This window comes from Candoia aspera, chromosome 17, assembly GCF_035149785.1.
Source record: "Candoia aspera isolate rCanAsp1 chromosome 17, rCanAsp1.hap2, whole genome shotgun sequence".
Taxonomy (NCBI): Eukaryota; Metazoa; Chordata; class Lepidosauria; order Squamata; family Boidae; genus Candoia; species Candoia aspera.
In genome coordinates this window covers 2,274,053-2,334,990 of record NC_086169.1, presented here as the reverse complement: position 1 = coordinate 2,334,990, position 60,938 = coordinate 2,274,053, and the positions used below count along the sequence as shown (strand labels likewise).

Below are 60,938 nucleotides of genomic sequence, written 5' to 3'. Positions count from 1 at the left end.
TCTCACCAGCTCAACTGACCAACCCATGATTCCAGGTATCTTGACGGACGGCAGAGGAGACACCATACCCCGGCGACGTCATCAACCCAATGACACAAATCACGCAACGTGCCCAGTTGCCGGCCGACGCAAATTTCATCGTTAGCGTGAAGACCTCGTGTCCTGGGGGAGATCACAACTGTAGTGATGCCTGCTACAGGGCAAGTGTAAGCGAGGATCTCACCACCACACCACCCACCCTGAGCTGGCTTCCAGCTGGGAACGAGTGTGAGCTTAGCTGGAGCAACCTGACTCGAATCAAAACGGTTCTCCACCCCAGGGACCCTTGCTGATACAGACCAATCTGGAATAACAGGTGGTTGGCGAGAGATAAGCCCATCACAAAGCTGCCCCACGGGTTCGCTCTACCCCAGTTGGGTGGATGGATGGATGGAAGAATGAATGCCAGCTCTGGAATTAGAGGGAGGGCAGCCAAAGCGAACGCTTGGGAGCTCCCAGGAATGGGAGGAACCCAGACCTGGAGGACCCCAATAGTTGGAGCAGGTCCTTCGGGCAAACAAGGGCGGTCTCCAGCATAAGAACCTAAACTGAAGACCAGACCCCTTTTTTATCGGTTGGGAAGCAGCTCTGAGACTCTTCGGGGCTGGAAAACATAACTGCTCTGCTGAACTTCTGGGAAAGAAAAGGGAAAGGAGAGCAGAGGAAGGTTTTCGAGTCCTGGGATGACAGCTGTGGCAGATGCGTGGGAAACGGCTGAGTCGTTGGCGCCAGCTCAACACACCGGGGTGCTCCACTCTCTAAAAAGTGGAACCCAGTTCTGGCAGGACATTTCATTAATGGGGGGTGAGACCAGGGAGAGTGCCCCGGTCGCTCGTTCCTTGTTAAGCTGGAAGAAGAGGAGGAGATTCTGACTAATACCAAAATAGCACCCCCCTCAAAAAAGTCTTGGATCAAGCAGAGAAGGCAGATGTCTGTGACAGCTCAGACTCTGCAGATGCTCAGGAGATACAGGAACAAGCCCGCCCCCGCAGAAGCTGAACTCTGCCAGCTTGCAGAGACTCCACTTCCACCCTGATGCCCATCGGCCACAGCGACTGCTTTGCATGTTGCCTGCTCCTTCTGCTCCAAGCCCTACAAACGCACTCTGCTCTGGGTTTGGGGGGGGGGGTTCCTGTGGCTGTGGCCTGAACATCCCATCGATTGACCCCAACCGCCAACCCCAGCTCGCCGGGCCCTGTAACAGCGGTCACCTCCAGGTGGGACGCTCAGCTAGAGGAGGTCCTTACAGGGCAGAGGATGCTCTGCAGGCTCGACCCATCATCCTCAGCTCACCCCCCCATCCTTGCTTTGCTCTTTCAGTCTCTCCAGCCCGCCTACCTGATTGTGGATCCTCTACCAGCCAGGGTGGGGGGGTGGGGGTCTCCCTCTGCACACCTTCCTCAGGGAAACAAGTGGCCTGAGATGCAAGTTAATTTTATTCCACTCCGGCTGTAAATCTGGGGCTGCGAGAAGGGGAGGGGGACCGAAAATGAAGACCCACTGCAGGGAAACAAGTTTTATAATTCATTAAAGTGAATTATCTTGCCTCCCGGACGAACAAGGATAAAGCAGCTGGGGCGGGGAGAGGGGGGACTGGAGGGAGGCGGTGGAGCAATCCAACAAGCACAATAAAATAAATAAAGTGTGTGTGTGTGTGTTGTTTGGGGTGGTGGCAGAAAGGCGGCCAGTCAGCAGCAAAAACCTTGTCTTCTGAACCAGTTGCAGCGATCCATCTCACTTAACGTCACCCTGCTCCTAGAAAGCAGGATTCAATACCGTCACGTTGAGTGGAACAGCCCCAAGTGCTGGGCTGATGGGTGGCACAGAAAGATGCCACAGAAGGAGGAAGGAAGTGGAAAGCAGGGTGGGCGAGACAGCGTCTCTGCATTATCTGGCCCCACTTTGCCACCAGACCCCAGGGGAATCCCTGCAGGTCGAAAGAAATTCAAGTAATCGGGGAGAGAGAGAGAGACCCGCCCCTCCAAATCACATTTCTGGATATATATTGGAATTAACCCCTCCTGGATGGCCATTGGACCTGATCCAAGCCCCAACTCAGGGCTTTGCATCTTCCAGTCTGCAGAAAATTGGGCTCTGCCACTGTCAAAGGCTCTGGGTTAATTCCTATTTAAACCCTCCAAGCTGAGGTTTTAATATCTAAAAGAAAGATCCAAGCAGAGGGCATGCTGCCAGGATATGGCTGCATGGACACAGGTGGGACCTTGGCATTGACTAAGCATTAAAAGAGACACACAGGGTTTCTAGTCCTTATGACTACAGTGCAGCTTGAAGATTCCTGGCTAAACCTGAAAAAGACAGTGCACATTCAATTTTTGCCCTGTTCCCCCTGCCCCAACAGCCCTTTTCCTCCACTCCCTCTCTAAAACTTTAGGAGACTTCCTTTTCAGAAGTCAAACTGGGAGACACATCTCAATTTCTGCAGCAATCTTAACGGAAAAAAATCCATCTTCCAAGGAGGAACAGGACCTGTTATTTATCGGATACTTTCCCACGGAGCAAAAGGCAACACTGCAGAGGGCAGCCACCTCTGGGAGACCTCCTGCCCTTCCCCAAACTGAAGGGAAAGGGGGGGTTAAATTGTCCCAAGCTTTTCCTGGACGGCTAAGGTGAGGCTGATGTCATTCTCAGTGGGGAATCCTTTTGCGATCAATTTGCTTGCATGCTTCATCCCTAACTCACGCAGACTTGGTATATTATCTAAAAAAGTCCTCTCCCATCACTGAGACTACAGGATAGGCTAGGAGTCTCACGGGGACACACTTCAAGCATCGGACCCCTGGCTCACCTAGTCCAGCAGCCCGTTTTCCCAAAGGCCAGCCGAGCACACCAGGAAGCCCACGAATCTCCTGGCGGATGGCCTTAAGAGGCCGCCGCGCTGCCGTCAAGGCTAACTTTGATCTCCAGGACTTCCGTGAAAGTTGTCCTCACCAGAATCCAAACTGGCTTGAAATTCCATCCTGTCCTTTGGCAAGGAGAGTCTCTCAGCTTCCAGATGTCTCTAAGTGGCCACGGCTGGCTGTTAACATCTGGAAGCACTAGATCTTCTTGCTTTGTTTGATAGGAATTGGACAGGAAGCTGACCAGACAATTAGGGTCAGTCTCTACGTGGCCTGATCTCCAACGGAGGCAGCTGATGCCTCTGGAGTGCATAGAAGTGCCTGACCACTTGCTAAAGGAAGAAAAACTGCTTGGTCATTTAGGAAAATACCGGTCTAACCTCATTTGCCATGATGCTTCCCAAAGACTAAAAAGTTCAGACATATGAAATGAGCAATGCTGGAGAAGGTGAGAATCAGAAAATCTGCAATGCAAGATCCATGGTACCATCTACAGGAGGAGCAGAAGACGGGCACATTTTCCCCTGCCTTCAAGTTGAATTGGGGAGCTGTCAATTCAAATTTAATTTTAGGTGGCCGCTGTACCCCAACCGCTTCAACATCCTAGCCTCACCTAAGTTGGAGAGATGGGCAAATAGGTATTTGCTTACACGGGCAGAAACTTTTTACAGACACCGATCCAACTTTTGCAGAAGCTGAACTGAACTTTCAGAGCAAAGCAAGACTGGTTTCAAAGCCCGCCTTGTTTTCTGGGGCCCCCCGGTCCCAGAGCAAGCCAGATGGGGAGGTTCAGCGCTGACGGCTAATTTGGGGCAAAGGTACCCCCAAATCTGTGAAAGATGCCAATTAGAGAGAAGGAAGAGAAACGGATTGTGGTGGTAGCCTGTAGATTGGGCCGCTAGCCAGAGAATCTCAGGGTGCACCCGAAAACTAGACATAGGGAAACCAGCGAAGGGGTCTCTCCTATGTTCATGACACACTGAGAGACTAGGAAGCTCTCTTCCCCAGTCCAGGCAAAAAAGAAAAGAAAAAAAAAATCGGTGCTGTTGAAGGATCAAAGATCTCAGCTTAAGATTGGTTTTCTTTGACCACCCCCCTGCCCCATTGCTCAAATTTGGTTGGGATGATCGGAAACAGATGCATTTGCTTCTCCTGTGGTTAGCAACACTTTCTAGAGACACGGAAGGTTAACTAGCCAGGCACTTTTAAAGTACGAGGAAAAAGAGCAACCGAGAGCTGTGTGGAAGAGTCCTTGGTTACGAGTCATATATTCAACCAGGTTAGCAATGATGGACTCAGCTCTGATGCTTCCCCTGGCCTTGGGGATGCTAGGTCAGGCTGGATTTGGGCCAGAAAACCAAGAACCCTGAGGCTTGCTGTCAGATCCTAAGTAAGAACAAAACGGAGGATTTGGATACCTCTGGAGGCCTGGCCGACCAACAGCAATCACGCAACCCATTTGGAGCCACACAGAAATACCAGTAAATTTAACAAGCAGGGGATGGGGCCGAAGAGTTGGTCCTCCCTTCTCCAAATCAAGAGGCTGCCACTGCAAATGCTGAGCTTCTACGCGGCGCAACAGCCGGGAGCGCGCACGCGCGCGCCCCCCACACTTAAAAAATAAAATAAAAATAAAACAAAAGTTTTATGGGTTTTCCAATTTTTACAGGTGAAGTTGGATTTCTTCCCTGGCCGTGGGATTTCCACGGAGCCTCCTGAAGCAGCTCGAGGCCAAGGAGTGCCCGAGCCCAAACTTCCAGCTTAGGCACCTACCTCGGTGTCCAACACAGCAATTTTGTATGTGTACACACACACAGGCGCACGCACATATGTACCACGTTCTCCCCATGGGCTAGGGCGGGGCTGAAACATTCCAGCGAAAAGAGCTGCCAATCTCCACCAAAGGATTTTCTGGTGGAGATGCTGAAAGGCCACCCGCCGGAGGGTCCCAACCAGCCAGATTCGTTTGGATAAAGCGCATCCTTGGGAAGGGGGTGGGGGGAAGGGAGATATCGCATCCCCTTCCCTGCAAATCCTGGCCTATCGAGCACACCCTGCCAGGAGCCCTTCTGAAAACAGACTCTCTTTCCTCCAATGAGCTGTGGGGGATGCTACAGAATCGGGGTCTCCGTTAAGTGGCTGCCTGTCATATCCGCGCTCCCGTTCCTCACCCCCGGCTCGATAAAACCTTTCCTCGCCCGAGTCCGCTGGGATGGAGAAGCCACCCGGTGCCGCCAAGCAGGTGGAGACAATCCAGAAACCAGCAACTGCGTGATGCCTGTCTTCCCCCCCCCTTCTGTCAATTCCACCACCTCTGGTCAAAGCCTGTAAGAAGATGGTGATGCTTTAACCCTTCACTCCGGGGAGAAAGGAACGAGAATGCTGCACGCTTTCTAAATAAAATGTCCTCTCTCGAGCGAGGGGAGGGGACAGGGGGATTTTCGCGCCTCCCCTCCTTCCAAGCGGCTCAGGTTTGGGAACCCCTGGGGATACCTAGGCCCCAGATGTGCCCGGGGTGAGGAAAAAAGCCCACATGGCCCCCCCCCCAGCTTTTTCAGGGAAATCAAATCAAATCTGAAGGCGGCGGCAACCAGCTTCATCTTGCCACCCACGAGAGGCGGCTTCTTCGGCAGCCCCGAGGTGGGGACGAGTGGGTTGAGAAAGCACAATTTGGAAGGCTGGGTGGGAAAGAAGCGCTGAGGGGTGCCAAGGCTCCCCCCCCCCACGTGGAGCAAATGCCAAAATCACCAAGACCAGATTGTGGAGGACAGACGGACCCAGGAAGAGGCTAGGCTGGATTCTAAAAAAATGCCTCCAGCCATCGCTCTCTACATTCCCTGGAATATTCACTCTCCCCCCTGGGTCCAAGGCTGGCATCCCTCAAGCCTTTGGGGAGAGATTCACCGGTCCCCACGTGCCCAAAGAAGAAAAGCCAGCTGGGCAAGGCAAAGGGGGCCAGATTCCCCCTCCTCCCCCACATTAGGCTTCCTGTTCCCCAAAATAAGACGGGGAGGGACAAATCCCACATCCCTTCCTGAGAAGATGAGGGGCACCGTTTAAAAGAGGGCATCCTTGAGACAGCTGTGCCTCCTCCCCAGTGCTGTTCCTCTCTAGCCTCCCATTCACTTCTGGGGGACCCCCAAGCCCCAATGTATCTTTTGACTTTGGAATGGCTGTCAAGAGCATCTCAGGGGAAAGGCAAGGCTGTTAATCTCCCTGCAGCTGCCAAGTCAGCCTCCCTGCTCTGGGCTGGCATCGTGACCCTTTGGGGAGCGACTTTCTGCTCTGTGAGGCCTAGTTTTGCCTTTTCTTCTCCATCTCAGACAGGTATTTCAATGCCACCCCGCTTCCATCACTTTGATCTGCTTGAAGAGAACCCCCGGGAGCCTCCAATCCCCCAAAGGTCTCACTCCTCGCCAGCACAACCCAATCCGCTCCCTCTCAACTCCAAACCGCCCTTCCTCGGTTTTGGTCTCCTAGGACCACTTGGCACTCACCCTTTCTTTCGAAAGTGACCCCCACCTGGAAAAACCACAGCCCCCTCCCCCTTTCTGAAGAAGAAGAAAAAAGACCAGCCTTGTCCGGATCGCCTCTCCCAAATGATGAAATGCCCACCACCGTACCCACTTGCCCACCCACGGCATCGGCAGCTGGGGGGCTGTTACGTCTTTCGCAGGGGCAGTCCGGCTACGAAAGGCTAAGCCCCCCCACCCCCGGAAATCCCCCTGCCCAAAGATCGCCCCGCAGCTCAGAGGCCTGCAAGGACGTCGCCTGCCCACTAGGCAACGCTGCCAGGAAAAGCCACCCCCAGATCCTTCGCCGAAGGGAGGCAGGGCACAGCTCCGTTTCCGGCCGCTGGCATCGCCCTCGCGCCACTCCGAGCCTTCCCCCCCGGGCTCAAGGCGGCGGCTCTCCGGAAGCCCCCAGCCCCGGTTCCAGCGGCCAGCACCCCCACGGCAGCTCCGAGGCTTCGCAAGGAGCCCGGCCAGGAGAAACCGACGGACGGACGGACGGACGGACGCACGAGCCGTCCGCGCGGAGGCCGGCCTCCCAGCCGACCGACCCGGGGGAGGAAACGGCCTCGGCCCTCCTGCCCGACCCACAGCCCCCCCAGGCCACAGAGGCCTCCCCTGCCTTCTGCCCCCCAAGGCCGGGGCAGCCCCCGCCTCCCCGCAGCCGGGAACAGAAGTAACCCCGAAAAGCCGGGGGAGCCCCCCGTTCGGCTCCCCCCGCCCCAGGCCAGATGTGCCTTCCCTGGACTGGGGAGGGGGCGGCGGGGCGGGGGGCTGCCGAACTGCAACGGGCAAGCCCCCTCCCTCCCTCCCTCCCTCCCTGGGGGGCGGCGGCTTGCCCCCCGGCGCCCCCGCCGCACGTGCCCGGGCCCCAGAGCAGGCGCGTCTCCCGCGGGCGCTGTTCAAGATGGCCCCCCCGCCCCCCGGCGGCCCCCTCCCGGCTTGGCGGCGGGCGAGGCCCCCTCCCGGCTGCCCGCTCCCGGCGGCGAGCGGGGATCCCCATAGGACGCCGGCCTGTCAATCAAGCCCCTGCCCCGCCCCCTCCGGCTCCACTCACCTGACGGCGCCCGCGGCTGCCCCGCGGTCCCTCGGGCCGGGCGGGAGGGCGACGGCGGCGGCGGCGGCGGGCGGGCGCAGGAGGCCGGGCGGCGGACAGCAGACGCGGCGCCACCAGCAGCGACACCGACACCTCCGCCGCCGCCGCCGGAGCCGGCACCCACCACAAACAATGCTTTTGATTGGGCGGCGGGCCCCGCCGGGCACGCCCCGCCCCCAAGGCCGCCAGCTACGACGGCTGTTGGGCGGCCGGCGGGAGCGACGTGCCGAGCGGCCAATGGGCCGGCGAGCCAGGCGCGCGGGGGGCCGGGGGAGGCCCCCGCCGGGCGGCGCCCATTGGCTCAGCCGAGCGGGTGACTGGCGTCGGGCGAGGCCAACGAGAGGCGCCGGAGCTTCCCCCGCTGAGCGCCCCCCTTTTTTTTTTTTAAGCAGCCGCCACATCCGGGTATGCAGCCTCATGGAAGATGTGTCGGCGGGCGGGGGAGAGGCGTCTGTGGGCGCCCGAGGGCGTTTTTTTAGGCCCTCGCCGGCCACCGTAGGCGGCATCGCTCTGCTCCAATTTGCTGGGGGGGAAAAAAACATCCCTGTTAATTAAAATGTGCAACGATTACGCCCCCAAAATACATAATGGCTGCGGAGCCTGCTGGCCTGGGCAAGTCCTAAGCTGCCTTTGCATGACTCAGGTTGGCAACAGGGAGACCAAGGCTTGCCCTAAAGCCGAAGCCAAAGGTGGGTTGCACAAAGCAGGAAACCTGGAGTCACCCCAGGCAAAACCATGGTTTGATGAACCATGGTTAACGGGATAAACCATTCCTGGCTGGGTTTGCACCCACCCTTAGGCCTCCCACCACTGCTTAGGAACCATAATGGCTTGTTTAAACCATGGTTTGGCAACATTCCAGAAGAAGCTGCCACAGACAGGTTTAACCTGTGACCTGAGCAGTAAGCCATGGTTTCCTATGGCTTAAACCACAGTTGAGCAGTGTGGGAACGTGACTGGTGGTGGCATGCAGAATTTGTTCACAGCTTGTGTTTGCTCACATCCCACCTTCAGGAGCACAAGGCGATGCACAGCACGATCCCTCTTCCTTTCCCCCAACCACCACCCTGTAAGGTAGGCTGGGTTGAGAGTGACTTACCCCAAGTCACTCCATCCATCATCATGGCTGAGGCTGGGCTTTATGAGCAGGTAAGGCAGTGTTTCTCAACCTTGGCAATTTTGAGATGGGTGGACTTCAACTCCCAGAATTCCCCAGCCAGCATGCTGACTGGGGAATTCTGGGAATTGAAATCCAGGCATGCTGGTTTGAGAATTTAGGCTATTTTTAGGCTGTTTCTCTCAAGTTGAGATGTTTTCCTGCAATACGTTTCATTTTCCTTTTGGCTGCAGTCCTGGCTGAACCTGGCTGGCTGTGTTTGCACAACACGCTGAACCTGGGTTAAAGAAACTCCCCCCCCCCATCCCCAAACCCTGCAACGTGAAGGAAACCCAATTCAACCACCTCTTACAGCTTCTCCCAATCTCCAGAGATGGAGAACCGACAGCGTTGGTAAGCCGTGGTCCTTAAGTGTCAGGGAAGTCTTTCCTTAACGTTTTTAAAACCCAAATACCCAGTTTTTCAGCGTTTATGGCTTTGCAGAGTGTATTCCTTCTGCTTTAAAAGTCTTTTCCAGGGGATTTTTAGGTTGGGGGAGAGGGGCGAGCAATGGAAAGATGCCTCTCTCTCACACGCTCACACGCACGAGCATCATTCGCTCTACCTCTTTGCAGCAGTAAAGAAACTTGAGAACAAGAACGTTAAGAATGACATAGCAAAGAAAAAAAAGAAAGCTTTTTCTGCAAGAGGAGAAAAAGATGGGAGCTAAGCAGGAGCTTTGATGAGCTTCGGTGGGGCCCTTTGTCTGCAATGGATCCTTCTCCATTTCCCATCAGCAGAGAGGGGTGGACGAGCGGGGAAAGTATATTTTCAGGGCCCTGATACCGCTGGATGGGGTTTTGCACCATCCTATAAAGCCAGCTCCTGCTGGATCCGGTTCTTGATGCGACCACGTGGCCCAAGTGAACGAGGTCTGGGCGAGACGCAAAGCCCCGTCTAGTCGCTTGGGAGATCTCTTCTGGGAGAGAGCCAGGGCTGTGGAATTACAGGACATCCCACCTCGGAGAGAGGATGCCAGGTGGGAAACATCGTTGCCTTCAGCTGCCCCTTCCTGGGATGGTATAAAGACTCCTGTCCTGGGCAGGGGTTGGACTAGATGGCCTCCAAGACCCCCACGATTCTACCAGCATTGTTTTCTACGCCCAAAGCTGCTGCAAATCCGCTTTCTGCTCCAGCAGGCTGGGACACAAACCCGCGATGGGCCTCAGCCCAGACGGGAGGGCCCTCTGCTCGTTTCTCAGAGGCGCTCTTTCTATCAGACGGAACGGATACGCCGGAAGCTCGGCCTCATCTGGGCTTCCTCTGTCATGAAACGGGCGAGAGACCCCGGAAGGAAAATACAGAAGCATCTTTTATTTACAGGACGAGAGGAACGTTGAAAAACCAACTCAAACAGTAACACAACGTGGCCTAGAGGGTGCGATGGGTTCCACATGGCTCGGTCTGAGCCCTGAGGAAGGAGGAGATGGACCACCAACGCAGGGGGTTTCCCCCCTCTGCCACCACCAATGCAAACACAGTTTGTCGCATGGGGGGGGGGAGACAGGAACGGGACCCTTTCTCCAAACAGAAATACGGTGCAGTGGAGGAACAGCGTGCCCACCTTGCTGCAACGGGGCGCCCTTACAGTTAAAGCACGTGCTGCAAAGGGGGACAGGGAGAACAGCAGGAAGGGGGGGGGCTCTGTAATAAATAAATTTACAAAATAGCTTCTTCTCGATCTCTCCCCCCCTCCCCTCGTAACACTGACGGTAAAAATAATATTTTTTAAAAAAAGAACAAACGCTAAGCAAACCAACTTGGCTGGAAGTCGGACAGAAGGGGCGGTGGAGGGCAGCGCCCTCCCCAGTTAACCCCCAGTGAATCGGGGGTGGGTGGGCGGGTGGAAGAGAGGGGAGAGGGCGGGGTGCCCAGAGGGGCCTTGTCTTCCATGGGGGTGGTCTTAAACACCCCTCCCCATTCCACGACAAACACCGTGCACAGAAATACACACGGGTGAAGACCCAGATTTGGGGGGAGGAAGAGAATTGGTGGGGGGGGAGTCTGGGCTCCTAGGCATGTGCGAAGTGCAGTGCTGGGCCTGGAATCAGAGACTAGAGCCCCCCTCCTCCCAATTTCAACAGCCGTGCAATTTCTTCCCTCGGCGGAAGAAGGAAACGTCGGAGCGTGGCTCAGACGACCGAGAGGATGGGTCCCCCACATCCATCCCGGAACCCTCTGCCCCCCCCAAAGGGCACAGCACCCAGGGGTGCTGGGGACAGCCCACGGAGCCCTGCGGGGGCCCCCAGCCTCCCCCCGCAATTTGGTATCAGCTCCAGTTTCATCCTCAGCGTCATTTTCCTACGCAGCAGCAGACGGAGAGGTTCGCTGGGCTCGGAGCCACAGGGGCCCCACTAGCATTCCAGGTTGGCCCCGAAACTTTTCCGGCAATCGATGGCCTTGGAGGTGAGGGGCTGGGCTCTCTGCTGCTTGAGGGCTTCCTTCCCCATGCTGCCCGCCAGCTTCGAAAAGGCCGATTTGTACTTCTTGTCGAAGTCGGCTGTGGAGAGAGAAGGGGGGGACGTTTCGGAGAGATCCGGCTTGCCTTGGGGGGCCTCTGCCGATCCAACGGGAAAGAAGGCGGGAGATCCTACCGGCATTTTCCCCCTTTTATAAGACACACCGGGCATGGCCAAGATGCTAGTCCTCATGGTGGAAGATGCTAGGGGGATTTTTTTCCCTTTTATAAAACACACCAGGCACAGGCAAGGTGCTAGTCTTCATGGAAGGCAGCCTGATAAAAGCCTGAAACGGCTGGATCCCAAATGCTACCATGGGGGTAGCAATCTCCCCCCACCCCTCCAATGTATGGGGATGTGTCTGCCCCACTTCGATCCAGTTTTCCCTCCCCCTCCAAGTTCCTACCAATGTCCACACGGTCTCTGCCCAGTGCGGCAATTTTCAGGAAGAGAAATTCACGGTAAACGCTCCTGAGGGGGGGGGGGGGGGAAACAGGGCAGTGGTAAATATTTGCAAAGATGCTTTCTAGAAAGCTGTTTTTTCCCCCTCCCTAGCTTGGCAAAAGCAAGCATTTGGGAAATTAAGGGATGCTGGAGATTCTGCCCCCAATTTCTCTCGACGAGGTGCTTTCCCCCCCTGCCGTTGTCCTTTTTTTGGGGGGGGGCTTGCTTCAAACCAGGGGTCCCCGCCTGGGAAAAGGAGGATAAAGCATACCTCTGCACGAGTGCGGGGCCGGCATGGCCCGCCACCTTTTCGATGAAGAGGACAATGGCCTTGTGGACCTCGCCCATCCCGATATAGTTGATCACTGTTTCCAGGAAGGACAGCGAGAACGGATGGTTATGCCGGCGCCAGTGCTGCAGGCGAGTGGGGATCTGGCCTGGGAAAGTAAGGTGCTGGGATTAAATCCTGCCACCCCCCGCCGTGCTGCCTTCCACAGGTGGCTGGCCGAGGACAGGAAGGCACCGGAGCCCACGAGAAACAGGGCCGCCTGTTGCGCCATGAGCCGAGCCCCGTGGGTTCACCGCTCCTCGGCGGTGCCGCGCGATCGAGTCCCGAGTGACACCTCCCTTCCCTTCCCGGGGGTGCCCCCTGGGGGTTGGCCAGAGAATAGCAAAGTTGAGCTGGAATAAGATTGTCACCACTGGAAGTGGCCGTATGGCAATGGTCATCACGATACCCAACGGGAATGGAGAGAAGCTAATAATAAGAATATGGAGAAGAAGGTGAAGGAGGAGGAGGAAGAGGAAGAGAAGGAAGAAAAGAAGAGAAGGAGGAAGAGGAGGAGGAAAAGAAGAGGAAGAGGAGAAGGAAGGAGGGGAAAAAGAGGAGGAGAAGGAAGAAGAGGAAAAAGAAGAGGAGGAGGAGGGCAGCAAATTAACGGCAAAGGAAAAACTCAGGCTGGGAAGGTGGGAATAAAGACATTTTTCCTTGTAAGTTTGTGGTTTCAACCACGGGAACGTTATTTCCCTGGGGCCAGCTTAAAACACTCCAGGGAGAACCAAACGGAGGCGGCTTGGGAACAAGGGTGTGTGTGTGCAACCCTTTGAAAACACCCCCCTTCTCCTTCTGCCCCCCCCCCCAGTCAGAGAGCCGCATTAGAGCAGAGCGAAGCGTTCCTGGGATGCTGCCCATCTGGTCTTGTGAGTCAGCAGGGTTAACTGCGCCCACCTCGCCCGGAAGCTTGACCCTGGTGGCCGCTCTCTGGATTTTTAAAAAACCTTTTGGGGACTGCCGCGCTGGGCAGGGGGCTCGACTAGATGATCTCAAAGATCCCTCCCAACCCCGGCATTCCAGGACCCTGATGGTGCCTCCCACCCAAGGCTTTGGCGTCAACGAAGCGCGGGCTGGACTCACCGTGCAGCCTCCAAAGAACGTAGAGGGGGGGGAAGCTGTCGGCATCGGGGCTCAGCACATCCCAGAGCAGGCGCACGTTGACGAGGGGACCCTCCTGAGCCAGCCCCTGAAGAAGAAAGGGAAGCAGGAGGGCTGAGGACCCGAAATCCTCTGGATCCCGGCCTGAATTTCTCCTCGGATGCCGCTTCAGGAGAAGGGGGTTGGAAGGGATCCTCCAAGGTCATCTAGTCCAGCCCCCTGCCTCCTGCAGGAGAGCCATTCTCAGGCGCCAGCTGCCCAGAGGCGAACCTAGATCCCAACTCTCTTTCCACTGTGATACCCCTGGTGGCGCGTTTTGGGGTGCCAGGCTCCTCCTCAACCTCGCCTCCCTGGCAGGGTTGTGGCGGAGGACGGACAGGTTACCTGGGAGCCCGGCTGGACGTGCTTGGAAGCCAGGAGCAGCTGGGGCAGGCCGCTGCACAGGCCCAGCCGCTGGAAATACCACACCAGGTTCCAGTAGATGATGGGATGGTTGTCCACCAGCTCTGGCTGAGAGAGGAACGCGGCCCCCTCGTTCTCCAGGAGAGTCTCCAGTTCCTTACGCAGGACCAAGGGGCTGAGGTAGGCGAAAGCCAGCTGTTCCAGATGGGGGGCCGGGCCCTGGGGCACCTGGGAGAAAAAGGAGGGGTCCTAATTCCCCATCAGCCCCAGCCCATCCCCAGGAATATGGGATTAGACTCTGGGAAGGGGACCATGTTGCATTCCACTCTGCTCTGTTCTACAGTTAGTCCTCATTTAACAACGCTAAGTAGGACCGGACACTCCCATCGTTAAGCAATGCAGTCGTAAGTCAAAACACGACGTGATCGCGCCACGTAGCAGTAGCAGTTCTGGCTGTCCCGGTTGCCGTTGTTAAATGAGGACTGCACGGGTCGTTAAGTGAGGACCACGAGGACTGGAAACTTAATGCTCAGGAGGGAGGCCAGGAGAGGCACCTACTTGTGCAGTCTGAGGCGCTTTAGGACAAATTTGCCACGCTTCCTTCAGAAAGGAGCCTCTGTTTGCATTGGCACAGCCCAACCCATTGTTTGTGAGAAAGGATGGACGCAAACGTCCGTACCGTGGATTCGCCGAAGCCGTTGCAGAGAGACCCATTCCTGGATTTCCGACGTAGATCCGGCTCTGCCTCGTCCAGGAGGAGGCACTGGGACCGATCGCTGAGCACCGGGCCCTGGCCGCCTGGTACGGGCGCTTCGTTGTCCCGGGGCCAATCCGAGGAGACCGAACCGGTGTCGGAGGCATCAGCAATACTGAAAGGGAACAAACAGATCCGAGATGGGTCTCTTTACTGTCTTCCGATCTCCCAATTTTTTCCGACATCATGAGGACTAGAAGATTACTTTAAAAACGAAACCTCTCCCAGTGCGGAATTGCAATCTCTCTCTCTCTTTTAAAAAACCCATGTTTAGTTGCAGCTTTGAAGGCCCAGGCATGATAAAAGGGAGGGAAGTGCTTGAACTGTTTCCTAGATCAGACAGTCAAGGCTTTTTAAGCTCGCTTCAGATGGCGGGAAGAGGAATCTGATGAGGAAGCCCCCCCATGCATGAAATATCAAAAAGTCCCTGCTTGTAGAAAACAAGCATGTCAAGGAGATGGTAGCGAGGAGGAACTGTTTGCAGCATTGTCTACCTATTTTTGTTCTGGGCTGGGTTTTAGTTTTGGTAACCAGGTAGGCCCTGCAAGGTTTTTTCTTCAATAGTGTGCCCACTGAGACAAGATTTGAGCTTGGGCCTTCCTCTCGCAAAGCTCTGTTTCGTTTACTCCGGCGCCGGTGGCTCAAACAAGCGAGCCAAGTTACGAGAAGGGTAGAAAACCATTGCACAGGCACATGTCTCCCTTCTCATGATGCACTTAACTTGGTTAGTGTATTAATCCATTTTCTGGGTTCACGGGACACCCCGTACCCATGTTTGCATGATGTGTTAGCCACCAAAAAAAAAAAAAAACCCCTAACCAAGATTAATGCAAATGTAACTACCAGGCTTTCACCAATCCAGTGAAGTGCATTGTATGAACGCAGTACAGGGTGCATTTACTTAACACGATTGGGCCGCAACATCGGTCACCAAATTGATCGCTGGGGCTGATTCAGCAAATCTGGGTGGCTAGGCAGGTGCCCCCTTTCTCCCTCACTACTCCATGTGGGGCCCTCCCGAAGCCGGAAGGGGACAGCCATCCCAGACCAAAGGAGCGTATCGATCTTTGATCAAGGATCCTGGGGGAACCGTCAGGAGTAAGACTGAGACGCTGGGGGGTAGGCGCTCTGACCTGGAAGAAACAGTTTGGAAATCCTGGATCTCGATGCTGAGGAAGGGCACAAAGGGGCGTCCGCAGAAGGGGCAGGTGGTATTCAGGTTGGAGTCGTCCGAACTCCACCCCGCCATCACCTCTTCGTCGTACACCAGTGAGTTGCACGCCTGGCACCGCGAGCAGCTGGAGAGCAGCACCTGAAGAAGGCAGGACAAGTGTTCGGCGCGGGAGATGCTGGGGCCGGGGAAACGGTGTGCTCCGAGCAGGGACATGGGGGACCGGGTGGAAAAGTACCTCGACGGCCGGAGGCTCTGAGAGCCGATCGCTGGACTTCCGGAGGTTGAAACTGCACACGGACGTGTCTGAGAGATCGTACTCGCTGCCCAACGAGGCCGAGCTCTGTTGCGGGAAAGAGTGGGTCATGCCGAGAAAGGGGACTCGCCAGAGGAGATCCGCATGGGATTCTGCACGGGCCTACCCACCTCTGAGGCCGTGGATTGGGGGCGTTCCAGGGGAAGCAGCAGGTGACCCTCGAGCGGACTCTGGCGAGAGGGGTGTTCTCGGTGCTCGGGCCCGCTGCGCCCGTGGGAGACCTCCCCGCCGGCCCCGTGTCTCAGAGAAGGTCGCTTGATGGGGGAGAGGAACTGCTGAAGTTTGGCGGTCAGGCTCCGGCGGGGGGTGCTCCCCAGGCGGCGGTTCTCGGCCACCTGGCCTGGCCCCGGAGCAGTTCCCTCAGGCTGTCCGGCCTCCACGCTGCTCAGAGTTAGCCGGTCACTCTCGTCCGTCAAGAAGCTGCTGATGTCCGACAGGCTGCTGTCCTCCGAGCTTCCGGGCCCGTCCCGTCCGCCACGCAGCCAGGGAGGTAGAGTAGGTAGCGCATTGCTGCTTGCGGACTTCGGACTACCCAGCATTTTCGCCGCTGTGAGTAGGAAAGGAGAGGGGTGCATCTTAAAAGATTATCTTTTAATCCCAATTTCCTCGCCTCTTGGAGAACGAGATCCTCTCCCCCGGAAGCCAGGCTCACCCGGGGTGGTGCCTGTGGGCGTTTCCTGCTGCGGAAAAGTCAAGCTGCCGCTTTTCGCGAGTGAAGCGGGTTGCAGATTCTTGCTCAAGCTGCTCCCGGACCAGGTTGCCTGCCGCTGAAGGCTGGCACGGGGCTGGATTTGGGGGGGCTTGGCCCTTCTGTTGTCTGCCAGCAGGAAACAGAGAAAACCCACCCCCTTTGAGAGATGCAGTGCGCTCGTCAGCATCCCTGAGCCGCTGTTAACTACTCAGTCTGGCTAAGATCAACCATCATTTCTCGCCTGTCTCCGCCAGAATGACCTTCACTGGTCCAAAACGCATTGCTGGGTTATCATCTCACACAAGTGTCCAATTTCTCTCCATCGCTGTTGTCCTTGCATTGTATTAGACTGCGAGTGTTCTTTTGAGCTAACAGCTGAGCTGGGACAACACGCTAAACCAGCGTTCCTCAAACTCGGCAACTTTTATTTTATTTTGTTTCTTTATCAGATTTGTCACCGCCCATCTCCTCGCACTGGAGAGACAACTTTTAAGATGGGTGGACTTCAACTCCCAGCATACTAGCGGGGGAATTCCGGAGTCCATGCATCTTAAAGCATGACGGTGGGGGAATTCTGGGAGTCAAAGTCCACCCAACTTAAAGTTGTCAAGTTCGAAAAACGCTGCACTAAACGCTGACAATGAGAAAGATGTGGTCCTCAGCCTAGGCTAGGCGAACCCAGAGTCAGTGCTGTGGGAGGGGATTCCTGCCTTAGGCAGGGGGTTGGACTAGATCTCTCAGATCCCTTCCGTACACACACAGGATTTGATGAAAAGGACTGCAGAACCCACCCCGTATTTGAACCAGTGCCCCTTCTCGTCCTTTGTCCCGCATCTGCCAACGTAAAAATACGGATGGATCTGGCGGATTGGGCACAGCCTGGTTACGTTTTGCGCCGGGTGGGGATAAACCGGTCTCGTCCGCTTTCAGAACAGTACCTGCCGGAGGGCCGAGGCTCTGCGACTCTGCCTCCTGCTGGCGTTGGCGCTGACGCAGCGGCTGTCGGAACTGGGCGGCCCCCAGGATGACGTTGCGAAGCTTGGCCCAGCGGAGACGGCCCCCTTGGCTACTGGACGGCCACTTGCACTCCAAGATGGCCTACGGTGAAAGCGGGGTGGGAGTGGGAAGCCTGGGAGAGGAGGCTAAGCCCCAGCAGGGCTTAACTCGCAGCAGGGCACCGATGCCCCCTTGCCAACTGCGGCAGAGGATTCACCGCTGCGGGTGACCCACTTCTGCCCTCTTCCCGATGTTTTAAAAAACCGGGTCCCTGCTCTTCTGGACCCTTAAATTTTGCTTTCGTTCTTCTAGGGGCCATCTATGTTTTTTGGTTTTGTGGGGGTTCCCATCTTTTTTTTTTATCGTTTGGGACATTTTGATTATTTTCCTCTTCCCATCTGGCCTTTGGGATCCTGCGATTGCGATGACGGTGCCTGCCCCCTCTTTTTTCGGGATCAGGTGGGCTTTCTAATTCTAATTATTTGCTCTTCCCAACTTTCTCTGGATCCTTCAGATATCATCCCCACCACCACCGTCATTGCTTGCTTTTCCTGTCTTTTCCTGGATCTTCTGGATAATGTGGTTATTATTATTATTTGCTTTTTCGATATTATTATTATTATTATTTGCTTTTCCCATTTTGGGTGGGTGGGTGGGTGGGCTTTCGGGCCTTTATCATTCTTACGATCTGCCTTTTCTCCTTTTCTGGATCTTTTGGACGATGACGACGATGACGGTATTTGCTCCTCCCATCTGGCCGGGCCACTTCAGGGCTACGTGCTAAAACCACGCTAAACCCAGGAGAAGATGAATTCAAAGGGGGGGTGGGGGGGAATACCTTGTTATAATAGCCATAGGTGATTGTGTTGGGGACGATTCCGGCCCGCCTCATTTCCAGCATGACCTGCACGGAGAGTATTGGTTCCCCGTACTGCCCGCAGAGCTGCATCAGGATGCGGTAACACACCTTTCAGGGAGAAAGGGGAGGAGGCGTGGATGCCAAGGAGATGCAGGGCCTCTCTTTTCCCTCTGCCCCAGCTAGGACTAGGGGGAACTCCTAACCATGGCTTAGTGCCTGTGGGTTCACTTGGGGCCACTGCAAAAGAAGGGTCTATCAGGACGAGCAGGGAGCCCCCAGAGCAGGCTGGGAGGATGCATACAGGTAGTCCTCGCTTAACGACCACAATAGGACTGGAATCTCAGCTGCTGAGCGAAGCGGTCACTAAGCGAATCCGATCCGATTTTATGACCTTTTTGGTGGCCGTCGTTAAGTGAATCACCGCAGCCGTTAGGCCAACCATACGGTTGTTAAGCGAACCATGCGGTTCCCCATTTCTGCTTGCCAGAAGCCGGCCTGGAAGGTTGAAAATGGCAAACGCGTGACCACGGGACACTGCGACGGTCATAAATGTGAACTGGTTGCCAAGCACCCAAATCGTGATCACGTGACCGTGGGGATGCTGCGGTGGTTGTAAGCGTGAGGACTGGTTGTAAATTGCTTTTTTCCACCACTGTTGTAAGTCTGAACCATCACTAAACGAATGGTTGCTAAGTGAGGACTACCTGTAGTTAGAACAGTGTGGGCATGGCTGCTGGGAACTGTAGTTCTACAAAATCTGGAGGGCTACAGGCCCCACCCCAACATTAGGGGCTGGGGTCTGCCCGCCACTACATCAGAGGGTCGGCGCTTGATAGAAGGGAGATGATCCACCACAAGCTTAAACAAAAACGCATCCCTAAATACATAACCAACCTCCCTCCCTGCTGGTCCGACACGGCTTGCCCTGTGGGGGGATTTCAGAACGCCCAAGTTACCAGTCCTCAAGGCTGAGAAAAGCTTGGAAGAACGGAATGGAGCCCCACCTCATCCGGCACGACCACCTCTTTGGTCTCCATCTGCTTGAGCACCTCGTACGCAATCTGCAGGGCCTGCACCTTCGACGTCGCCACGCGCACGTACGCGGGCAGCGTGATGAACCACAGAGCGTAGCAGTGGCCCAGCAGGCACTTGGCCCACATATCCGGCACCGAGGAATACTTCTGCGCCACTTTCTGAGCGACCTTTATTTCCTGAAAAGGATGGCGATTTCGTTTCGGTGCTTTTCCTTCTCTTCGCTATGCTGGCCTTGGCAGGGCCTGGAACAGCCCAGGAGGGCTAGGACTGACTCATTTGTGGATGGGGGACCACCAGGCAGTGCCAGGATGGGAGGCGGGACTGCGAAGCCGAGAGAGACTTAGCGGAGGAAGGCTACCGCAAAGCGCTTCCCGCTGCTGCCGAGAAAATGGCGAAGAATCTTTTCCTTTTAATTTTCTAAAAGCAAGGCTACCTGACCTGATCCTAGGGCAAACGCTAAAAACCTTTGGGCCCAAAGATGCAAGCCCATTTTAATGGAACGTCGCCTGTGGCCATCCGCGAGATCATCCAGACGGATCCCTCGTGCTGGGAGAAACCCCGTTTGCCCTCCCACTGGAGAAGACGGGCACCGTGCCAAGGGATGAGATGCCTAAAAGAAGCTGGAAACACAAGGAGGCATCTGGCCAGCCGCGCAGCAACGCTGATTCGCCGACTCCTAAAGAGGGATGCTCTGAACTCTCACCGCTGATCCTGGGTACCGCTTACCTGCTGGGTCCGGCGAGGGGCGGGGCTGCTGGGCGCGCTGCTTCGGGCTTGGCAGAGCGAGGGCATGAGCTGGTCCTGGGGCCGCTGAAACAGCTTGGTCTGGAGCATCGGGAAGCCGTCGTATCTAGGCGGGAGAGATAACCGGAGATCCGAAGCTGAATTTCTCGTTCTGGGTCGCAGGAGCGATGCAGGGAGATTATTTTTCATCTGAAAGGTGTTTAAGAGCAACAGCCATCTTGCCTTTGTTGGCACTTTTATTTCCTTAAAGAATTCACAAGGGAGCCCAGCTTGAGCGTTGCGGCTCTGGGTGAGTCACGAGACCCACGAAAGCCGAAGGAAGGAAACAATTAAATAAATGTTATCTTTTGAGGGGGAGTTGATTAGGAGGTTTATATATACTTATATATTTTTTTTCTTTTAATAGAAGGGAGGGAGCAAAGGTGTTTCGCGATTTTTATAAGGGGCCAATGGAACGATTTATAGAAATAATGTGATTTTGGTTTAATATAGAGTAAGGGACTGATTATGGGAAGTTGTTGTGTATCCTTGCTGTTAAAAGTCGGAAGTCGCCTCTTTTTGTAATTTCAAAAAATTTTCTCTTGTGTTTCCACATTTTTTTGTTTTTTCTTTTTTTTTTCTTTGTAGTGTTTTGTTTTTCTATAGTTTTTATCTTTGCTCGAAACTTAATAAAATTCTTTTTTAAAAAAAAAAGGACTTACCCACGAAAGCCAAATGAAAATAAAACAAAAAAATGTCACCCATGGATCCTCTTCCCTCCTGTAATTTACATACTTCGGGGGAGAAAAGTGTTTGCATTTGCAGGGAAGAAGAAGCAGGGTAGAAAGAGAATCAAAAAGTCTATCTCCTAATGTTCCTGGAGATGTATTGGGTCTAAATGGGAATTGGCTCTGTTACTGGAATTCTGGTAGCGCCATCTTTTCCTTCTCAATAAATCTCGCTAAAGAAAACTCCGAGAATCCGGCTCGGAAAAGAACTAGGTTCAGAGAAGCCGCCAACGAGTTGGACACACACCCTCTTGGGCATGTATCTTTGTTTGTGAACAGGATCACAACCTCTGGAACGGTGTGGCTTTGGGAATGCAATTCTTTCGGGGTTTCTTTGTGAGTTTCTGGGAAGCGGTTACATCTGAGGCCGAGGCACACGGGGCGGCTTTCCCGGCCGCTGAATCTGGACCCGGTTCCCTTGAAAGAGGCTAAGATAGGAAGATGCGATGTTATATTCCCGCTTGAAGGGCGTCAGGCTGGGACACTCACTGGTAACGGGGTGGCAGTTCCAAGCCGTTGGGTCCGGTGGGCTCTTCGGGGGGCATGATGAAGACTGTGTGTTCACTGCCCTGCGTGTCGTCCAGTTCAATCAAGGGGACCTCCTCTGGTTTCTCCAAGTCCACCTGCACCTGGAACCCCGTGCAAAACGGGGAAGAGGGATTGAAATTTAAGCACCCGTCCCAAGCCCGTGTTGAAAAACATTCTGAGCGAGCCGCCCTGTTGGAGGGCTTCTCCAAAGCAGAAAACCCTGTGAAAATTTAATTTCTAATTAATGGCATCTGCAGGGGTCGTTTATTGGCCCCTGCAACTAAGCTTCAACTCTTTAGGGCAGCAAGAGAATAATTTTGGTTTTGGGCTTCATCTTTCTCTCTCTCTATATATATATCTAGAGGGTGCACCCAAAAGTCAGGCCCCGCAGACAAAAGCATTGCATAAATTCCATTAAATGTTCCAATTGGTTGCCGTTTCCTTCGAAAATCTTCCTTAATGGTTCGACACACAACCTTCCTAGGTACACTAACCTCTTCTCTGGAAACAGGAATATCAATAAGACATTGTGATTGGACTATGGGGCCTGACGTTTAGCGTACCCTGTATATACGTGTCTGTGTCTGTGTTGTGTGTGTTGTGTGTGTGGTCCCTCTTCTGCTGCGGTTCTGCCTCGATTTAGGTAAAGGTAAAGGTTTCCCTTGACGTAAAGTCCAGTCGTGTCCGACTCTAGGGGGCGGTGCTCATCTCCGTTTCAAAGCCTTGGAGCCGGCGTTGTCCATAGGACACTTCCGGGTCATGTGGCCAGCATGACTCACGGAACGCCGTTACCTTCCCGCCGAAGCGGTACCAATTAATCTACTCACATTTGCATGTTTTCGAACTGCTTGGTGAGCAGGAGCTGGGACGAGCAACGGGAGCTCACCCCGCCGCGCGGTTTCGAACCGCCGACCTTCCGATCGACAGCTCAGCGGTTTAACCCGCAGCGCCACCGCGTCCCTCGATTTAGAACTCCTTTAAATCCAATTTTTACTGTTTTGGCTCTCACTTTTGATCCTGTTTGTTGCTTGGCTAAGAATAAATTAAATTAAATTAAATTAAATTAAAAATTAAATTAAATTAAATTAAATTAAATTAAATTAAATTAAATTAAATTAAATTAAATTAAATTAAAAATTAAATTAAATTAAATAATTAAATTAAATTTTCTCACCCGATACATTATGGAGGCTAGAGAGAGTAATTAAAATAAAACCCCACCGAAGGTAAATTGAGGCGCCCTTCCCGCTACCTTGTCAACACAGGAATCAAAAAACTCCAAGCAAGCATGCCGGTCGCTGACAAAAGAGCATTCCTCGATGAACTGCGTGAAGAGCTGCGTGCGTAAAAGCTGCCCGTAGAATTTGTGGTAGGCTCGATCGCGGGACTTCAGGAAGCCTGTAAGGGACGGCGAGGGAGCCAGCGAGAGAGGATTTAGTTTCACTGTGGTTCTTGTAATTATTGTGGCCCCAAGCTCACAGGGAGCAACAATAAAGGAAAGTGAGTGGGGAGGGAGGAGGAAAATGAGCGCAAGCGCTCCTTCCTAGGCTGACGGGAGGGCCAAACTTCTCTCCCCATCAGGACAAGGAAGATGCTTGCTTTGAAACAGGTAAATCGCCGGTTTCTGCGTGCACAAAGTGAGCCGATCAATCCCAGGTTCCCACGGGAACAGCAGAGGCCAGCCGGGGTTCCAACAGAAGGAATCTCCTCGCCCTTTCCTGGTTCTGCCCCTGCCGCCCCAACCTCCGTCTCGTCCCCAACACGGGGAGACACAGCTGGCCCTACCCTGCAGGAAGAACAGGCTGCTGGAATCGCGGGTCTTCTCGGACGGCGCCTGGGTGATGGGCCGGAGGTAGCCACGATAGCCTTTCAGCAGACAAGCCATGAATCGGAGAAATGCCCCTCGGATGTCCAGCTCCAGCTGCTTCCGGCGCCCGTAGATGACGTCGTAATCGGTCAGGAGAAACTCCAGAGAGGCTTCTTCCACCGGCCGGTTGTACACTGTGGAGGAAGGTCCGAACCGTCGGCCGGGGAAGGCCACGCCAAAAACTGCCTTCACCAGTCGTGAAGGTTGCCCCTCAAACCCAGAGGTGGGTGACCTTCAGGGCCAGCTTGACGTTTTGCAGTGGGGCGGGCTGCATCGAAGAGGGTGGAGTTGGACATCTGGGGGGGACTAATTTTGAAATGGCACCGGGTTCAAACGAACTGGAAGTGGTGCTTTGGGGATTCAGCTCTCTTGGTCAGGGGGCCAGAGGGTGGGAAAAAGGGGGATCCGGGGGGCACGAGGAACCGGCCTCTCTCGGCTCTCTGCCCCCGTCTCTTCCCGAATACTTGAATTTAGAGCGGTGTTTCTCCACCTCGGCAACTTTAAGATGTGTGGACTTCAAGTCCCAGAATCCCCCAGGCAGCAAAACCCTAAAGTCTGAACTGTGGATCTTTGCACCCCGAGCATTCCTCGAACCCTGCGAAATTTCGTCGTGACTCTGCAGTTGAGTTGTCCCCTCTGCCCCCCTTCTCCCATCGGCTTCCACGCCTTTGCCTCCCCCGTGCCAAGGCCGGGACTCACTCTCGTCCAGCTGGTGGTACAGGGAGTTTAACGACGCCAGCAACACTTTACACGGCTTCCGGGGCAGAGCGCGCGACGACAACAGCTTCCGTTCCTCGCACCTGTGCACACAGCAAAGCTGTCCCTACGATTAGTGCCTCCTGCTGGGGTCCCCGAGGACGCTGGCCCCTCCCTCACGCCCGGCTCGCCAGGTCGCTTATCCTGAGACCCGTCCCTGCCCGCTGGGTAGGGAATCAAATCAAGCGGAAGAAGAGAATCTAATCAACAAGAGGTGTCTAAGAACATCGGGCGGACTTTGGGACTTGTCGAAAAAAATGGCGTGTCCCAAGATAGAAGGGAGGGTGAGAAGGAAACTCAAGACAGCCCCAGCTTGATTTTCTTTAGCGTGAGATGGGACTGAAAGGAAACAACTTGACTACCATCTGCGACTTCCGATAAGCAAAGTCAGTGGGGGAAGCTGGATTTGCTTAACAGCCACGTGATTCACTTATCGGCTGTGGTGATTCGCTTAACGACCGTGGCAAAAGGTCGTAAAATCGGGCGTGACTCACTTAACAACTGCCTTGCTTAGCGACAGTCCCAATTGTGGTCGTTAAGTGAGGACTACCTGCATTGCCTTAACTTGGAGCCTCGTACAAAAAGAACGATGCCTCCTAGCCTTTTCTTTAAATAGTTCAGCGGCCAAGCTTCCGCCTGATTCAATCCCCGAGATTTTCAGGCCGGGACAGGAGAAGTCTGCCCCAAATCCTGGGTCAGTCTTGCACCTTCTGAACTGGTGGCATTGGGACCTCCTGTTGGCATGCTGGGCGGGGGTCATTTTATCCCAAGATTGCAGGATGAGGAGACTCACTGGAAGATGGTGTTCGTGTCAAGGTCAACGCAGATGACGTCATGCGGAGGGTCGTAGATGTCGAAGTAACTGGAGTGGATGCCCACGATGAAGGGCACCGGGGCACACAGCACGTCGGCCAGGGTCAGCGGACAGAGCGGGATGTATGGGCATTGCCAGTGTAGGGGGAAGATCATCTGGGGGACAAACAGAAGGATTTTGGGGGTGGGCTGAAGGGCTAAGAACCCATCCAAGGAGAAAGGACAGGTCCTCAACCCTGGATGAACCTGGAGTTTAATTCCCAGAAAAGGTCTCAGAGGCCCGAAGTGTCTCCATTTCCTAAAACAGGACTTTTAAGGAGAGGAAGGCCCTGAAATCTTGGGGGAACCCGTTCTGGTCTACATCTTGATTGCAAAAACTTACAAAATTTGCTCTCCACCATAAACAGATCTTTGGCTTTCCGTGAGCTGTCAAAGCCAATGGAGGGGTCCATGCCGGATCACAGAGGATGCCCCCAAAATAATGCATTGTGTAGCACTGTTGCTCAATGTTAGCAACTTTAAGATGCGTGGGCTTCAACTCCCAGAATGCTAGCTGGGGAATTCTGGGACTTGAAGCCCACGCATCTTAAAGTTGCTAACATTGAGAAACACTGGTTTAAAGCAATCTGAAATCTGCATGGCCATCCCCTTCTACAGACCATAATATCACCCAGCGCTGCTCCTGTGGCCCATTTCTTAACTTCAGGGACCCTCCAGTGCTTGGGCCTGCTGAACCCTGATCGTTCTGGATGCTTTTTTCTGTACCTTTCCTGGCTCAAGGACCATCTTTGGAATTTAACTCTTTAATATCTATGTCTGAAGGCCTCTCTTTCGTGAAACAGAACCAAGACAAGCAACCAACAAAGAAAAGAAGGGGAAGAGGGGAAAGAAAGAAAAAGAAGGAACAGGAAAAAAAATAAATGCAAGGTTTCTCATGTATGTTGGTGTGTGTGTATATATATAGACGCGCAGATAAATATACAAAGACGCACAGAGACCTACAAATTATAAATATATTTATAAACACGCACAGGTACATATAAGTATATCAATATACATTTATATATATGTATATAAATATACAGATATTTATAACTGTATATAAAAATACACTTATAAAACTGTAAGTGTAGAAAATTATATACCATATAGAAAAATAGTAGAATTCTATTATATGCAAGCGTACCCACACACATGTACATAGGTATGTTCTCCACTTTGAGTTGACCAAATATTTTTTAAAAACGTGGGATACAAATATAATAATAATAATAATAAATGTGTGTATATAAAATTTTAAACAAAGCTTCAGTGGAGGGAGACTCCATTTCACCCCAATTGTCCATCCATCGTCGAGTTATTGGTAAAAGTAACAAAGGCGGGACGTAAAAGTAAGTAAATAAATAAAATCTCCGCCGATAAGCAACGCATCAAGGCTCCGCGATTGGGGCCAAAGCTTGGTCTTTACAATTTGGGAAGATGCGGCTCTCAGCCAAGGAATGCTGCAGAGACCCCCCCCTTTTTTGGCAATCTTGAGGTGTCCAGCCCCCCTCTCCTTCCCTCCCCGAGACTGGCGCGTTCACGGCGACTCACCGAAACAAGGGCTTCTCCAATGCTGGTCAAGACGTCCGGCCGCAGCGAATGGATCAGGAGCTTCTGTTCGGTCAGCACAGCCACCAGCAGGGCCACAATGTGCTCGGGCCCCAGCGTCTGCAGCAGGGTGAGAAAGCTGGCCCCGCTGCCAACCAAGGAGAAAACTGTCAATTCTCTGCCGGCAGAAGCGGGGCGAGACTGCACATTTGGCGGCCCCGTCCCGTCCCTACCTGAGGGGTAGCGGCGACGACACAGGTTGGCACAGCAGCAAGTTATCGTAGGGCGACATCTGGGGGGCGAGAAAGAGGGGGGATGAAGGCGGAGGAGCCGATCTGCGGCACACGGGGAAGACGGCGTCCCTCTCTGCGCCCCAATCTGCACCCGGGCAAAATGTGCCGAATGAGGCAGCCTGGCTTCTTTGCAGCGAACGGGAAAGATCTTGAGCTTTGGAGGGATGCAGTGGACGGGCCCGGGTGGGGTAAATTAAAAACAAAGCAAAATAATAATAATAATAATAATAATAACAACAACAACAACGCCACCATCAGTCAACTGCAAAAGGCAGCTTTACTTAGAGCAGCTTCCATCCTGCGACAATACCTTTAATGTTACTAAACCACAACACCTGCCTGTCCCAGGTCCTTGGGAAGGACTCGACAGGTGGACAAAAATGCCAACATCGGGCTGACTGCGCGACCAACCATCATCGTCATTAGCCTCCAGAAATGGTCCCTTAGATGCCAGCAAAAGATAGGCAGGTCCCCTTCCTCCCCCTTAAAACCGAGCACGGACAGAGCAGGGGGATCTTGCGGTTTCCAAAAATCCACTTGGGGTTCGGTTGACACATGCCAACTCCCACATGCCACCTACGGATCGGGGTCCCGGGCTTCCGCTCACCTGAACCAAGATCCGAGGCCTCTGCGGAGACGGGAAGGGGACGTTGTGCATGAAATGAGAAACGTGCCTAGGAAAAAGAACGTAGATGTCACCAGAAGGGAAGGGAAGGGAAGGAAGGGGCGGCTGAAAATAATAAGCTGCCCCCGCAAATGCCAGCAATCTCAGCTGGTGGCCGTGAATGGGATGATAGACATAACTTGTGGGCATCCCAGGGACAATGGTGGGGCCACTGGGTGAAGCTGGCGGCATCTGGACCGGGGAAGCCTTTGGCTCTGCTGAGCGGCCTGGAATGGAGCCTCCACAGCCACAGGCAGTCTACCTGAGAACGCCAGCGGGTGCATAAACCACAGAAAAGGGCCAGTTCCTTCAGGCGCTCTACCCCGTGGGCTTCCCGGGACCGCCGCTCCGGCCTCCCCCCGCCACTTACGCCTCGAGGGGCAACACGTGGGGTCCCGAGATGCTGTAGCGATAGAGGAAAGTGAGGAATTTGCGGAAGACGTCAAAAAACGGCCAGTGGGACAGGACGCAGATGCTCTTGCGGGTCTGCACCGACTTGCTGGTGATGGGGCGCCGGTCAACCACGGTCAGCAGGTTGAGCGACACGGACTGCCGGTCGGTGAGACGCTCCCGGGGAAAGTGCTCATAGAACTGAATGGCAGCCCCGTAAACCTGCGGGAGGAGAGGGGTCCCGGGTCATGCCAGCAGCAAGTCACCTCGGGCACGCCCCAAGAGGACGCAGGCGAGCAGGTTGGGGGGTCTTTCCTTTTAAGGTGGCAAAAAGTATTCGGGGATGCTTCGGTGCCAATGCTTAACCTTGGTTTCTGAACGACAGGTGCCGAGGACGGGGTATCAAGGGCCCAACGCCTGTGCCAAAAATACCCAAAAACGCGCACACATTTTGCACCATCCTGTCAAGTGGTGAAACAGCTGGTCCCCTCGGGCGAGCATGAAGAGGATCCAGGCGACCAGGGGGGAGTCTTTGGTAAATTGGGGGCTCTTGATGTTTCACGTGTCAAAGGATGTTCAGAGATGCTTCGGGGTAAATCCTTAGCATTGGTTTCTACGATGCCAATGCTGAGGTTGTGGATGTGACGGGCCCAATCATGCCCCAAAGGAAATACGGGTTTTGCCCCCTCCTGGAAAACGGGAGAACCGTCTTCCAGCTCTGAGAAGCCCAGGCTGGGTCCCCAAACACGGTTTCCGTGCTTGGTGGCCCCGTCTGGCCCGGTCCGAGGGACGTCCCTTTCTTCTGCACTCGCGTTTACCTTGTCCCCTAAAGCGCCCGTCAACACAAAGGTGGAGAAAACGGGCAGCTGGTACTTGGTGTCGGCCGGCCAGCTCTCGATGGTGGCCCCCATGGGCAGGCAGAAAACGGGGACTGACTCGGGCAGCGGGAAGACTTCGTTGTCTTCCTCCGGGTAGCGGCTGAGCAGACCTGAAGGGCGAGAAAACCATTTTGGCTGAAAACAAGCAATTTTATAGGATAGAGACTTCAGACTGTGGAAATCAGTGTTTTCAAACCGGCAACTTTAAGATGGGAGGACTTCAACTCCCAGAATTCCCCAGCCAGCTTGGGTGGACTTCAACTCCCAGAAATCCCCAGCCAGCTTGGGTGGACTTCAACTCCCAGAAATCCCCAGCCAGCTTGGGTGGACTTCAACTCCCAGAAATCCCCAGCCAGCTTGGGTGGACTTCAACTCCCAGAAATTCCCAGCCAGCCATGCTGGCTGGGGAATTCTGGGAGTTGAAGTCCACAATTCTTAAAGTTGCCAAGGTTGAAAAGTGCTGGAGTATATCACAGTTCTTGAGATCTGTGTTTATCTAACGCTTAATAAAGGTGGCAATTTCCAGTCTCTTAGAGCACAGGATATATTCAGTTATTCGTAAGCAACTAGCGATATACTGGAAACCTGTAACGGGCAGGATGTTTTTAAGTCCTTGATTCCTTATTCTGATTCCATTTTTATGCTTGCTTACCTATCTTTTTTAAAATAAAAGCAAGCAACAATGCATGGCGAGGAGGCGAAAGTTTAGTTCCCCTTGCCTGTCTCTCCCTTGGCGGAAGAACCGCCCTCCTCTCTGCACTTCGGTTGACTCCGGGTTTGACTACTGGAGCCCCACCTTTGCGGGCCTGCCCTTGAAGACTGGGACCGGCGAAGACCCAGATGCCTGTAATGAAGCCGCCCGCTCCTGCCGCGCAAATGCTCACCTGCTTCATACACCAGGGTGTTGCCTTTGGCCAGAGCCATCTTGTAACAGATATAGAGGGCCGGGCCCCACTGCGGGGAGAGAAGAGGGTAAGGAGAGGCGTCTGTCCAACGGAGAAGTAGCGGGCACACGTCCTGGAGGCCAGGCCGTCTGTCCATCTCGTCTAGCGCTGGTACCAGGTGCAGAGCCAGGCACGGACTCCCCGCTCTTCAAAAAGGGCTGTGGGGCTGTCCCCACGCTGAAGCATTTCCAAGACCGGCCTCTGGTCCTCTCCAGGGGCTTCAGACCGCCCCTTCCAGAATCCATGACCCGCGGGCCACGCTGGGAGGACCTGTCGGGAGCCGCAATCCGAAGTGCCCGGACAGACGGTTTCTCCTTGCCCGTCTCCAACTCACCATGCCGGCGTTGAGGTTCCGGTCCACGCGGCAGAAGGTGTGGGGCGTGCTCTCCCCTTTGCTCGGCATGATAAGGCAGATGTCCGTGATCCCCAGGGCGCTGTACGCCTGGCCCTCGCTGGCCCGCCGGTACGTCAGGAAGGTGTGCTGGTGCCCGGGCGCTCCCGAGGCCAGGTTGGCCGAGTGGCTGTAGGGCGTCGTGTCGATGATCTTGTAGCCCGGTTTGGGCTGATCCTTCCCGCCATAATGCACCCTGCAGGGGAACAGGAAGCCCAGCGAGGTCACCCGCTGGGGCACGGGGTGGGGGAGTCTCTCTCCAGGGGGAATCCTGGGAGAGGGCCCAGGGAATCCTGGGACTGATCTCCCCCGCTGAATCCTCTCCCCTCCGCGACCTACCCAAGCTCCACGATGGAGGGCTTATCCCGCCCCCGCCGGTAGCAGATGAACATCTGGGGGTTGTTGAGCAGGCTGGCGTTGAGCTCCACGGGGTGCCCCGAGGTGGTGCGGTCAATGCAGGTGAAGCCGTGGGGCACCTCTTCGCCCTGCGAGCGGACGATGACGGCCACGTCCACGATGGGCTCGCTCGGCCGGGCCGGCCGGGGCGCCTGGGCCTCATCCTCCAGCGGCTTGGACGTGTCCACCAAGCCGGCCACCACAAAGTAGTCCACCAGCTGTGGGGCCCACTCCTCTGCCATGGCTCACGGCATCTGGGGCAGGGGAGGGAAGAGAGGCGTGATGCCAGGAGCCAGGAGTCCCCAGCAGGCCGGCCGGCCGTCTGTCCTGGCGGGCCCGGCCAACGGTGGAAGATCCGCGCGGAACGTTGGGGGACGGTTGCCATGGGAGAGGGGGCGAGACCCCCGTCCCTCCTCCTCCTTGCTCGCCCCCAAACCTTCTGCCTCGATCAAGTCTAATTTGAACGACAGCTGCCCAGGGTTGGCACGTTTCCAACTAAACACCCCAGAAAGAGTTAAAAAGAAGTTTAAAGAGTATTTTTTAGAAAAGGGAAAAGAGAGAGAGAATTTCCATCTCTCTCCGAATGCGTTCACAGCCAGCCTTTTCTTGCTCTTGACCATCACTCCCACCCCCCCAAGGGTGACCTACCAACAGCGCTAGAGTCCAGATCCCATCGCAACGCCCACAGCCAGGCTCAAGAGCAATGGGACTTGGAGTCCAATGCCCTCAGCCTCGCTGGGCGCTGCCGTTTGGTGCCCCGTGCTGATGCCTCTTCCTCCTGGGTGCAACGCTGTGCCGGCTGACCGGTGTTTAAGCGCCTCCTCCCTCTGGATGCCCACCTGCCCGGCTGAAATGCCGATGCCAACCCCAATGTCTCCAAAGCAGGGCAGGGCACGATTACCCAGGTGCCCCTGGCGAACGGGGCCCCAACCTCTCCCTGCAAATGATCGGTGGGTCTCCGGAGCAGAACAGGGAAGCATTGGGGCGTGGGTATTTTTGCAGCGAATGCAGAAAGCTGGGAAGCCAGAAGAGGAAGTGCCCAGCTTCTCATTTCTTGACAGGGCTAAAAAAAAAAAAAATTCCCCAAGATTTATTCAGAGTAAAAGTCACATTCTCTGAAGGGCCTTTAGTTCAAGGCACAGAAGCCACGGCCAGGATGGACTTCGTACATGCTCAGAAGAGTGCACCCCCCCTCCTTGGCGAAACAAGAGCTGGGTTTCTACTGGCAGGATACCACCCAAAAACCGAGAAGAAGAAAAACGAACCGCGTCCTTTAAGCAGGCGGGCAGCAGAAATGTCCCTGGCCGATCGAAAATCTGGCGTCAGCAAATGGGGAACGGCACTTTCCACCTTGATGTGCTACTTTTCTACTTGCGGAGAGCCAGTTTCCATACGGACACCTCCCCCTCCTAACCGGCTGTGTCTCACTGGCTGGAGAAAAATGGGCAATGCGCAGCAAGTATTGAGTTTTTCCTTCTCCCAGGCCTTCAAGTGCAGCCCCCTGGTAGTTCCCCCCCCCCCACTGCCAGTGCCAAAGCATGATCAGCTATTTTGGGCCTGGCACACAGGCAATTCACACCTCCACCAGCACCTGGTTGTAGAAACAGGAACACCAGCCGTCCTGCTTCCTGCCCTGTCCCCAACTGACCGGCCATCTCGGATCGCAGCTGAGCCATTTTAGGGGCACTTCTGCAAAAGATGGTTCCCCAACGGGGAGGGGGCTTTGGCTACCGGCTCCACCCTTTGAACTCCCGCCTGCAAACTGTGTTCAGGGAGGCAGGAATCTGCACTCTCCCGACGGCTTTGGGCGACCAATTTCTTCTGCCCAGTCGCCTCGGATTTTTTTTTGCAAAAAGCCCCTGTGCGGAGTTGGCAAGGGCCGACTTGCAAAACGACAATCACCACGATAAAAATCCCGAAGAGCGTCTCCTGGGATGCGCTGGGGGCAGGAGGAGAGGAAATTCCAGGGTGAAAGGCTGCTGAAACTGCATTTCTCACTCTCCCAAGGCTTCTTGTCCCCCACAGGGCGGGGTTGTCTTACTGGCATATCCCTGCATGTAGACAACCAGCACGTCCAGGAAAAAGGCTTAGTCTGGGTTGTACCGTCGGCTCATGCCAATGTCAGCTTCCTGCAATGCTCTTCCGCTACACGGGGGAAACACCCTGCAGACAGGGTTTTCGCAAGCCACACATCTGGGGTTGTTTTCGACAAAGGCGGCAGAGACGGACTTTGAATAAAACCCACCGATGCTCAAGATTGCTCTTTTCTGCCCAAGCCAGTGGAGAGCCCAGCCCGCCCCTTAGTCCTGACCCCCAAACCCAGAATTGCCAGCTAACCCGGGGTTGGCACTGATCGCTCTCCAAGCACAGCCTGCCACAAACATCTTGGTTTATAAGCTTCTGGCTGAAGGCGGCCACCGTCCAGCTGGGCATCACAAGCCACACGCCCAGAACACACTCAATTCTACTTCCATCCCAGCTTAGGGCCGATGTGCACGCTCCCCCTGCGAGGCAGGCCGGCTGGCCACGCACTTCCCCAGCCTCCCCGTTCAACACGTTAAAAAAACACTCCAACCTGGAGCACTTCCCTGGCTTGGTTTATATTTCCCCGTCCCACGCCAGGAAAAACAAGCCGGCTGCCGCACGCAACACCCTTCCGTCCAGCTTTTGCACAGGCGGGGAGCAGATTCAGCAAAAAGCACACTCGGGTGTGCCAGGGGAGTGCGGTTCTATCAGCAGGAGATTTAGCAGAGGGGCCACTTGGCATCCCCGTCCTCCCGAGGCCAGAAAAGCAGCTGAGCATTTCCCCTCCGGAGCCAAAGGGAAGGTAGAGAAAGCGAAAGCGAATGAAAACAAAGGCTGCCAGGCCGGTGCTCGGCCGAGGGCAGTGTGTCGGGTGGGTGAGCAAGAGAGGGTGTGCAAGAGACAAGGCCTTCCCTCCCCATCACGTGCAGGCAACAATCCCCATCCAGAAGAGACTCGTCTCTCCACCACCCCTCGGCCAACCCCATTTTTCCCCGAGGCTGCAGATCAGCCGTCCTGAAATCCAGGGTCTTTTGGGGACGGCTACCTGATCCGCGGCTCTCCTCCCCAGGAGAGACCCGCCGAGCGCCCTCTCTTCCCACTTTTGGCTGGCTTTTAACCAGCTCCCCATTTTGGCACGGCTTTTGAACCCCCAATTCTGATTTTCTCATCTTCTCTAGTGCTTTGAGGGGCCCCCTTTATTTTAACCCGCCCTTCTCTTTAGCACACGGCGTGTTGAAGACGCCTTTGCACGTGTGCATTCACCCGCCCTGGGACCAAATTTGGAAATTAAATCCCTCCCTGGGTTGTGGAAAGGGCAGATGGGCGAAGGGGGTTCTAAGCCTAGCTCCCCGAAGGAGGTCTAGCCCTACTCACCTGGGGCAAGTAGGAGCGTTATTCTCAGGCGACCACCCAACCAGGGGAAAATGAACGAATCAAAGCAGACTGGGTTGGGGTCTATCAAAGGGGTAAGAGGTTTGGAAAAGGGGTCTGAAGGGGGAGGGATTGAAAGGGGGGTATTCCAGTGAGGTGTAGCTGCCTGGCACAAGACGCAGGTGCCGAGCTGAAATCAGAAAGTCAAAGCCACGGAAATTTGGAGTCCGAGTTGAAAGCGGGGTGGGTGGTAAAAAAACGGAAGAAAGGAAATGAGAAGCCCACAGGCACACCTGCTTGCCGACCACAGACACGTGTCCCATCCGGTTCAGTGCTGCTGCTCCCATTATTGCTGTTATTGAGCCCAAAAGAGCTGCCTGCATTTCATTTCAAAACCAGTGGTTTCGTACCAGGAGGCTAAAGAGGGCATCTTTTTCTCTTCCCCATAAGCCCCGGCCAGACCTTGAAAGGCCCACACAGGCTTCCCCCTGCAGTGCCCCAGAAATGTTGCTCGGATAGACTGCCTTGGGACGCAGAGGCTCCGCTCAGACGCTGGCAGAAGCCAGGAGAGGGACTAGGAGAGGTAGTGGGGTGGGGGCAGGGAATGCAGATTGGGGAGGGAAAGAAGCTGGGGGCACGGTTCCCATTATCCCCAGCCAGCTACCCCTCCCCCAGCGGCGCACCATGGGCCCCAAACTGGAGGGAGACCAGCGCAACGCAACAGCTTCCGAAGAGGACAGCGGCCAGAGGGCGCGGGGGGGGGGGGATGCTGGGATTCTCCAAAAGCAGAAAATTAAGAAGGGGTGAAATTGCGGGGAGGGGTCCTCCATCAGCAACAGTCAGCTGGGCGGAGAGGGAGGGGCGAGCGGGGGGCGGTCAGGCCGGGTCTCCGCAACCCCCCCGCCCCGCCCCGCTTTGCAAAACAGCCGGAGTTGCAATGCTGCAAGCCGAGCTGGGTCATTGCAATTGCGGGGCAGGGAGGGGGGCACGCAGGGAGGGGCCCGGGCAGCAATGCAAGACCCCCCCACTGTAAAACGGGCAGGGGGGCACGGCAGCCCGCGTCACGCCTGCAGACGTGCACGCCTGCCACCTACCTGTGCAAACTTCAGCCCCAGCCTCCCGCTCCCTCCGGCCACGCCATTGCCCGCTCTGGCCTGGCCCGGCTCCGTGGCTCGCGGGGGGGGGGGCGAGGGCGCCCTCTAGCGGAGCGGAGGACCTTCCCCGCCGCCTGCCCCCCCGCCACTCTCGCGCAGGCTGGCACGTGTGAACGCCTCCGAGCCACCCGGGTTCCGGGCAAAACGCAACAAGCACCCCCACCCGGGCGGCTTCTGAGCGGCGCGGGGGAAGAAAGCGACTTTTTTTCTTATGTTGGAGGTTTTCTGCACCAACCTTCCGGGGGCCTTTGCCCCTCTCTGGGCTGACGCGGGGAAATTAAGCCTCCGCCCGGGGGTGGGGGACCACCCGGAGATCCCACGCGGGAACCCTTCCTACGGCGTGATTTCTTTCGCGAGTGGACTGAACCCCGAAAACTGAAACCAAGGAGCCAATAATTACAGAGTTGGGGGAAATTAAAATAAAACCCAATCAAAGCGCTGGAAAAAGACCTTGGGGTGCAGGGCCTGTTCGATATCTGCAAGTTGCAGCAACCGGGTGTTGAAGGCACTCTGCATATGCTCCATCGTGCTGTGTTAAATCCTTTCCTTTGAAGCAACCGCATAGCTGACCGGTAGGCATTTTTCAGCTCGGAGGGTTTCCCTTCTCCTGGGCCGAGAGATCGCTTTCACACCCTCTTCCCACGGAGACCCTCATTTTTGCTAATTTCACGCTTTTTAAACCTCTTTTGGACCCAAATCCAGGTATAAATCGCAGACGGCGGAGCCATCGCTTGTGTCGGGGCGCCCTCTAGTGGAAAGATGAAGCAGCCAGCATTCTGCGACCTTCAGCATTCCCAAGCTGGGCGTCGGACTACAACTCCATTATCCACAGCCAGCGCGGCCCGTTTAGGAAGCCCAGGGTGATCTGACTCTCTGAAGGGGCTGTTGGCCGCCCTAGCTGGGGATTTGGGGACCTGTAGTCCTCCCCGTTGACCCGGCTGGGGAAGCCAACGATGGCTAAAATATAGAGGGTGAATCAAATTTAGAAGAGGCTTATAATGAAGATGATGATATTTATTAAATTTATATGCCGCCCGACTCGCAACAGCTCTAAGGCCATGTTAGTAAAGCCTGTAGAAGTCCAGCAAGGAGGCAGGTGAAGGTGGGATCCAGGGGAAATTTTGCAGCCGATGTTGGCAAAGGAAGGAATCTCCCTCTTTGTGTTTAGGATTTGAGGAAGCCTATGCATCAAAAAAAGAGTTAATTCAATAACCAAGTTGCAGGACAAACCCATAATAAAGCAGATGTTGGGGGGGGGGTCTTTACATGTCAACTTTGATGGTTGGATGGAGATGGTAGGAGAAGAATCAAGGCCCCTTTAATTTTGGGGAGTTTCCTGCATCTTCCTCTAAACCAGATTCCTAAACTTTCGAATTGTGAGTGTTTGGTTCTTGCTCTGTTTTAAAGGGGAGAGGGCAGGAGGTTAATATTTTTAGCTGGGGAAGCTCCCACCCAGCCCAGTTTCTTGGTTGGGTGGGAAAGGATTCTGGAGATTGATCGCAACGCAGTGGCAAGCCCTCCCCTTAAGCCGTGAAGGGGAGATGTGCTATGAAGAAATGCCTTTTTTTCATCCCCTGGAAAATTGCCTGCTGCAAATGCTGGGAAGGACCTGCAATTTCCACTTCAGCCAGAGCAAAGGATAAAGGAACACCATGCTTGGGAATCCCCTTCTCAAAATCCAGGCCTCCGAACCCCACTTGCTTCTAATCATGCCCCCACCCTCACCAGCACTGATGATGTCACCTAGTTGGGTCATGAAACGTCTGCAGGCCAGCCGCCCAGCTTGGAGACTGTCCCCAGGGTCTGTGAACGGCCTCAGAAATGCTGGAGAGAGATGCCTTCCCAAATACTAGTTTGGGACCAGGACAGACTCCGCCTCCTTTGCATTGCAAAGTAAAGAACCTTAAATCTCTCTGTATTTTAATTTTTTATTTATCTATCCTATTTCTATGCCACCCATCTCACCGAAAATATCACAAAAGCGAGCTTTTCTCCGGTTCGCAAGGGGCAGTCTGCAGACCCAGGTCCGGCCTCAGTGTCAAAGCATCCCAAAGCACCATTTACCTGGCATCTTTAAGCAGGAAGTGATGGGTTTTTCACCCCTTCTCCCAAGGGGTGCAAAACCTGGGTCAGCCCTTGAAGAAGAAGTTGTGGGTCTGCACAACACCCCCCCCCCCTGCACAGCTCACAACACCAAACCAAAGTTGATTAAGTACACAAACTCACAAGTGGTACAAATGTGGCTCCTGACAATCCAACTGGCTGGATTAAGTGTGTGGTGCAAAAGCACACTTGAATTGAGGGGCATTCTTTTCACTGGCCTAAATATCTGGGCGTTTTGCTGGTTGTTGGACGCATCCCAAACCCTCCTTGGAGGACTTTTGGGAAATCTTCCTTACCCCACCAGTAAAGCAGATCCACCTCTTGTCTTTTTCAACGTTAATGGTCATCATGGTGCAGAAACGTTGGGGGCCAGGAGAAAAATCAGATTTGCTTTCCTTTCAAAGGAAAGTCAATTGCATAAAGTCCAATTCAGGGCAGTCACAGATATTTGTTCCTGTCTCCCGTTTTTCTGTCCCAGGAAAGCTAGTTTTTTTTTTTCTTCTAAAGGGGGGGGTGTGCTCAGGTGAGGCACCTTTACTTTACTTTAAATGGAGAAATCCCCCCAAAGCAGAAGTTGTCCGCCTTCTAGGGATGCATCTGGAGCAACTGAGCCCTCATCCAGGCAAATGTGGAACTTAATGGGGAACTAAAATTCACTTCCTTAAAAGTCTTGCGTGAGGATGCTTGAGAAATTCTTCAGCTCGTCGGTCTTCTTGTCCTTTGCAGGCCAAGAGACAGAGAGTTGCTTATTGGATTTTAAAACCTTTTCTCCCAGCTCACTGGCATGACTCAAACCAAACAAACAAACCCACATTTCCAATCATGGCTGGGCTTATCGGTGCTTGTTTAGTAAATACATAATCCTGCCGAAGGGCTAGGCGATAAAAGGCAGAGATAAAATGGTGGGTTTTTCCCCTTCTTTTGGCCTCAGCAGAAGAGACGATGGGCTTGAACACAACAGTGCCGAGCCATTGTGTGTGTGTGTTTGTGTGTGTGTGTGCTGTATGGAGGGGCCTGGTCCACAAACCTCAATCCATTTGCAGTGGCCGCTTCAGCACCATGGAGAGTGCCAGAGTGCCCTCTTTCCCAAATAAGGGGGGGTCAGGAATGAATATTTTTAACCGTTTTTAAAACCATTTTCAATATGATTTTTTATTAAAGATTTTTTTTAAAGAAAAAAGAAGATAAAAACTAATAGAAACTCATATAAAGTAAGGAAAGGAAAAGAAAAAGGAAGAAAGCTAAAAGTGCAAGAAGAGGGGGGGGGAGTCCAAGAAAAATAGAAAAGAAAAAAAGATGCAGAGAAGCAGCTTCTGGTCTTCTTTACCACAGTTATAAGTACAATTATAAATTTTCCTCCTGCCCTACGCTTACAACATAACCTCTTTCTATAATCCAGGGCTTCTCAACCTCGGCAACTGTAAGATGTGTGGACTTCAACTCCCAGAACTCCCCAGCCAGCATGGGCTCCCAGGGCATTCTGGGAGTTGAAGTCCGCACATCTTAAAGTTGCCGAGGTTGAGCAACACTGCTATAATCTATCCTGTCCAATCATCAGGCCCATAAACCCCACATTCATTTTTTTTCCTGTTGTATGCAGAGAGCCCATAAAGGGTTTCCAACCAACAATAAACATTTATATATATTGGTTGTGATGGTGGGAGGCTGTGATGGTGAGTTGGGTTTTAATGGTGCACGCTGCCCGGAGTCACATGCAAGTGAGATGGGCAGCCGTATAAATTCAACGAACGAATGAATATTGTTAATAGGGCTGGGCAAGGCTTCCCATCTGATCTGCAAACCATGTTCTTAAGCTTCAGAGCATGCACATGTCGGGAGCGGGATGGGGGCAGTGCATCCATCCTGGCTCTCCTTGACCTCTCAGCGGCTTTCGATACCATTGACCATGGTATCCTTTTGGGACGGCTCAGGGAGTTGGGGGTGGGCGGCGTAGTTCTGCACTGGTTCACCTCCTTCCCCCAGGGCCGGTCCCAGTCGGTGGTGATGGGGGGGAGAGATCCAGCCCTCGACCCCTCCATTCTGGGGTGCCGCAGGGTTCTGTTCTCTCTCCTCTCTTATTTAACATCTACATGAAACCACTGGGTGAGATCATCCGTCACCACGGGGTGAGGTATCATCAGTATGCCAATGATACCCAATTATACATCTCCCTCCCGGGTGAGGTAAGTGATGCAGTGACTGCCCTTTCTCGGTGCCTGGGGGCTGTGGGGGCCTGGATGGGGAACAACAGGCTTCGGCTGAACCCTGGTAAGACGGAGTAGCTGTGGGTTGATGGGGCTTCATCTTCCGGGAAACTGTCATCTTTAGTTCTGGATGGGGTGGCACCGCCCCAGACAGACTCAGTCTCAGCATAATCTGGGGGTTCTTTCTTCTCCCTGAAGAAAAAGGGAACAGAGCCTTTAAGGCCATTCTATGTGCCCCATGATCCTCCCCACCAATTAAATTTTGCAAAACACGACAGTGCAACCATCTTTGAACCATCAGATTCTTTATTATGGCCCCCCAGGACTGAGCCCAGAAGCCCTGAGGAGCAATCCAGTGTTAAGGCAGGAGAAGGAGAAGATCGTGCGACATCTTGGTTTCCCACTGCAGGCTCAGTGGCCACTGAGGACGTTATTATAGCTCTCATTTAACATGCTGAGGAGGGCAGTTAAATATTCATTAAAGGGCAGTACACCATCCCAGTCCTGGTCCAGATGCTCAAGAATCTGGTTGACAGAATTTGTGCTACTGTTGTTCTGCAAATCCAAAGCAAAACATGGTTTTAACCGTTTTTGCAATACGACAGGCCTGGAAAACCAGCTCTTTTGAGGAGAATAGCTGGGACGTCGTTGGAAGGCTGTGGGAGGGAAGACCAAGGGGACATTCAGGTCAAACTCTTTGGAAATGTGGGCAGGTGTGCTCAACAGGAATCAAAGGGAAGTCCTTTGCATCCTCAAGGAGGGATCCCATATGGACCTTTGGCTTTGGAGGGCAACCATCCAAGATGGGAGCCAGCCAACTGCACTCAGACACCCCACAAAGCTTCCTAAGCATTCCGAAATTTCATCTCCTCAAAATTTAAATGACCAGAATCCATCAGATTGCCTGATCCAGTCAGCCGATCAGATTTGGCCGTTTCCCACGATCTGGTTCCCGTGACATTTGAAACCAGCAACTGGGACCACCGCACCATTCTGCTTTTCTTTCTGTGTGGGCTTTTTGTTTCTTTTTTTCTTTCGTCATAGCTCAAATTTAGTCGCCACCCATCTCGCTCAAAGATTTATACCCCTTTTGCACCATTTTGCCTCTGATTCTGGGAGCTATCCAATGAATCCACCCAGAGGTCCCAGTTGCAGTATTCTCGAGTGCCACTAGAGGCCCCCACACCACCGTTTGGAAGACCTGAAGGTCTTTGGTGATGCCCTCAGCGTCTTGCTAAGTTCTCCGTGACCTTCACGCTTATAAATGGTGGAGCCCCATTTCTGCCCTTTCCCTTTTCTCTCCCTGCACTGCTCTGGTTGCAAAGAATCAAAGGAAAAATGGTGGTGGTTTGTTTTCACCTGCGGGGTGTTTGGAAGCTCTTCTCTTATCAACCTGGACAGATCACCCTTAGACAGCTTGTCACGGGGTTCCTTTTCCCCAGCATATTTGTGAAAGGTCTTGATGATACCATCAAAGGATTTTTCCAGTTGAGTCTTTGCTTCCATCGTGCTTTGCTTCTGATCTAGAAAGAGGAAGTCATAATCCTGCCCTGCTGATGTATTATTATTACATAGCCTTAGGGTAAGCCTTCAAAAAAGGAGATTTGTTTCCCCCTTTGGAACCCACGTCCTTGGCCTTCTGCCCCGTGGATGCGATCTTTGGTGAAGGACGATGTCTTGGAGGTGGGGAATTGAAGAGGCCCCCAAGTCAAGGTCCAGGATCTTCAGGAAGCGCTAAGGAGGAAGCTGTCACCGTAGACAGGGCATCAAGCCTTCATCTGGAAGGGTTGGACCATAGCACCCAGGATGCCCACCAGTAGAGGTAATGACAAAGTGGGGGCAGTTTTAACTGAAGACCTCTGGAGGGTGCTGGGGTGGCCGTTCCCAAGAATGACCACATCCTCTCTGTTGGGATCTCCTGCAGCAGGGGTGGGCAACTCACGGCCTCCAGGCCATACCTGCCCCTCAATCTTATTTCACAGGTGGCTGTACACAGCACTACCCTCTCCTGGCTATTCCCCTCCCCACCCCAGGCATGCTGGCAAAACCAGGTCTTTAGTTTTTTATGGAAGTCCAGGAGAGAGGGGGCTTGTCTCATCTCCGGGGGTGGGGGGGCAGTGTGTTCCACAGGGCAGGGGCCTTGGCAGAGAAGGCCGCTTCCTGGACCTTGCCAGACAGAATTCTCTTGCAGACGGGGGTCCGCAACATGCCCTTTCTGCATGATCGGGTGGGACAGCTTGATGTGATGGGGATGAGATGGTCCCTCCTGGTCCCGTACCATGTAGGGCTTTAAAGGTGATAACCAACACCTTGAATTGGACCCAGAAGCAAACTGGCACCCAATGCAGCTCGCAGAGCAAAGGAGTGACGTGTGCTGATCTTGAAGCACCCAAAATCGCCCGTGCAGCTGCATTCTGGACCAGCTGTAGCTTCTGGACACTCTTCAAGGGTAGCCCCATGTAGAGTGCATTACAGTAGTCTATATGGGAGATGACCAGGGCATGAGTGACCGTTCGAAGGGCCTCTCGGTCCAGGAAAGGGCGTAACTGGCGCACAACACGGAGTTGAGCAAAGGCCCTCCTGGCCACGACTGCCACCTGCTCTTCAAGCAGGAGTCATGGATGGATTAACTGGAGGTTCACTAAAATCTCTTTTTATTTTTTCAGCTCCCCAGCGTGGGAGAGATTACATTCCCTGGTGGTCCCCCATCCAAGATGAACCAGGTCTGAACCCAACTAGCTTTTTCACAGTGTCAGGATTGGATAAAGGCTGCTGCGTATTTCTAGAAAAAGCCCCTTATGGGAATGGTTGATTTGTGGAAGCAACGTAGACGCCCCAAATCCCAAAGGGTTGAGCCTGATCACTTTGGAGATCTTTCCTACAAAATTAGTGCAACCCTCTGGTAAAACAGCAGTCACTTGGGAACAGCAGCAAACAAATAAAAATAAAGAATAAAAATGGGAAAGCCATTCTCCATCCATTATAACCAGGATGGTCAGAGAGAACTTGAAAGATGTTGAGGGCAGCTATCATTCTGAGGTGGACCTTTTTTTTGGAGAAGACTTTAAGGACCACCTAACTGCTAGTGTGGAAAGCTCCAGTGGTTAGCGAAATAGCACAGATGAGCACTGAAGTCGGTCGCTGTCATTAAGCAAAGGAAGGCTGAAGCCCCTTCCAGACCCATCTCTGCGTTTTTCTCGCCGGCAACCTTAATTTTTGCATTTAGCTTCTATTTCGCTGTCTCTGGCCAGCCCAGAAAAAAATGGGTTCATGGAAGAGATGGGTCTTCCCTGAACTGCGGGCGTGACAGGCTCTACGTACAACTTTCCCCGGCTGCCTTGAACTACATGCCCCGTCATCCCAAGGCCAGGCTCGGAGGACTCAAAACACTCTAAGGGTTCTCAGGTTCTGCAAAATCAGTGGGTTGGCCGTGTTCACACAATACCCGTAACCCAGCTCCTGCGTTAGCCCTGTCTTTTGCACAAGCTACAGAATCCTAAATGAAACACACAGCTGAGTGTGCTCAAGGCATCAAGCTGCGAATGTTAAAAAAATTAATGCTTTAAATATTTCCCGTAAATGGAAACGCTTCTTGAGGGGGAGGTCCGCGCTGCAACCGGCAGTCTGCTGACCGAGGCATAAAAAGGCAATAAATAAATAAGTTTGTAGGCTCTCTGTCTCGGGAGCTTTTTAAAAAGGGGCTGAGGATGGTTAAACAGGTTGCCCTGAATTTTGTAGAGGGTTGGGCTAGATGACCTCCGGGGATACCTTCCACCCCCACCATTCTATGACCACCAACAGACAAAATAAGCCAATCTGAGAGGAGAAGCTAACCAAGGTTAAAATTAATCCAAACTAATAACCCAAAGTGCCATCTAGGTTTGTAGCAGGGTTGGTTGAGTGGGCCCAGAAGAACTTTCTTTAGAGCGGGGAGGGGGGTAAAAAAACCCAGCAACCCTAAATTGTGTTTTATGCTTTCTGCTGCCCTCTTGTGGCTGAATAGAAGCACACAAGCTAATCTGCAAATAAGTAAAGTACAGGTAGTCCTTGCTTCACAACCATTCGTTTAGTCATGGTTCGGACTTACGACGGTGCTGGAAAAACCGACTTGCGACCGGTCCTCACACTTATGACTGTTGCAGCATCCTCATGGTCACGTGATCACGATTTGGGCGCTTGGCAACCGGTTCGCATTTATGACCGTCGCAGTGTCCCGTGCTCACGTGATCGCCATTTTCGACCTTCCCCACAGGCTTCTGGTGAGCAAAATAATTGGGGAACCGTGTGATTCGCTTAACACCTGCCACAGAAAAGGTCAAAAAATCAGGGCGGATTTTTTGAATGACCTCTTCCCTTAGCAACCGAAATTCCGGTCCCAATTGTGGTCGTTAAGCGAGGACTACCTGTAAAGTACAGTACAGTAAACTGGGCTGGGGGTGGGGGGTGGAGGGAAGAAAGAAAGGTGTTTCTGTATTAAATTTAAATAAATAGATATAGGGAATCTGAATGTTTTACTGGGTCTCGGGTTTTAACAGCACCCCGTTTTTTGGTTTTTTTAAATAAAAAAACCCAGTTTATCTCTAGTTGCAGGCCAAACCAACAAAGTTCAAACACATAATCTCCGGCTCTGACCCTGTGAAGACCCTTTCAGGATTAATTTGTTGCTGTGGTGGGGGTTATCTCTTCGTTTGTTTTGTCATCGTGGCATTTATTATGGACCAGCCTGCTGTGCGAACGTGACCGCTCTGCCGTGACCTCACGGATTTCAGGCGCAGCGTGTTTCGGGCTGCCACCAGCCCGTGGGCATGCAACAGTTGCTCTGTGAAGAAACCCTGCCCGGTCCTTCCCCTTTTTTGCAAAACCTTGTGCAACTCCAGGGATGCAGCACAAGTCATGCTTTAATTGCCGCAACGGGCGGGGGGTATTGCCCAAGGGGATCTCTTGGGCAATTTGCCTTTGGGAAGAGAAATCTGCCCTATTTTTCGTAGCCACGCATTTGATTGCGATGCGTTTGACTTCGGCCCTCACTCTAGGGAAGATTTCGACATATCCTTGCTCAGAGAGTCTTCATTCTCCTTCGTTTTGACGGGTGACACTCTTCACCGCCGGTCTTTTCGGCTGGAGCGGTAAAACACCACGTCGTTCGGCAAGAAGTGACCTGCAACGGTAGGTGGAAACTCAGCCACTTCCTTGCTATCCTGGCTTGTTGTATTATGCGAGCGGGAGAGGTTGAGTTGTGAGGTTGCTCCTGCTTGCATTACAAAAGCAGCTTCCTGCCTGCCTTGGGGGACACGGCTCATGGGTGAAAACAGCCAGCAACAGAGCTGCTAATCTGAGTTACTGTCCTGAGTAAGGATGGCGAGCAGGGGGCTCCCACCCAGACTGTCAAGCGCACGCGTAGCACTGAGGAATTGTTCAGCCATTCCAAGAGACACAGATCGGGACCGCCTTAACCCTTGGGGGTTATATGTCTGGGTTTTCCCACGCTTCTTCAGTTTGTTAGGATTCCTGTTAAGTACTAGCAATAAATACTAGAGACCAGTTCCTTGTCTCAGCGTGTTTCCTGGCTGTTAGGACAGTTACAGTGGTGGGCAGCCAGGATCACCTCAGCACAGTTCCGCTCCATGAGATGTCTGCTCAGATTTAAAGATCTCCAGGGGGAGACAGTGAGGAGGAGTGACGTCCCGATTTAATAAGAAGTGCCTCCTAACCTTCAACCCGTATCTTCCCTCTGATAGCTTTCTCAGCTTTTTGGTTGCCCCTCCTAGAACATTTTCCTGGTCTACAACCTCTCCTTTGAGAGGTGAAGGCCCACAACTGTATGTGAGGATAGGCAAAAATGGGCCCAGGTCACCTGATGCCTGTAGACATTTCTCAGTGGTCCTCTTGGACCTATCAACCTTCATTGACCTGGATGGTTGGAAATTTTATTTATTTATCATTCAAATTTAATTACCGCCCATCGCCCCCAACAGAGGTTCAAGTTCAGCTGTCTGGGGAAGCTGAGATATACCCATCCAGATATACACACCTTCATTGGCACCGGAACACCATCTTGCTGGGCACTCCTTGAGCGAAGGTCCTCCACATCCTTGTTGCCACCAACTGGCAAAGCTTGCTTCTCCCCAACCATTCGCTTAATGACCTCTTCCCTTAGCAACCGAAATTCCGGTCCCAGTTGTGGTCATTAAGCGAGGACTACCCGTAAAGTAAAGTACAGTAAACTGGGGTGGGGGTGGGGGTTGGAGGGAAGGAGGAAAGGTGCTTCTGTATTAAATTTAAATAAATAAATATAGGGAATCTGAATGCTTTACTGGGGCTCAGGTTTTAACAGCACCCCGTTTTTTGTTTTTTGTTTAAAAAAAAATCAGTTTATCTCTAGTCGCAGGCCAAACCAACGAAGTTAAAACACGTAATCTCCGGCTCTGACCCTGTGAAGACCCTTTCAGGATTAATTTATTGCTGTGGTGGGGGCTACATTTGCTACGTTTTACTGGGCGGGCCATCTGGAGGCAGGATCTTGAAGAGGAACTTAATGTCCAGACAGATAATCGTGATGATGTGATCCTTCAGTTTATTTGGTTTCAGTTCACGAGGTTGCAGATTTTGAGAGGCAGCAGAGAAAGCTGGACAAGGAACTTTGTCCCACTATTAGTGTTAAATAAGTCTTTGTCAAACAAGGTGGTGTCATGTGTAGAAGATAAGCAGGGATGTTGTTTTTCTGGTCAGACAGCCTAAAATCTATTGCTAGACTTGACTGGTTTTGATCCCCAAACATCTTGTTTTTTCCAGAACACCTCAAGGCTACCAGCAGCAGGAGAAGATGGCCAAATTGCAGATCTTTTTCTTGATGTTATGCTCTCTCTCACAAGGTAAGCCCCAAAGCTTGTTCAGATACTGAGAGGGGCATGTGGTACAGTCCTCCATATAATGGCGTTCCCCAGCCACATCTGAGGAGGAAGTTCTGGGCATCATCTAGCTACCATGTACAATGATCATGGCGTGTGGGCCCCACACATCTGTGGCCAGTACTCCTGGAATCCTCCAAGCCAAAGAGCTAAATCCGGTCAAAAATCAGTCAGTTTCCAAACCATCTTGGATCCTGAATTGATAGGAATGGACTTTCTAGCTAAGCAAGGGAGAAAAACCAGGTTGAATTTCAGAGGAACATGGGCCAAGCCTAGCCAAGCCAAGCCAAACCAAACTGTGGGATGGGGTGGTAGAAGGGAGGCAGCTACCCCACTGAAGACTCAAGGGTATAAAGACACGTTCCTGGCATCAGAGACAATGGTCAAGAATGGGGATAACCCCTGGAGCTCGGAGCTTTATAAGGCCTGGAGAGCCCCAGTTGGCCCAAACAGGTCAACCGATGGAACGTCAACACTGGATGGTAGAGCAGTCTAGAGGGTGCCCTTGAAGCATTGAATTGGGGTCCTCTTGGCCCCTGCACGACCTCTCTTCTTTCATTTCCCCAGCCACAGGCTGCTTCCAACTCATCACCCCCTCGAAATGGGGAGCCAGGCCAGCCAATTGCTCCCAACCTTTGGGGAACGTCCCGCCCGAATACGTCGTCATCATCCACACGGCTGGCAACCCCTGTAGGACTCATGCCGACTGCCACAACGAGGTCAAGAGCATCCAAAACTTCCATATGAACCTCAAAGGGTGGTGTGATATTGCCTACAGGTGTGGCGCATGAGAATGGTTTGACTTCTTCCCTTAGCCCTCTTGATTAACTGCCTTCAATGCAGAAGTTGTCTTGAGCTGAGGAAACACCCAGTGACTGCATGGACGTGCACACCCATGTTATTGTTGTTATTCTTTTGAGCAATGAGACAGGAAGTGCTTGCCACTGATTTCTTCCTGGAACTCTTGCTCAACTTCCCAGTCTAGCCTACCCATCTGATATTTTCTGGTGGTCTCCCATCTACATGTGAAGCACGTCTGATCTTGCTTAATGTTTTGTGATTGGCCATTCTAGCTGGATGGAAAAGGCACATCTAGGCCTAAATGGCTTGCAAAATGTGATTGAAAACAGCCCCTTCCTTCCCTCCACCCTCCCTCCCTCCCTCCCTCCCTCCCATCCATCTTCCTTCCTTCCTTCCTCCCTCCCTCCCTCCCTCCCTCCCTCCCTCCCTCCCTCCCTCCTTCCTTCCTTCCTTCCTTCCCATCCTTCTCCCTCCCTCCCTCCCTCCCTCCCTCCCTCCTTCCTTCCTTCCTTCCTTCCTTCCTTCCTTCCTTCCTTCCTTCCTTCCTCCCTCCCTCCCTCCCTCCCTCCTTCCTTCCTTCCTTCCTTCCTTCCTTCCTTCCTTCCCATCCTTCTCCCTCCCTCCCTCCCTCCCTCCCTCCTTCCTTCCTTCCTTCCTTCCTCCCTCCCTCCCTCCCTCCCTCCCTCCCTCCTTCCTTCCTTCCTTCCTTCCTTCCCATCCTTCTCCCTCCCTCCCTCCCTCCCTCCCTCCCATCCATCTTCCTTCCTTCCTCCCTCCCTCCCTCCCTCCCTCCCTCCTTCCTTCCTTCCTTCCTTCCTTCCCATCCTTCTCCCTCCCTCCCTCCCTCCCTCCCTCCCTCCCTCCTTCCTTCCTTCCTTCCTTCCTTCCCATCCTTCTCCCTCCCTCCCTCCCTCCCTCCCTCCCTCCCTCCCTCCCTCCTTCCTTCCTTCCTTCCTTCCTTCCCATCCTTCTCCCTCCCTCCCTCCCTCCCTCCCTCCCTCCCTCCTCCCTCCCTCCCTCCCTCCCTCCCTCCTTCCTTCCTTCCTTCCTTCCTTCCTTCCTTCCTTCCTTCCTTCCTTCCTTCCTTCCTTCCTTCCTTCCTTCCTTCCAGTTTCCTGATTGGTGAAGATGGATATGTGTATGAAGGACGAGGTTGGCGCAACGTAGGATCTCATACCTATGGCTACAATGACCTCTCCTTGGGAATTGCTTTCATTGGCACTTTTGTGGGTAAGTTTTTCCACAACTTCAGAAAAATCCTTAGTTAGTAAGCATAAGGTATACCCAGAACCTCCATTTTTATGGGCAGGTGATCACTAGAACGCCATGTGAAGCTTCAAATAATAGTATGGGGAGGCGGAAGAAAGGATCACGCTGGCTAAGAAAGGTGCCCTTGGACTGGGGAGGCATGTTTATCTCAGCTGCCAAGCTCAGTGGGTAATCTTGGATCAGGGGTTTTCTCTCTCTTGCAGTCCTGCCTCCCTCACAGGGTTGTTGGGAGGGTTTTGGTGCTTTATTTGCTGGGGACATTTCTATCCTGCCTTCCTGGCTCAAACAGGCACTCTGGAGGGGAACAGAATACAGAACCAAGTGAATCCAAACCACCATGAAAAGCAAAACCGACATACAATTGAAATCGAAGCTAAACCACGATTGCCATAATATTCTGGCCTTGGATTATTTTTTTCCCAAGGGCCAGACAGATCTGCCATCTCAATTTGAGAAGAACTTCATGATTCTATGCAAGTTCTCTTTCCATCATGGGGGAAACAGGGTGGTGGCTAGCTTTGTTTGTGGCTGAGCGTGCAAGCCACAGTTAGTTTGTGGTCAGCTGAGTTTCAGCTCATGCGATAGATGGCCTGATGAGCTGAACACCACATTTGGTGAGTTGCCCTCTGTCTCGTCCTGCTGGCATCACCTTTCTCCCCTCCCTGAAGGACCAGGAAGCTCTGGAGAAGTTGAGCAATCCCCATGGGTCCTAACACTCAAGATGCTAAACCAGAACACCAGAAAGTCACAATTTCAGCAGAGTTTCTGCAGCACCCCACCCTTGGCGCAAGTGCTCTGCGTGGGAGGGCTCATTAAATGGTGGATGGGCAGGTCTCTTCCAGGGCACCTTGTGGGTATAATATTCATTAGAGAAGTCAAAACATCATTTGGTAATATATTCCAAGGGCTGGTAGGCAGGTTGTTGCCGTGACTAGCCACAGAACGCTCTCCTGCAGCGTGGACGCTTGAAAACCAGAACATTTTCCAACCTGAGTCAAGCAAAGCCAGATCACCTGGATTGACCTGGGGCAGGAATGCATTTATCCAACCAATAATATTACTGTTTTTCAAATGTACACGTCCTTGGCTTCCCCAGCTTGTAAATTATAGGTAAATCCATTTCTGGGTTGCCTCTATTTCTGCAAAATCTGGATACCCTGGCTGGGCGAGCTGCTGTACATAACAGGGAGCAAATCCCACCCTCCCTCGCACTGACGAAATCACCTAGTTGGGTCGTGAAACGTCTGCAAGAAACCACCAATCTCAGGGAGCACCAAGGACTCCTGAGCTACAGAGATTCTCTTTTACTGAAATCTGGATAAACACAAAAAAGAACGTGTTTGCGTCCCACTTGCATCCAGTGGGTCTGTATTAAACCAGCATCCGGAGGTCGTTCCCCTTCCCTAGAGCTGGATGGTATTTTCTGTGACTCCCTAAGCAAAGTTGGACTGTTCTTTTTCTTTTCCAGAGAGGTCTCCTGAAGCCGTCGCTTGGAAAGCGCTGAAATGTTTCCTTGATTTCTCGGTGAAGATTGGCTACCTGGCGCCAAACTATATATTATTGGCCCACAGCGACGTCAGTGACCTTGTGTCGCCCGGAGAGTTTGTCCGTGCGGAAATTTCCAAGTGGCCAAACTACAAGCATTCCCTCTATGTTTTGGATCGCGGTGGTCAATAAACCTCACCGAGAAAGAAAATAAACTGATTTTCCCTCTTGGCACGCCGGTGAAAGGCGATGTGTTGAGCTGCGGAAAGGTTGTCTTCAGCCAAGGGCCCCATTTTCCGGGACACTCCATTTCAACCTCTTTTTCAGACCTGTCCCCTTCCCCAAAATATTCCATTTCTGTGGCCCCAAGCCTGTCCGATCCTCAGTGAATGATTTTGGGGTTTTTAACTCACGTTCTGCTAGGCCGAGCGTGTCCGATGCCTCTTGTACCTGTTAGGATGAAAATCCCACACCTTTTCTTTCCTGTGCTTCAAATCAAATCAAGTTTGTTACAGCTCAAAGGCCAGATACAATCTGTTCTTTCTTAGGGTTTCTCTGAAATAAGGTCTCACTCTTTCTGGCTGGGTAGGGCACGTGGCGCAAAAAGAATCATGTTGTTGATGTGATTATAAAGACGACCCAGCAAAACGGGATGAGAATCTGAATTGTAAATAAAGAAATGTTTGGAGATCTGCAGCTGGCCCTTTTTTTGTATGGGATAAAGACCTTTCTTTAAGAGTGGAACAGATGGGAAGAGGCAAGATCTGTGCAGAAAAAGGCCATGCCAATTCCATAGAAAGTGTTTCTCAGCCTGGGCAACTTTAAGATGTGTGGACTTCAATTCCCAGAATTCCCAAGACAGGGTTTCTCCACCTGGGCAACTTTAAGATGTGTGGACTTCAATTCCCAGAAAGCTGCTCAAAGAGAAACCTCATGCGCTGGCTGAATTTTTCTCCACTGCAGTCTGGCTCATCTTGCCTGTTCCAGACTAGGGAAGGGTGTGTCACTCGCTGAACGGCTTCGTTAAAGCCACCCTTTCATCCCGCATTTGCACGGGTGAAAATTCAGGGCAAGGAAATGTAAACAGGGTCGGACGATTGGGACGCCTCTTGCGTCAAAGGGGAACAGCTGCATGGGGTGCGGAGAACTGAAGCCAGGCCCAGTCTGATCTGGTGTCATCGGTCACCCCCAAAGCCTGCTGGGAAAACCGTGGACTAAATCAAGAGTTTGTTGGCACTTGAGATGAAAAGGGAAAACAGACCAGTAATTTGTCCATAATGCAGACATTTGTCATGTCTACATGGGGAAGGGATAATTCACTCCTTTTGCCTTCAAATCTGGCCTCACTCCTGAGCCAGTTTACACATCTGTCCCTCCTCCCCTGAAAAACACACCTGAGCAGAAAATCCATACACAGTTTTATCCTAGTTCTGCTAATATCCACCCTTTGATAGGCACATTTTCTTCCTACAAGCCCCTTTCCCTTGTAGAATATGCTTGCAATTTGTTTTGTGCGCACTTCTGCGCCAATAAAAACAACTCATGTGTTGATTTTTCCTTCACACGCACATGCTGGGGGTTTTGTTGTAAACTGTACCCAAAAATACTGGGGGGAAAAAAGGATTTTAGCACGCAGTACAAGTTGTCCTCATTTAGCGACTGCCTCGTTTAGTGACTGTTCAAGCTAGGACGGTGATGAAAAAGTAACTTGGTCACCAGTTATCACATTTATGATCTTTGTAAGGTCTGCAAAGCAAAGAAAAACTGAAGTAAGATCATAAGCACAGCTGTGGTTTCACTTAGCGACTGCTCTGCTTAGTGACCAAGTTGCTGGTCCCCGTTGTGGTCGCTAAAGAAGGGCTACCTATATTGTTTATTTTGTATATGACCCACACAGCCTTTTTCTTTAAAATAATGAAACATTGAAAAACCAGGTTAGGGACAGATTGTCACAGTGAAAATCTGTCTGTGTGGCTGGAAAGAGTTGACACTGACTGGAGGGCCTGTAAGTCAAGTCAAGTCAGACATTCTGTTTTAAAGAAAATTGCTGATGTATTGATTGGAAAAAGCAATGTGTTTTCAGGTTTGAAGCTGTTTTCTGCTAATAGTCTCGACTTTGCACCCCAAAATATGTCCTTATCATTTAACTTATAGGGTAACTGAAGTTGCTGGGAGTTTTATTTCCCCTTCTAAGATGGGAGAAAAGATTTGTTTCCTTCTCTGCATCCTTTGTTTAAAGTCAATGAATTCCTTGCACTTTCTCCTGGCACGATTCCATAAGAAGATGCCGTAAATGGAGCAAGGGCAATATTGGAAAAGCAGGTTTGGTCAGCACCATCCACCACCCACCTCTTCCAGACACGCAGCCCAAGGAAGCTGCTCTTAATGCATTTGGGGTTTGCAAAACTTCATTCTGCCTAGCCAAGCTGGAGCCTGTGCGTCGCTGATCTCGGTAAGTCACTGGCCGTGTTTGGCTTGGATTGAAATGTTGGATGTGGGAACAGAGAAATGGAGGCACAGGGAGGGGAAGGAGAAGAATTTAGGCAGTTTGGTGGAATTCGGTAGGGCCTTCTCAGCCTCCCGGGATTGGAAATAATCAGCCCAAAGGATTATCGTTGACCATTCCTGGGGCTGTGGACCACAGCACTAGATATACTGAAGAACAGGTGCCTTGGCAGAGGTAAGGAAGAATTAATACTGGAATTTAATGCGCAATAACAACATCCTCAGATTTATTCCCTTATTCCTCAATAGCCTTTGTAAGACTCCTTTCAGGGCCAAAGGCCCTCTTATAGCAGCTTGCAAATACGTAGAAGGGTAACAGTTCAATCTGGGAAGATTATATTGTTTGAAACTCAATATACAGTAAGAGAAGGGTTAAAAAGGAAGCTAGCAAACTTCAAAAGCAGTCTTCCTTGTAAAAACCAGGTTTCCAAGAGAATAGTTACCGTTTGTTCAGATGCCCTGGCAGATTAATAAAACCCAAACAACCTGCATTTAAGCTTCTCTGTGGTTTCCTCTTCCCTTTCTCGTCTTATTCCCCACCCCCTCCTTTTTTGGTGCCTTATTTTCAGAACATAAGCTTGAACTTATATTGCTGGGAAAGTTTTAAGTTTATTATTCTGGAAGCAAGGTAGAAATACCCTAAATAAATATGAATAGGGTCCAGGGCGGTTTTCTAATATTCCAGCCCCAAACTCTCCAAGGTTTTAAAAAAGAGAAAGAGGATTCACCCCCCAAAAAACAGCATCTGTGCAGAGGTAGACTGCTCCTGAACATGGCAGTTCCATTAATCTCTGATGGCTGGTCGAGATCGGCAAGCTTCTCCTCTAGAAATGGAGACCACCATTTTCTTAGGTCCTGGCTCTGAACCACTCTTGACTTCTCTCCCTTCTGGTGCTTCGAAATTGGTTCTTCCAATTTGGAGCATCAGGAAACAAATGTGCTCCCTCCTCTGTTTCGATTTTGGTCCATTTGCTTTTCTGCAAAGGAGTGGTTTGCTGAACAACAGCAACCACAACTCATCGCTGCCACAATAACAATAACAACAACAATAACAGTATACAATTGTGTCTATCTCTTCAAGTAGGTCAAGCTTCCCATGCCCAGAATTTAGAAGGAAGACAGGCTGGGCCAGATTAGCTCACCTCAATCCCAGATGTTGAGTTCCTGGCAAGGGCATTAAGTTTGGAGAAGACCGGTTGAACGTCTTAGGATTTCTGTGTTTCAGGAGGTGAGAACTGGTTGCGTTGTTCCTCCACATCGATCCCCATAGCTTGGGCACCACCCAGGGACGTGGGTAGGAGATGATCAGATGATGGCATGAGTCAACATTGGTTCTCTCTATTGGTTCTCCACCTCTCCCTCTTTCCAGCTGTAGGAACGTGACCCCGTCCTTTGTTCTCACTCCCAGCTCCTGTCCTCAGCCTCCGTCCATCCTTCCTCCCCACCAGGAGCCTGGAGAGACACCCCAAGATGTCCAACCTCTTCCGAGCCTTCTCCGAGATGATTGAGGGGAACTTCAAGGCGGTCCGGAACAAGGCCCACCACTCCGAGCCGTTGAAGAAGAGCGAGTTCAAGAAGCTGATCCAGCAGGAGCTGTCCACCAGCAAGGTAATCTGACCGTCCAAGGAGATGGTTTGACGAAAGGTTGAGAAAGCAAGGAGGAAGGAAAGGTGGGCGGGGAGGAAGAAGAAGCGCGATTTCAAAACCCAAAAGATTTGTACGAACCTTATCCAAAAGGGGAATAATTTCCCCTGGGGAGGGCAACGAGTTGTGGGAATCCAGCTCAGGAGGAATCAGGAGATGCCGATGGAGACGGGAAACAGTCGGCTGCATTCCAACGTTGAGTGGAGAGGACCTCACCCAAAACAAGGCCCCAAATAATCAGGTGGCTGGCTACTTTCTTTTAAGGAAGCTAAGAAAAAAAAAACTTTGAAGAGTTCTTCTGAATTCGGGGCTTAGCCCCATATTCTTCCACGCAGCTGGCCACTGAGTTCGGTGGACAAGAAACAAGGGAGAGAAAAAATGTATTTTCAACCCAGGATGTGCTAAACCCCTTAAATGCAGGGGACCATCGTGGATTTTCCATAGTAACTGAATGCCACGAATGAGGAACGGCAGTGCAGAATCGTGACAGCCGAGGTGCTCATCGTCCTTTATTAGTGGATTTATTATGGGAGGGTGTGTGTGTCGAGATCTCTTTAAAGCTTTTAAATTTCTTTTTCTGGAAGCTTTGCATGATGTAGGAAGGGTTTTGGCTTTCGGCTTTCTTTGCAAGAAGTAGGAGAACTGTGTCCGTGGCTGCTCACGGGGGCTTCTGCCTTTCAATAAAATTTTAATACAATTTGTTAGGCCTGCTGGATTCTCCTTTTTTTTCTCTTCCCAATCAGCATCAGCCCAAGCTGTTGCAGGGGGCAATAAGAAAAAAAAAAAGTGTGTGTGTGTTTAAATACCTTTGTGAGAAAAGCCGCTCGCCGAATAAATTTGACAAAGTCTTGAGAAGCAGCAGAAGCAAATTTTATTAATGCGTTCTTGCAAGGACGGGTGGCTAGCAAAGTAGGCACACACCTTGACACAAAGCATGAATTTTATTCCCTATCCCGGCCAGTAGAGCCCTCCTCCTGTTCCCCATTGGATAGGTACTGAGGAGTGTACAGCCTATCAGAAACGCTTAAAAATATCACGTGAAGTCCCGCCTCTGTTTATATCTCCCATTCCCCACTTCTTATCTCCCCCAGTCCCTTATTTACCGCTTCCTTTATAAGGCAGCTAGCTTCCTTGGAGCAAGTAGGTCCGGGTCGTTTTGGACCGCAAAGCTTGCTAGAACTGGCTGTGAGCATATTTTCAGCATTGATTAAGCATCTTATTTCCTTTACAGGTGTCAAGGTAGGGAAACAGCCTCCTGTTCACCCAACCACATCCCACGTCCTCTGCACTACATGTCTTAGTTTTACAAAACCATTTACTGAAAAAGCCAGCTTAGTTTTACAATTTACTGGGAAAGCAAGCTGTCTTCCATTGCAAAAAAGAGGAACTCTTTCCTCTCCCATTTCTAGGGAAGTGGGTCCCCCCTCCCTCAGTTCCCACACCCTTAACTTATTTTGCCTTATCGTCTTTGGGAGGGCGATTAAAAGTAGTTTTCATTAACGCTTGTTAGTTGCATGTTTTCCTTGAGAACAACTGTATTTTAAAAATGTATGAAGAAGGGCCAGAAATTTACATTTTTTTTCAGTTGTGATATTTACTTCGACTGCTTATTGCTATTTGATTGATTATGGGCCATCAAGCTGCTGGGAAACACACACACACACACACATGAACTTAGATGAACTAAGAGATTAAAAATTCCACTTTCTTCCAGGCCATCCCTCCGGCCAGACCCCATAACTATATTAAATATCACACACACACACACACACACACACACACATATATATAATATTTAATATACTTGAGGGGTCTGGCCGGAGGGATGGCCTGGAAGGAAGTGGAATTTTTAATCTCTTAGTTCATCTTCACATTTGATTGAGTCTTCAGGTCTGTGTTAATTAAGCAAGGGAAACGCAAAAGGGGCAGCGTTGGCCTGAGTCCAGGCCTGGAAACCCTGCAGGCAAGTCCATCCCTTCCAGCACTCCTTTAAGGACGGGCTCCTTGACCAAAACATCCTTATGCCGCCCTGGATGCAAAACCATCATTTGCACAACCCCCCCGCCCAAAAACAATTTATTGCATCGGTGTCTTTCTTTTTATGCCTTCCAGAGGACGTGCAGATACAAACAAACCATACATCTCCACGACTCCGACACAGAACTGATGAACGAGAAAGAGCGGACGGCTCAACTGCATTGAAGCCCGTCCTGTGGCCCGAATGGGAAAGACGGTAAAGCACTGAAAGGTGGATGTTCATGTCCTTGATCCTCCCTGACTACTGCCAGGTTTCCATGTCACTGATGCAGTGGAAAGAAAAATAGAAAATCCAGCTGCCAGCCCAACGCGGTAGACCAGACTAAGACGTTTTCTCCAGTTACTTTTCTTGGCCTGGGCTCAAACCCCTCTTATCTAATCATTGCTTTGTTAGCTGCTCTTCCTCCTGTCCTTCAAGGCCGTTCCCTCTTTCCTCTGTACCGACCCATCACACCGTGAAATTTTGCACGTCTGGCAGGGATCTTTTCTTAACTACATGGTTTTGCACACCAGTGTTGGATTCAAGACCAGGATGGCAAAATCCGGAGGTGTGCAAGAGCTGAACTATGCCTGTCTTTTGACCTACGTAGCATTCCTGGAAATGCAAGCCAGAATATTTCCTGAAAAAGATGGAGCAACATTTTCTGATGTTACTTAACCCGGCATTGCAAGAACATTGGAAAGAAAGAAAGAAAGAAAGAAAGAAAGAGGGAAGGAGGGAGGGAGGGAAGCAAGGAAGGAAGGACGGAAGGAAAATATTAATTTGTGCCTTGGCTCACTGAAACAGGAATGAAAAAATACACTTGACTAAAGCTCTAATTTTTAAAAAAGTGAGAATCCAGCAGAGGGAGGGAGCCAATTTCAAAGTTTCTCCAGTGAAACGTGAAAAGGCTGGTTTTGATCCATGGAAATTGGGCATCAACCTTTTTCTTTCCTCTTACAGGATTAACAAACTCCCCTAGAAGATCAAGCAGAAACCGTCTATGGAAAACATTTGAATGGAGAATCTGTTGGGAGAGGAGAGAGGGGAGGAGAGAGACTTCTCTAAAAAAAAAAAAAAAAAAAAGCAGAATATTCCATATTCAGCCCCCTTTCCAGCACTGCCCCCATCTGCTTTTTCTTGCACATGGTGTCTTCAAGATGACCACCATATCGGTCCTCCCGGAAGGTCTGGCAGAAACAAAACTGTCCTTGCGTGGGGACTTCAGTGGACCTCCTGGGAGGCCTGGAGAAGAGGCCATAATAGCATGGGGAGGGGAGGGAGGATGTCATAAAATTGGGGACCAAGCCAAGGTAACCCCCCTGCCCCAGTATCTTGGTTTACTCCTTTACTGCAGAAGTTGGTCTCCTGAAGCTGAGGGACAGTCCTCATTGGCTCAGACCTTGCCTTCTTTTTCAGCTTAATGGTGGAGAGAGGGAAGTGGGCCAGTTTAGATTTAGCAGGGCCCCTGCAGACATTTTCCATCACCTCCCCTTCTTAGTAACCCCAGGCTTATCCCCAAACCTGGTTTGGCATGGAGGAGAACAGATTTAATGAATTCGCTGTGGTCCAGCCATCTGCTCTATTAGTCTCTGGGCGGCTTAAAAAATCCAGGAAAAAATTAAAAACCACGAAACACACATAAGCAGGCAATTAGAGGAGATCAGACATAAAGGGGGTGGCGGTGGAGAAAATGCCCCAAATGCCCCCTTTTGCAGACATCTAAGTGGAAGGCTTGGGCTGGGAAATAAAACCTGATTCCAAATCTGTTGATTTACAGGAGTTTTTACCATGCTTTTTCTCAAGCATTAGAACCACCCTCTTGAAAGAGGGGAAGAATAAGTTTAGCCAGGACTATAACTGCATTTCTTCCTTTATAAAATGCTTTGGAGGGAATAGCACTCTGCTTATGCTCAGGAGCTGCTGTCCTGCAGCTGCAATGCTATCTGAGCAAATTGCCTGGGGAGGTGGCCGCATCACTTTGGAGGCATCTCTTAAAGCTTTGCCTAAGCCTATTCAGAGTGATGGTGGAGGAATCAATGCCATTTTCATGGGTACCAAAAATGGTGGTGTTTCACACCTGTTTCCCCCAAAACGCTCCCTTTCCCAAAGCAGCTAGTCCATATAGAGGACAAGGAGCTGTCCCTTCAATTTTGTGGGCCTTTTTATAATGATACGTTTGCTAAAGGAGGCACGGGTGCGTGAAAGAAGAACGTGAAATAAAGCCAAAAATTTCTAAACCTAATTTTTTCCAAATGTTATGTAGGGTGTAACATTTCTGATTTGAAATTTCAAGCCTGTTTGGCTTCCTCCTTCATTCCCTTGGTCTAATTTGCGAAGAGTCAGAAGTTTATATTAATACATACATATATCAGAATTCCAAATTTGCTTTCTTTCCAACATTACTTTTCCGATCTTCTACAATCCATTAACAAAAATGTGTTGGAAGGTAACGGTTGTCTGCTCCATCATCAAGAATGGTTTGGAAACGAAAATTAAATTTAATCTAAGAAAGAGGGTTTCCGAAAACGCACAGTGGTCTATAACAGAGCACAAACAGAAATAGCCAATTGTTATCGGCTAGTCCAAAATTTTAAAGAAACAGCAAGACAATCTTTGGGGAATTTTATTCAAAAAGATTAAATGAAAATCAATAAAATCTACTCCTCAGGAGTTGGGCGGCTAATAAGTTTGAATGAATGAATGAATGAATGAATGAATGAATGAACATTTCCAGGTAAGTATATATGCTTGCTATCTAAGACATTATCTCTAAATGGGGGTGCAAAGGATTGCTGTGTGTGTGTGTGTGTGTATGTGTGTTTGTGCATATGTATACATGGAGCACACAGAGATGCCTATCACTTAATAATGACTATTAAAAATATGTAAAAACTTTTGGCTAGGAGAATTCAGCCTGAATGAACAAACAAATTGCAAATACACACACACACACACACATTCTTCTTGCTGGATACTGAAGGATATTGAAAGGATCCTGGATGAGGAAAACAACAGTGGACAATTTTTTGGAAAACTTAGTGATAGCGGACCACAATTCACCATCCCAGAAGGTTCATCTTGACCACCAGTTACAAAAAGTCCATGTCACATGCCTGTTCTAAACTTCTGGGCCATCCATGGAAGCTCCTAAGGTCCAGCCACATCCAGAAGTGGTGGTGTTTGAGCCTCATTCAAAACTCAGACCTGTAAAACAAATTCCCAGCTCTTGTTGTCCTATGATCTTGCAACAGCCCTCTGGGCAAGCAAGGCCAGTAGGGTTCCAGGCTTAAGCCTCTTCTGCCCAACCCACAGAGGCTTTCTGTTTTCCTCTGCTCCTTGTTTTACAAAACAGACAGTAAAAAGAGAAACTGCAAATCAATCTGCCCCCTGACCAGACACTAAGAGGTGCCATCTGCCTTTCCTTCACCTTCCATTGTATTTTCTGCAATTCTTGAGCCTGGGCTGACTTAAAAACCCCAGGAGATGTTCTTGAAGGCATTCCTGAAGCACAAAAACAATGCATTACATCACATCCCATTCACAATAAATCACACGAGGCAGGATGAACCCTCCACCCTGTTTTAACAATGTCTAGTAAATACTTGGGAAGTGCTATATTCAGAGAATATTCTATATTCAGGGAACAATTAGAATTTATAGTTGCACCCTGGACCTCACTCACGGATGTTAGTTAGGTTGTTTTATATTTAAATTTATTATAGTTTCAAATTTTATTCCGTTTATTATCGATTAAGATAGATTTATATATATTCACTGAACGCTCTGCTTGTACTGGTCCACAACCATAATACCTTTTGATTGCTTGAGAACTTATTGTTGGTCCAAAATGAACACCAAGACTGCTATCAGGAACAAGTTACATTATCTACCAAAATATTTCCAGGTCCACTTTGTCCACTATTGACTTCTCCCTGTCGAAAACTCCCTTGAAGCAGTGACAAAATGTAACATACACAACCAATGAAAAAGAATAGAGCATACAATAAAAGGGGAAGGAGAACCGGAAAGAAAACCGATGAATCCCACATTCATGGAGAAGGTCTAGATCAAAGGAGGAGACTTCAAGAGGTGATCTCCTGGATGGAGAAGCCACCAGAGAGAATATGCAGAGGAGGGACCACAGAGAAATTTTCCATGTATCTTGGGACACATGCACAAGTCTTCCATTTCTGATCTCAGTGATCCACCCAATCCAAGTTTTTTAGGGCCTTCAATATCAAAAAGCAGGACTTCAGTAGCTAACAGGCAACCTGTCAACAGAAGGTAACACGTCTATTGTCTGGTGGAGATCCACAACTTGCTGCTCACATGTAGCACCAGCTCTTTTTAGACTGACCTCAAGGGCTGCCCTACAATGTGCCCAGCACATTAGAGTAGTCTAAACATGAAGTTGCCAGTGTGTGAATCACAGTTGCTTATCAACCTCCATCCAGGAAAGGATGCAGCTGTTATCTCAAGTGACACTGGGGACAGTAACTCCTAGGTGCAACAACACTGTGGTCTCGATTGACCATTCTAATGCGTTTTTGAAGGACCGCAACCCTATTAAGAAAACTCCTCAAGTTCCACCCCGGAAACCATGATCTACAAGTCTTGCCAGGATTCCATCTCAGTTTATTGGTCTTCCTCCATCCCACCTCTGCCTCAAGACATGAATTCAGCACAAACGTGGCCTCTCCTTCAGAAGTTGTGGAGATGTTGAGCTGAGTACCTCTGTAGATGCTGTCCTATGGTGGTGGTGGTGGAGGGGATGATTTTATGGCTTCAACGTGGTTTGTGAACTCAGCTTGTTCGATAACCTTTCACAGTATGAAAACAAACCCAGAAATTGAGACAGTACAGCAACCAAAATTCCACCCAGCCAACAGAGAAATAAGGTGTGGTCTCTGTACTCTGTTACTCCCTTTCTTGGCCTTAATGGTGGTTCAGGCCCAAATCTGAGATCTTCTTCATGCCATGCTTCTTTGAAGCTCTTATTTTATGAATCAAGCATGGTTCTAACTCTAGTGGCTTTGAGAGAGCCTCAATTAAATAGGAATGTCGGAAATTGCTATCTCAAACCTGGCCGGTAGTCCACACAACAGCACCGCTGTCGTGCTTTTGATCTTCCCCTCCCCACCCACCCCCACGCACAGCCACACTCGCTGAAAGAAACAACAACCAAATAAAAGGCAGCTTTCCAGTGTC

General features: G+C 51.7%; 2 protein-coding genes across 3 annotated transcripts; one reads left to right on the top strand and one right to left on the bottom strand.

Annotated features, from left to right (window-relative positions):
• Positions 1-9,955: 9,955 nt before the first annotated feature.
• Positions 9,956-31,210, bottom strand: DENND4B (DENN domain containing 4B). 2 transcript variants are annotated; one of them, XM_063316618.1, is made up of 28 exons: positions 31,081-31,210; positions 30,185-30,495; positions 29,789-30,041; positions 29,395-29,464; positions 28,451-28,620; positions 27,613-27,854; positions 27,186-27,252; positions 26,519-26,577; positions 26,289-26,433; positions 24,676-24,851; positions 23,826-23,926; positions 23,045-23,260; positions 22,512-22,657; positions 21,221-21,360; positions 19,947-20,070; positions 19,190-19,396; positions 18,165-18,293; positions 17,269-17,428; positions 16,292-16,456; positions 15,750-16,186; positions 15,562-15,666; positions 15,286-15,464; positions 14,078-14,267; positions 13,381-13,626; positions 12,979-13,084; positions 11,836-12,001; positions 11,527-11,591; positions 9,956-11,161 (listed from the first exon to the last, which is right to left on the bottom strand). In XM_063316618.1, exons 2-28 carry the CDS (start codon positions 30,481-30,483, stop codon positions 11,016-11,018), a joined length of 4,509 nt encoding a protein of 1,502 aa, XP_063172688.1. In that variant the 5' UTR covers positions 30,484-30,495; positions 31,081-31,210; the 3' UTR covers positions 9,956-11,015. The 2 variants fall into 2 exon arrangements, with proteins under 2 accessions (XP_063172688.1, XP_063172689.1); XM_063316619.1 differs by lacking the exons at positions 16,292-16,456; positions 31,081-31,210 and having other exon boundaries at positions 30,185-30,558.
• Positions 31,211-44,106: 12,896 nt separating this feature from the next.
• On the top strand, positions 44,107-50,205 carry LOC134506665 (peptidoglycan recognition protein 3-like). The gene is made up of 5 exons (XM_063316938.1): positions 44,107-44,264; positions 45,891-45,970; positions 46,574-46,784; positions 47,919-48,037; positions 49,545-50,205. The coding sequence occupies exons 2-5, from the start codon at positions 45,922-45,924 to the stop codon at positions 49,751-49,753; spliced, it is 588 nt and encodes a 195-aa protein (XP_063173008.1). The 5' UTR covers positions 44,107-44,264; positions 45,891-45,921; the 3' UTR covers positions 49,754-50,205.
• Positions 50,206-60,938: the final 10,733 nt, after the last annotated feature.

Coding starts and splice junctions, on each gene's coding strand:
- LOC134506665 (XM_063316938.1), top strand. CDS start 45,922: ATGGCCAAATTGCAGATCTTTTTCTTGATGTTATGCTCTCTCTCACAA. Junction 46,785..47,918: donor TGGTGTGATATTGCCTACAG/GTGTGGCGCATG, acceptor CCTTCCTTCCAG/TTTCCTGATTGGTGAAGATG. Junction 48,038..49,544: donor TTTCATTGGCACTTTTGTGG/GTAAGTTTTTCC, acceptor TTTCTTTTCCAG/AGAGGTCTCCTGAAGCCGTC.
- DENND4B (XM_063316618.1), bottom strand. CDS start 30,483: ATGGCAGAGGAGTGGGCCCCACAGCTGGTGGACTACTTTGTGGTGGCC. Junction 15,667..15,749: donor CCCAATCCACGGCCTCAGAG/GTGGGTAGGCCC, acceptor TTCCCGCAACAG/AGCTCGGCCTCGTTGGGCAG. Junction 14,268..15,285: donor TTCCAAACTGTTTCTTCCAG/GTCAGAGCGCCT, acceptor GTTCCCTTTCAG/TATTGCTGATGCCTCCGACA.